Raw genomic sequence first — 53715 nt, 5'->3', positions numbered from 1 at the left:
ATCCTGAAGGCCTCAAAATATGCCACTCGAAGCTACAACAGCGAGCATCAGTAATATCCAGTATCCATATTTGCTGAACTGAACTAAGAGTTTTACTGAAATAACTACCCCGAACAACTACCCTAGGCCCAACACCCATCTCACTAGTCTGGCATTTGGTATTAATCCAGTTATACTTTCATCATAAAATTACTACAATAGGCTATATTTAACTAAAACAAAGAAATTATACTGAACTGAACTTGTCAGGAGCTTTCTCCCTCTGCCCTGTTAACAGCACTAATTGCTGCCGCTCCAGTCTGCTCAGCCACACCTGTATCCACTCCTGCCCTAATTAACCTGCCAGCTGCACTGCATTCCCTGCTCATTACCCTCTGTATATAAACCCTGGCTTTCAGTTACTCCTTGTCGGATCGTCTGCTAACCAGCACCAGTTACTCTGCCTGTTTCCTTACGCTTCTGACTCCTATCTGCAATACCGGACCTGCTCTACTCGTTCTCTGAACATGCCCATACACTCCCTTTCCCCCAATCCTTTAATAAACTGTTGAACGTGACGCTATTGTGGTCCTCGCCTTGTTTGGGTCTGACAGAACGATCCGACCAAACATGGACCCAGCGCACGTCTCACCCAGCATGGAACTCGACAACCCTGGACAAACCGCCGCCATGCAGCGCCTGGAACATACAGAGAGTAAGGTTGACCGCATGACAGATGACGTCGCCTCTCTGCTCCAGGTCAGCCAGCAGCAGCAACAACAGATTCAGCAGCAGCAACAACAACTTGCCATGGTTATCCAACTTCTCACCAACCTTACTCCTCCGTCAGCTTCAGCCAGTCTGCCCACCGGCCCAGCCCCCGTGTCCTCTGCCCCGGTCACTGCCGCCGCAGTTGTTGCATTCCCCGAACCCAAGATTGGCAATCCTGAGCGGTTCAATGGTGACCCAACTCAGGTACGAGCATTCCTGACGAGCTGCCGTGTCCAGTTTAGCCTGCAACCCCGAACCTTTGCCACTGAGGGGGCTAAAGTAGGTTATGTGATCACTCACCTGACGGGACGGGCTCGACTGTGGGGAACGGCTTAGTTCGAGCGCCAGATCCCTGCATGTGCTGCCTTCAACCTGTTCGCCGAGGAGATGCTTAAGGTCTTCGACTTGGGATCCACAGCAGCTGAGGCATCACAGACCCTGATGAGTATTCGCCAAGGCAGAAGGACCGTGGCGGATTACTCCATCGATTTTCGTACAGTGGCAAGTCGGAGCCCCTGGAACATGGAGGCGTTGGTGGTTGCGTTCCTCCACAGCCTAGCGGACTACATAAAGGATGAGTTAGTTTCCCATGATCAACCCTCCACCCTCGATGAAGCCATGGCTCTGGCTGTCCGCATCGACCGCAGGATCCAGGCCCGTCGTCGAGAGGGGGGGCGCAGCAGTCCATCCACCAGCACACGGAGCAGCTCGACCGCTCTCCCGTCTTCCCCTGCCACACCATCTTACCAGCCAGACCAGCCTGAACCGATGGAAATCGGCCGCGCCTCACTAACCCCTGCAGAGCGACAGCGACGCATCACCTCTAACCTGTGTCTGTACTGTGGCGGTGATGGGCATCGAGCCGCCACCTGTCCAGTAAAAAGCCGGAGCTCACCGGATGTAGGAGGAATCCGGCTGAGCTCATCGAACATTCGGTCCTCCACCAATAGTAAAACCCTGATCCAAGTCTGTCTTTACCTGTCTGATACAACCCACACTCTGGCAGCCCTGGTGGACTCTGGTGCAGAAGCAAACATTATGGACACAGAACTTGCTCGTCAGCTGGGCTTGGGAAGCCACCGCTTGTCCGCTCCCGTTCCAGCCCGGGCCCTGGACGGTCACATACTTGGCACAGTTACCAGCATCACAGCCCCCATCTCAATGTTGGTGTCAGGCAACCACCAAGAGACCATCCGCTTCCACCTACTCTGCTCCCCGGGCCAACCCTTAATCCTGGGTCACCCATGGCTCCGTCTCCACAATCCTCACCTCGACTGGGCCTCCGGAACTGTCAAAGAGTGGGGAGATGACTGCCACCTGACCTGTTTGCGTGCTGCCTCGCTGCCCACCAGCTCTATACCCCCCAGCACTGCACCTGACATTTCTAACCTTCCTGAATGCTACCATGGCCTCCGGCAAGTGTTCAATAAGACCAAAGCCACATCTCTGCCCCCACACCGTCCGTACGACTGCGCCATTGACCTTCTTCCTGGATCTACTCCACCTAAGGGTCACCTCTACTCACTGTCTCCTCCAGAAAGAAAGGCCATGGAGGATTACATCAGGGACTCCTTAGCAGCTGGTATCATCCGCCCGTCTTCTTCTCCTGCTGGTGCCGGGTTCTTCTTCGTGGGAAAGAAAGACGGTTCTCTTCGGCCCTGCATTGATTACCGAGGTCTGAACGACATCACTGTGAAGAACCGGTATCCTCTGCCCTTACTCACCTCTGCTTTTGAGCTGCTTCAGGAATCCACAATTTTCACCAAGCTGGACCTTCGTAATGCGTACCACCTAGTGCGCATACGAGAAGGCGACGAGTGGAAAACAGCATTCAACACCCACACCGGCCACTACGAGTATCTGGTCATGCCATTTGGCCTCACCAACGCACCAGCGGTATTCCAGGCTCTGGTGAATGATGTGTTGCGGGACATGCTGAATAAATTCGTCTTTGTGTACCTGGACGACATCTTGATTTTCTCCAGAACCCTGTCTGAACACACTCGTCATGTCCAACTGGTCCTCCGTCGTCTCCTGGAGAACTCCCTCTATGTCAAAGCTGAGAAGTGCGAGTTCCATGTTCAGTCTGTGTCATTCCTGGGATACATCGTGGCTGAGGGAAATATCCAGATGGACCCCGCAAAGGTCTCGGCAGTTTCTTCCTGGCCAGTTCCGGAGAATAGGAAGAAGTTGCAACAATTCCTTGGCTTTGCCAATTTCTACAGGAAATTCATCCGGAACTACAGCACCGTCGCCGCTCCCCTCACCACTCTGACCAGTACCAAACAACCCTTTGTCTGAACCCCAGAGGCTAACAAAACCTTCCAGACCCTCAAGGCCCGCTTCACCACGGCACCCATCCTCCTGATGCCGGATGCAGACCGACAGTTCATCGTCGAGGTGGATGCCTCGGACATGGGAGTCGGGGCCATACTTTCTCAACGGGCAGAGGAGGACAACAAAGTGCACCCCTGTGCATTCTTTTCCCGCCGGCTTTCGCCTACAGAGCGCAATTATGACATTGGAAACCGTGAGCTTTTGGCCGTCAAGCTTGCCCTGGAGGAGTGGCGTCACTGGCTGGAGGGGTCCACGGTCCCGTTCCTGGTCTGGACAGATCACAAAAACCTCGAATACATCCGCACTGCCAAGCGCGTCAACTCCAGACAATCCCGCTGGGCCTTGTTTTTCACCAGGTTCAACTTCACCCTGTCATACCGCCCAGGTTCACGTAATACCAAGCCGGATGCTCTTTCCCGCCAGTTCCAGAAGGAGGACGCCCCTTCCCAGGAACCTGCCCCCATCCTGCCTGATCCCTGTATCATAGCTGCTTTGACTTGGGATGTCGAGGAAGAGGTTCAAGAGGCAATCCGTGACCATCCCGGCCCCAGTGCATGCCCTGATGACCGTCTCTTCGTCCCTGAGAACTTAAGATCCCGGGTCATACAGTGGGGACACAACTCCCGCCTTGCCTGCCATCCGGGTTCAGCCCGCACTTGCCATCTCCTTGCCCAGCGCTTTTGGTGGCCCTCCTTGAGAAGGGACGTCAGAGAATTTGTCCGTGCTTGCCCCACCTGCAACCAGAACAAATCCTCCAATCAGCCACCCGCTGGATTACTCCAGCCTCTGCCGGTGCCCTCACGACCCTGGTCCCACGTCTCCCTGGACTTTGTAACAGGCCTGCCCCCATCGGATGGTATGACTGTCATTCTCACTGTGGTTGACCGGTTCAGCAAGATGGCGCACTTCATTCCCCTCCCGAAACTGCCATCTGCTAGAGAGACAGCCCAGAGTGTTGTAGATCATGTCTTCCGTCTACACGGGCTGCCCAAGGACGTGGTCTCAGACCGAGGCCCACAATTCACCTCTACATTCTGGAAGGAGTTCTGCCATCTTCTAGGGGCCACAGTAAGTCTCACATCTGGGTTTCATCCCCAGTCCAATGGTCAGTCAGAGCGGGCGAACCAGGAACTGGAGAAGGCGCTCCGTTGCATGGCTTCCCGTAAGCCCCAGACTTGGGCGCAACAATTGACATGGGTAGAGTACGCCCACAACTCCCTCACCTGTTCTGCCACCGGTATGTCTCCATTCCAGTGTGTATATGGCTACCAGCCCCCTCTGTTCCCCAGCCAGGAAGGAAAGGTTTCCTGCCCGTCTGCCCTCGCCCATGCTCGCCGGTGCCGCCGCACCTGGTCACAAGCCCGTGCCACACTACTCAAGTCAGTAACCAGCTATGCCACTGGGGCTAACCGTCGGAGGACACCAGCACCCACTTACTGTGTTGGCCAGAAGGTGTGGCTGTCAGCCAAGGACCTGCCGCTGAGGGTGGAATCACGTAAGCTAGCACCTCGGTTCCTCGGCCCATTCCCTATCCAGAGGATCATCAGTCCAACCGCAGTCCGGCTCCAGTTGCCAGCTTCCATGAAGGTGCACCCCACTTTCCATGTTTCAAAAGTCAAACCAGTGCATGTAAGCCCACTGGTCCCAGCCGCACCTCCTCCTCCTCGCCTCATTGACGGTGGGCTGGTGTACACCGTTCAACGCCTGCTTCAGTCCAGACGGAGGGGTAGGGGCCTCCAGTATCTCGTCGACTGGGAGGGCTATGGGCCTGAAGAGAGAATCTGGGTGCCGTCCAGTCGAATTGTGGACCGGACTCTTATCGCCGACTTCCACCGTCTGCACCCGGACCAGCCTGCCATCCGTCGGGGTCGTCCTAAGGGGTCCCGTCGCTCCTCCTGCCCAGTTCCTGACCCTGCTCTGGCCCCTGATGGCACCTCTCAGGCCCCCTCGGAGGATGAGGCCAGGGAATCTGACCGCTCAGAGGAGTTCTGACCCTCCGCCCGCCCTGTTTGACGTTTTTTGGGGACTTCTGGGGCCGTCCCTTAGGGGGGGGGTTCTGTCAGGAGCTTTCTCCCTCTGCCCTGTTAACAGCACTAATTGCTGCCGCTCCAGTCTGCTCAGCCACACCTGTATCCACTCCTGCCCTAATTAACCTGTCAGCTGCACTGCATTCCCTGCTCATTACCCTCTGTATATAAACCCTGGCTTTCAGTTACTCCTTGTCGGATCGTCTGCTAACCAGCACCAGTTACTCTGCCTGTTTCCTTACGCTTCTGACTCCTATCTGCAATACCGGACCTGCTCTACTCGTTCTCTGAACATGCCCATACACTCCCTTTCCCCCAATCCTTTAATAAACTGTTGAACGTGACGCTATTGTGGTCCTCGCCTTGTTTGGGTCTGACAAACTTGTGTTAAAAACCATTATTATGCTTTAAATTAATAAATAAACACACAATAAAATTTCGCTCGCGCGCTTCGCGCGCTCGCATGGGAAATCCGCTTCTGTCTCACTCTAAACAATTTCCAAAAGTTGAGAACCCTGGATAGTAGTGCATGACAGTGGGCTAGACCTAGGTTGCGTTCCGAATCGCATACTTTCTACTATATAGTATGTAGAAAAAAGATTTAGGATGTCCCGATTCTTATGGCCGGATTTAGGAAGGTTAGAAGTACCCGGATGTCCTACTTCATGCGGCCAAGATTGTTAGTGTTGAAAAGTGCATCCTATTCCTATATGGTCTAGATGCAGCCGCTGCCGCCTACCAGTGCAGCTCGGCCAAACATGCCAAAAACGCCCATATCTGCCAAACACGCCCATATCGGCCAAAAACGCCTACAGCTTGTTGCTATGGTTGCTCTGCACTAAACTGTGTGACGTTCTTCCTGTTCCGTTCTGTTGGTTAATATCGCGCTAGCCAGCTAGCTGCTCTTGCTGCCGTCAATGTTGAGACCATTTCACCAGCAAAATGTTTAAAACAGGACATTACAGCACAGTTAAAAACAAGAGAATCAGCATCCGCTACATTAAACATGAATACTAAGTGCTCATAGTACAGGAGTTACGTCTCCAGCGAGAGTATGGATTACAACAGTCAGCTGGGACTGAAACAGACACCCCCCTGCTCTTCTATATCAGGTAAGTCAATACAAATGTTTTATTCGCCTACTTCGTTACCTAATGTTATGTTTGTGTTATTCAAAGGATTTTGTTGGTTAGAAAATAGCTTAACGTTACAGACCAAATAGCTTCTTTATAAGTCTTATCTGAATGATAATTAGTATATGATAAAAATGATTAACATGTGTTTGTTTGTATATTAAATTAGACTGGCATCTGGTCAGCATATGAGGTAACAGGTTAGGTGTTACTGTTAACATTATTTTGGTGGCAATGTATAATTTATTTGACTATGTTAATTAATGACTAACATGATTTTTATGTGATGTGTCTTTTGTGAATAGATTTGCAAGCTACGGACACCTGACATTTTGGAGCTTTGCATCAACAAAATGGTCTGGGTCTCCATAGCCAAATCATTTAAGTTGTTAATTAAGTTGTCACACCTGCACGTCCTTCAATGGTGCTTTGTTGGTAGTTACATACTTTATAATACATAAACAAGATGTCATTGTATTTGTGTAGACTTAAAGGCTAAACTAGCGACTCAGTCCCCTCAAATACATCAGTGTAATTAAGTGTTTCTCTATTTTTAGGTGCACATGAACTTTGTACAACATTTTGTCAAAATCAATGAATAGGTGCACATGAACTTTGTACAACATTTTGTCAAAATCAATGAATATCTCCTCACAATATGCTACCTGTCCGTACTGTCTGAGCGCTGAACAAAAATCTGATGTTGATACACAGCCTACATGCTGTGTTTTCGCACATCATTCTTTTTAGTTTTAGTTTTATGTTTCTGTGTACCTTGTGTTAATGTGTATGCTTTACTGCACTGCTGTGTGTCGGCCATGACCCTCTTGAAAAATACCTTTCAGTCAGAAGAAATGGATTAAGGGCAGTTATATTTGTTTGATTGCAATGAGCCTCATGAGAGACTCTGCTTCTGTTCCACATAGCGAGTCTCAGAGCTATACATCTGAACATATTTAGTGGGCTTTTTCAAAAAGCTCCAGCTCTTCCATACGTGCAGTAATCACAATTAAACAGTACTTGCTGGGTTGCCAAGGTGGTTGTCCGCAGGTTTGGGGGCTGCCTTTATTTAATATATTGTGTATTTTCTGATAACGAAGGTTTTTTTTGTCCCAGAGAGCCTGCAATTCATATCAAATCAAAGATGTCACTGACCAATGGGTCTGCCATATTCAGTGTCAAAAACTTCTTGTCTGTTTTTGCTACACTTTGCCTGCTGTGGAAATGGACCAATTAAAAGAAGCTTTAGTGTCAAAAAGGTTAATTTAGTCTAACTTGGTAAATTAACTTGTATGTTCATGTAAACAGACTAGTATTAATTTGTTTGTTCCTTGACATGTTTCGACTACTTCCTGCTGTCTTCTTCAGAAGCGTCAGCTGTTGCTGTGACGCTCGTTGTGTCAGCTGATGTTAAAGACTGCAGGAAGTAGTCGAAACATGTCAAGGTACAAACAAATTAATACTAGTCTGTTTACATGAACATACAAGTTAAGCTTCAGTGTCAATTAACCGTAAACCTTTGGGGTGGAAAAAGAGCGGAAGTGTGAGCCTTAACTTGGTCAGTGACATCTTTGATTTGATAGGATTCTCAGGCTCTCTGGGACAGAAAAAAACGTGTTATTTTAAACTAAGAAATATTAAATAAAAGGCAGCCCCCTGAACATACGGCCAACAACCTTGGCCACCCAAAAAGATGATTGCATGTAGGGAAGAGCTGGAGCTCTTTGAAAATGTCCACTCAAGATTTTCAGATGAATGACTGAACGCAAACAGATACTCTGATGAGGACATATTGCCATGTGCATTTGATGATTTCCCACAAAGTGCAATGTTTCAACATATTTTTAAAACAAAACTCATTTTCATATCATTGTTGAGAAAATATATTCATAATTGTTTTGGCTGTAAATAAACTATTTGAATATTTTTGTCATTGAAGTCCATCATTTAAGAACCTGGGAAAGTGTCTGACTACACAACAACAAAAGCAGAACAGTTCATCAAAATAATATTTTTTTTTAAGATACTTAGACACTTTACAAAAAAATTGCATTATGCACATACAATCAGTATGGAAAAGCATGTGAGATGTAATATTAATAATACTTATATAAATATATAGCCTATATATATAACATTATTATAATTTAATAATACTTCAGTCTCTTATAATATTATTAGCGACTGAAGGCTATTTACTTTTTATACAGTCACATAACAATGTTAAATCTAAACTTTCACGAAGCATCTCAGTCCTGGGTAAAGCAAAGCATATATTGGATCACAAATCATTGCATATTCTTTACTGCCCAATGATCTTACCTTATTTAAATTACTGTGTGGAGGTCTGGGGGACCACTTACAAAAGCTCACTGCAACCACTAGTCACACTTCAAAAACGAGCCATAAGAATAATCAATAAAGCTGGATATTATGATCACACCAACCTCCTCTTTTTACATTCCCGCATCATAAAGTTCAAGGACCTGGTTGAATATCAAGTTACACAAATCATGTTCAAAGCTAGAAACAAACTGCTACCAGGTAACATTCAAAAACTTTTTTTTGACAGAGAGGGGGGTTACAATTTGAGGGAACAGTTAAACTTTAAGACACTGGCTGCACGCATGACTTTAAAATGTCATTGCATCTCAATTGGTGGTGTGAAACTGTGGAATGGTATGAGCACGGAGCTAAAGCAATGTCCAAACATGATTCAGTTCAAAAAAAAATTCAAAGCAATGATTTTTAACAGGGATAAGGGAGAGATTTAAGACGGAAAGTATGTATGTGTGGATATGGATATGTGAGTTGTACAAATATGGAGATATGGACGTATGAATTGTGTTGATGCATATGGTGGATGGATGTATTTTTGTATGGATGTATAGTGGATATTTCATTTCATTTTTCGTTTGATTTTTGTTTATCCTCAGGAGACCAATTGAGGGGTGGCCCTCATTTGCAATGGTGTCGAGTATATATGGATATATGGATTGTATAAATATAAAAATAATAATAATAATGTAAAAAATTATTATAAAGTTATTGAGCTGTGGAAAAGGGGTTGGATCAAATAAGTTTATACTTCTTCCTACTCCTTTTCAGGCATATCAATTCAATATGTTATTTGTTTATTTTTTGTTTTTTTTTGTTTATTTTTATTTGTGAAATCATTTGAACATATTTTTTATTGTATTTTCATGCTTTTAATTTGTCTTTTTTTGATATGTCTGAAATAAAATTGAATCAAACAATTGCATAGAAAACCGACGTGATAATGTTAAGTCTAGCAGTAATCATACATGCTCACAGTTTCAATAAGCACTACTCATAGACTTTAAAAGAGGGGTACTACAACTGCTAATAGGGATGCTAAAGGAACACTAGAGCAGAGAGGTGTGTATCTCCTGCTCTGTCCGCAGCTGCGAGGGACTGCTGCGCGAGGACTCTGCCGCCTGTCAGTGCTCTAGGAAGGAGGAGAGGCAGGGGAGGCACCCGCTGATCGTTGATTAGAGTAAAGAGCGATACTTGAGCGAAAAAGTCACCAATAACACCAGAAAAAGTAGCTAGATTTGTCTCTGGTCGCTTTTTTGAAGAAAACGTCGCCAGAGGTGTCTGAAAAGTCGGTAAGTATAGCGACAACATCGCTAAGTAAGCAACAATGGGACTGAGCTGCGGCCTTGAATTAGTTCTGTAGCGTTACGCATGCGCACGAGCTGTAGGCGTTTTTGGCCGATATGGGCGTTTTTGGCAGATATGGGCGTGTTTGGCATGTTTGGCCGAGCTGCACTGGTAGGCGGAAGCAGCTGCATCTAGACCAGGCCCCCAGGATGCTGCCTTCTCCGAGCAGCCAGCATGGACATGTGGCCAACCCATTGGTATTGCATGATAAGGGGTGGAGCTTATTTTCATGCGGCCCGTAGGCAGATGTCCCTGTCCACACAGTACAAGCAGCGAACAAGATTGTGTCTCTGCAAATTTTTTCTGGATATCAATCATAGGCTCATACTTATCTTTAGACCATATACTATTAAAATGTAAGTTTTCTCATTTCAAAACGCCACCTCAAGCGTTTTATTAGCCCAACGGCTTTTAACGGCTTTCAGTTTGTTTTCGCCAGGCTAGATGCTACAGAACGAGACACCCGCCTCCAGTCCGCTACGCTTGCCGCCCTCTTTCTTGATAGGTCCATAATGCCGCTACGTCCATGCTACGTAATGCTTTGGGCCGCATGGAATTTCCGGATTATACTTCCTTGTTGCTTCTCTGCGCCTATGAGCAGCTTTCATAGGAATGAATGGGCGCCATGTTTCAATACGTGTCCATTTCTTTATATGTCCATGATCTAGACCCTTCTCTCCTATTTGGGCGATTCTGACCCACAATCCAGTGCGCACGTGAAGTGACGTAACATCGACGAAGCCTCCATATGAAAACAAACGGGGATGCGACGGATATAAAAGCAAGAGGCAAGATCAAGGCGCAATGTTATGATGAAATAAGAGAGTAAAGTATGTCCCAATAGTATGCCTACTGCATCCTAACTAGATTCTTTTTATCGTTGGATGTAGTATGTAGAATAGAAAAAAGAAAGAGTATGCGATTCGGAACGCAACCCTAGTTGAGGTAGCCTGCACAATGGAAGAGAAACCTAGACAGAAGTTACCACTGCCACCGTTACTTGCACCTGCTCACCATTTACAAAAGGCAAAGAAAAGAAAGAAAGACATCAAGAAAAGAGCAGTTACATACAGCTCGAGGTGGACAAACGGGAGTCAACATTGGAATCACTGTTCAGTGATGGCGACAGCTGAGGATGCTGAATGGCTTGGAAAGTGACGCAATGGTTGCCGTCTTTCTCTTGTTGGACAGGTAAGCCTTTGTTTTGTTTCCTGTAAAATGTGTGTTATGGCGAAGTCTAGCCAAGGAAGCTATTTTTGTTGCGTTAGCCATATTAGCCTGATGCTAACGTTAGCTCCCCAGTCGTTCTAGGCTAGTAGGCACATTACAAGCTGCATTAGCTAAACACAGATCAATGAGACCACCTCCTCCTCCACCTTTGTCAAGTATTTATCCAGAGTCTCTCGGTGAGTAAAGCTTGATATAGAAGTGAATATGTGTGCTATGCTACAATACTGTTCTCTATGATGGGCAATACATAGGCCTAGACAATGCGTTAAATGATATAGGTATCAAATATATGCGCAGACAGTGGGTATAGACAATGTCAGTTAGTGTATACTCTGTGTATATGGGGGGAAAGAGAAACAAACATGCCAACATGAATTTTGAACCATCTTTGGGTATCCTGCCTCGAATTGTCCTCCTGTAAAAGCTCCCCTATATAATGTATACACAGTCAAAACCGAAATTATTCATAACCCTGGCAAATCGTTTTATTATAAGTAATTCCCATGCATTTTGGTCAATGAACTTCCAAGTCAAGGCAAAATAATGCTGTAACAAACATGTGAACCTACATATATATATACTTTTTTTTAAATGTATAAAAATAACATAATACAGGGTACAGCTGTAAGATAACCCTTTTATGTGGAAATTCAAAATACTATACAATGTCAGGTAAAATGAATGCATCACTAAACTTACAATACTTATTCTTATGCCAGGTATGGAAAAGTGTACAATAAAAAGTCCAGGAAGTGGAGCCTGTACACAATGAAGGAAGAGAAGGACTACCGCTACATCATAGACCTCCAAGGTGAAATTCTCCAGGAGAATTTGTCTGGGTTTGGGGGCTTCTGTTGGGTGTCCCTGCACCAACCAACCAGGAGCTGTTGCAGACTCAACTAAGCAAAGGACTAGGTTAGTATGCTTACATTATTGTATGAGCATACATGTTTTACTTTGCTATGTAACACAGCATATGAAAATCCATTTAGCTCTGGTCTAAGGAATGCCAAAGTGTAAAGATTTGTGTCCGGGTTCCACCAACCATCATGAGGTATAATATTACAGATCCAGAAGTGCTGGTCAACCTATTATCTGAAGAACAACAATAATAATAATAATAATAATAATGGATTGGATTTTTTATATCAAAGTGCTAGGATAAACCACGTGTCATGAAGGCTTTTCTCTGCAGCTCTTTGTAAAACCCCTAATACCGTTATTCATTGTGTGTGTCTTCTGATATTCTCTCCTAAGGACAGTCACTGCCACAGCTGATGCAGCCGTGTGCAGAACCAGACCAGACCTGTCTGCGAAAACTGGACCCCTGGACAAAGTTTATGACCATGTTTTATATTGAATAAAAAAAAATTGTCACACAACATTGGTTGTAATTATTTTGTGCAACATTTACAGAGATGATAAATGTTATGTCTTGATATCCGTAATAATAACAAAAATTCAAAGTAATTTTAAATTTTTTATTCAAACATAATATCAAAACAAAAGGACTAAGTATCTTCAGGTCCTCCTGGGAATAAATAGAAATATAAAACTATGTACATTGAAATAAATAACTAATAAGTACAGATACAATTAAACTATGTGTTTATTGCAACCTGTTGGGTATAAATCCTTTGAATTGTCCATGTGGATCTGGGAAGCGGCCTCTTATTTTCTACACTCAGCAACTAGGTATGACCACAGCACTTGTGCTCCACATCTGTTGGCACTTCTCTGCAGCTGTGGCAGACGCACCAGGTGGGTTTATCTGTCTTTTGAGGGCCCGATGGAGGAGGATCTGCTGATGCCAATGTTAGCTGGTCCAACATGAGGCTGGGGTCGCATGTCAAGCAGAGCTGGAGCAGATGATGCAACATTTGTAGATGTAGTCTTTGAATTCTTGCCTGTAAAGTAATACATGATTATTAGTTGTATTTATTGAATACAGTGTTGTATTGTCCTCTAATAGGTAGGCTATTGTGTGTTCATGGTACATGGCATCTCAGTATACAAAGTTGCTGGTAAGGTTTATGTCTCAGATACAGTCAGCTCATACGCAATCCTTAGAGTTTTGCAAAAAACTCACCTTGTGAGCTCTGACAAGCCAAACAATGAATGATAAATAAAGTGTCACGTAGCCTACTACACAAAACATGTGGGTAAACTGTGATAGAAATAACATGTATTGCTGATTTTTTTAAAATTTGTATTACATTTCTGATACCAGTCCATCTATGCATATGTGCTAGCTTGACTGCTGTGAGTACTACTACTAACAGTAGGCCTTATCATGTTTGTTTTAAACATTTAGCATTGCAATATTAGGTGTGTTCTTACCGGTGAAGGAAACATTGTAGTTCGTCGAGAAATGTAGCCTCCAGTTAGCTAGCCGCTCTCTGCTCAGTGAGGCGGTGTTGCACCGAAAGCTGTGACCTGTCAGAATGTGTGACCCTAGAGGGCGCTGTTCTTATTTCTTAACTGATTTCAATAGACTGTAGACATATAACAACCCAGTCTCACAGTGAAATGTTTTAATAATTATGTTGGTCCACAGTTGAAAACAGTTTCATAAAAACAGCCATGCAATTGAGATTATTAAGTTATTTGCTTCCAATTTAAAATTATTGCGCAGTGGAAAAAGTATAGCCTACACATTTCACTGTGATGGGTGGGTTATTCACCTAAAGAAAAAAACAATCTGACCATTTCAGTGCCAATTTTGAGAAACTTCTACGATTTGCGCAATGGACCAACGTTTTCACATATCTTATATTTCACTATGAGACCTTGTTAATCAATAAGAACAGCGCCCTCTAGGGTCACACATTCTGACAGGTCACAGCTTTCGGTGCAACACCGGCGCAGCGGCCAGGTTGCTAAGCAGCAGAGCTGCGCTCGTGCACGGCTGTGTACAGAGGGTTGGGGGAAGGAAGTCCTGGGGGGTGGGGGAGTGGTTAAACGGAACTCCGAGGAGAAGCTAATTTCAAATCATGTTAGCTCTCTCACATTGTATAGCTTTAATTGCGTTAAAAAAGCGTTAATTTTGACAACCCTAATATTTTTGTAATTTTTATTGTAACATCAACCTGCCTAATGGACTACAGATGAAAATTAGCCCCCGGGCTACAATCTGACATTTTTACGTGTACTGCCGTACATGCTCATTAATGTGCATTGTCCTGAAGTCAAGTCAAGTCAAGTCAAGTTTATTTATATAGCACAATTCAGACACAAGGCCACTCAAAGTGCTTTACAGGGGCAAGATTAAAATACACAATACACATTATAAAACTCGATTTAAAAACATTTAAAAGCAAATAAAATGAAAATTGTAGGTTAAAATGGAAACAAAAGTCTTCAGACTCGATTTAAAAGAACTGGGAGTTGCAGCAGACCTCAAGTTCTCTGGGAGTTTGTTCCATATTTTTGGTGCATAATAACTAAAAGCTGCTTCTCCTTGTTTAGTCCTAACTCTAGGGACTGTAAGTAGACCTGTCCCAGACGACCTAAGGGCTCTGGACGGTTCATAACGTATCAGCATATCAGTAATGTATTTTGGCCCTGAAACAAATTTATAAATAAATAAATACATTTATTTTTGTCAAAAGTCTTATTTTAGATTACAACACCAAATCCGAAAAAGTTGGGACGCTATGTAAACCAATTTCCCATTCTTGCTTTAAATACAATTTCAGATGCTCAATTGAGAGTCTTCAGAGTCTCCACTGAGATATTTGGTGCTACTCATAGGACCACAGCAGTGGCGTGCACAGGTAGACCTGAAGTGGTGCTGAAGCACCTGCCCTTTTCCCCTGGCCCAACCCTTTTGAAAAAGAAATAAAAAATGTGAAGGTCCGTTTTTTTTTTTTTTTACAGTGTATGTGGCCCATGCCGACATTATCATCTATAAATGCTCAACGATTAAAAACGTTTGACAATAATGCCCCAATAAATATGCCCCCCCCCCTCTCCTCCTCCGCACACACTTCCTTTGTCAATGTGAACGTGCAGAGTGGACACAAACGGAGGCGCATTGCCGCTGCTGCACACACACACCTACTCCCCGGCCTGCCCTGCTCCACCAGCGAGGTAACACATACAGCATGGAGTCAAGAGTGTATTGTTTGCCCCCTAAGCCTCAGTTGCCAAGCTATAACTTGCATTTATTTGTCTCTGTTATAAAGTACCCTCTATCATGCAGCGCCACACAGCTGGGCATAAATTAGCCGACTGTCCTGCTTAACAAGCTAGCCCAAAAAAAAAAATAGATATGACGTGATGAACACAACTAATGTCGGCGGAGTTTGTCATTGGTGCAGCATGTGAATCTATCAGTATGCTGAATATTTAGTGTTGTTTAGGTTTACTTTAGGCTACATAATTAAGACATGCAGTAATTTATTTGCTAAATCAATGACAAACAGGCAATTCCCAATTGCCTGCAGAAAAAGTAGCCTTGTGCCTGGTTGTAATGTAACCAAGCAGTCTTATTTTATATGGTTGGTCTCTTTTTATTTACAAAGTGCAGTATAATGCCTAGAAAGGAGAGGTTAAAAAGGAAAAAGAAAGGGAGCAAGCATCCACCAGCAGCAAGGAGGAAGATGAAGATGAAAGGTCAGTCAAGACCAGTCATGTTAGCTGTTCAGTGCTTTTTAAAGCTCAGATTTTAATGTTGAACTGTTCCTCAAATGTTATTGAAATATCTTAAAAGCTGTCCACACATTTTATTTTAACTATGCAAAGTGGGTTGGTGGTACTAAATCAATCATGAAGGTATATAAGCTAATTATATTATTTTGTCCCAACCATAAATTATTTCTATGTTACAAGACTTGCAGTAATCTTGTATTTACCTTAAAGCTACTACGAGTAAGTCGGCACGTTGGCGACACCTTTGAACAAAAGCGGTAGTATTATTACGACGCCAGCTGTCGTGAAGCTGTTTTGTAGCTCGTGCAGGGAGTGCAAGATTCAAATAATCAGGAAGCAATATGGTGCGTGTCCGTGTGTTGAAAGTGTGAGGGCACCGGACTCTTTTCGGCTTCGTGAGTCTATGGGTGACACAGCATCAACTAATGCCAGTAAGTGCTAAACACACCTGATTGCAATGAGTTGATGCATTGTCACCTCTCACGGAGCTGAACGAGCCCCGTGTCCTCACACAAAGCGAATGAACGAGAGATGGCAGTTAGTTAGTATGGATCACGATGAGGTAATGTGTTTATGTTGTAAATAATGACTATTTCAGATGAATAATGGTCATCTGATGATGCTGGTGAGGCAAAGTAAACTTTGATTTAGTAGGCTACCGCTCATTCATTTAGGAGTAGCCTAAACACTGCAGTCTAGTTTCGCCGCGTGAAATTGTGTATACGTTGCTGGGCAACGCCCTCCCGCCCGACTATCACTCTCCCTTTTAGCTTTTCTTCATTGCATTTTCTTTTCTTTCTTTGATGGTTCAGCCCCTCAAATCCCTCACCTGGAGGGATAGGCTTCTCAATTCACGTTCCTGCGCCACACTGAAATCTGCGACCAATACGGATATGTGACCATAGAGCATGCACGCGTGAACCGAAAATCGGACTGGGTGTGCGACCAGATCAAATGCAGTAATAAAAACTATATAAAAACGTCTTTCTTTGCACTGATGGTCTCGTTTGCTGTTAAAGGTAATTTATGATTATGAGAGGAAACATGAGGCTGTTTAAAAGATATTTAAATGTTACTCGTAGCCGCTTTAATAGGATATTATTAGCACGGAGATCAGGGGCCTAACGAAGGCTTCAAAGAGAGAATTTGGGATAAGGGATTATTTAAAAAAATGTTTTTTATTTTAAAAAATGTTTTTTTTTCTTTCAAACATGTACATTTTTTCTTTCTGCTTTTTGGTAATTCTGTGTCTCCAAATTATTCCAGAAAATAGTACTAAATAGCCCACATTGACACAGGTGATTTAGCCTTAGCTTTCTTCTCAAAGTGCACCAGATTCATACCCGTCGCTATGGGCGGGCCATAGGGGGCCGGGCCCGCCCCCAGAAATGCTTGTGCCCCCCCCACTTGGGGCACAGATCTCTCTCAAAAAATTACTTTAATTTTTATTTTATACTATCATAGTAGCTAATTTTGTGTTGATAAATACTAATGTTGCATTCTTTATCATCAAAACATTTAAAATATAAATAAACAATGGTGTGATTTTGTTTGACTGATGGGAGTCTATCTACACTGCAACAGCCTATCACGGCCTTACTGAAAAGAAAGTAAGGCTACGTAGGCCTACGTAGTACGTCAATGCAGCCGCTCAACAGTTAACGCGCATTTTGAAAGTGAAGCTGGATGAGTTTTCGCCGGCTTACTATTTCATTTCTAGTTCATCATAATCGATATTCGGTAACGGTTGAAAAGCCCACCAACAGTCTCCTCTGCCAAATCGGATCGTCAAACTGTTGTCACTTTTCGAGCCGCATGACAGACTACAATCCGAAATTATGGACTTGTTCAGTGCGGTGACACTTCTGATTGCGTAAAGCCACAGTTTTGCACTGTGGGAACTCTGCGCTCCTCCAGCCACGGCCATCGAGGCTGTGCCGGAGACCGACCCCGGTCCAAGCAAGAGAAGTCGCACAATTTACAAGAACCTACGCGGATTTGCAGTTGAGGAAACAGTTGGTCCGTCAGAAAGTGACATAGACGAAAAAACTGAGTTCAAGAGTATTTTACAGTGTTATTGATGCTGTGCAAGGAGAGATGGATGCGCGTTTTGGAGAGCGCAGTAGCGAGCTCATTGGCGCACTGGCTGCTTTGAACCCGGAGGCCGAAATATATGTTGATGAGGAGGTTGAGCTCGGAGAAACGCCGCCTCCCGCTGTACTGATAGAAGGGACTGGAGAGAGCACAGCCCTGCCTCCACTCAAAGTAGGCTACCGTGTGTGTGTGTGTGTGTGTGTGTGTGTAATGGCAATGCATATCCCTCTGTTGACTGCTTTAAAATACGCAAGATATGCGTCTGGTGTTAGGCTACATCTAATATGTTGAATAGTCAAGTGTTTTATGGATATTCATAACATTGCTTCTATGTAATGTAGGCCTATTGCTTTAAATTATGAGGACTGATGTTATAGGCTATACTACCGCTGTTGGTTAGTTTAACGTGATGATTACGTGCTGCGCGAATAGAGTATAGGACTATTAAAAATATACGTACTGTAGGCTAATAATAATTGTGCCCCCCTATGCATTTCATATGCCCCCCTTAAGACTGAGGTCTGGCGACGGGTCTGACCAGATTGATGAATTTTACTTTAAAAGGTTCAAATTTTTCTTCCGGGGGACCCCTCTAGAAGGTCCAGGATCCCAAACACAGTCTCCCAAATTCCTTTGAGAAACACTCTATGTGTGGCCGGGTATTAAAAGTCATTCGGCCAGGGGGGATTTTGTACAAGTACCCTTAAAATAATTTGGTCATTCATCGATAGAATATATTGTGCCCTTTTTTTTGCACTGAGCACCTGCCCCCAAAAATGTCTGTGCACGCCACTGGACCACAGCACACTGTTCCACTTTGAGTCAGTCCATCTCAGATGAGCCCAGACCCAGAGAAGTCTGCAGCCTTTGTGGATGTTGTTGATATATGGCTTTCACTTTGCATGGTAGAGTCTTATCTTGCATTTGTGGATGTAGCTACAAACTGTGTTTACTGATAATGGTTTTCTGTCTGAAGTGTTCCATGGCCCATGTAGTAATATGCTTTATACAATCATGTTATTTTTTAGTGCAGTGCCACCTGAGGTCATGGGCATTACATTTTAATTTTGGACCTTGCCCCTCACGTGCAGAGATTTCTCCGGTTTCTCTAAATATCTTAATTATAATATGGATCGTAGATGTTGAAATCCTCAAATTCTTTGCAGGAATGTTGTTTTTAAACTGTTGGTCTGTTTTCCTCTGCAGCTCTACCCAAAGTGGTGAGGCTCTGCCTATTATTGCTTGCTTGTGCCCCTTTATATCCAGCCCGGTCAACTCAGAGTGGACTTGAGGCATGAACTCAGAGTTTGTTAACCCCTTCTTCCTGAAAAAGGCCTCTGGACTAAGAGAATAGATTGTCTTTTTCTTAATGGTATGCTTAAGGGGCACTTTATCATGTCCAAGTATTGTCTAAACTGGTTCCAACAGATTTGTCAGATAAAACTTTGTTTGACCTGACCTGTGTTTGTTTATCTTAAAATGATTGGGTTTCATCACTCTGCCAAGCTCAACAACGAAACAAAAAAATATCAAGATTGTTCTTAAAGCCAAACACACAATTAGATTAAAATCCTTACATCCTTTAATCAATATAGTGCAACATTGTTACTTACTTTGCAGCCTTTATATCTTGTAGCAGGGAATGTTTACAAAAAAAGAATAATGAAAAATACAATACAAAACAATTTGGAAAGGACATTTTATTTTGTCAAGTTTCATTATTGGTCACATCCGAACAATTGATACTGCGTGACCAACTCCTCCAGGCCCAAGCAGGTGGGTCTGTGTTCCGCATTTTGACACTCAGCTTCTGTGGGCCAGTACTCAATCCAAGTTCTCTCACCGAGTTCATACTGATACCTGGGGACAGCAAAGTGAAGTCTTTAGAGTGGCCAGCTATCAGTGACATAAATAAGGAAAACCCACAAAAACTGTACGTCGAATTACTATTATTAGTAGCAACAGTAGATTAACTATAGTACAATATAAGCAAACCAAAGCAGTAAAACAATTTAACTGTTTACATGGACACAATGTTATGTCAGGTGCACACACAACACACACATACACAGTCACTCAAAGAACAAACTTACAATTGATTTTTGTCATCTCTGCGAATATCTTTGGATGTGCCCATGACAAGGTAGGTTTTGCCTACTTCCAACCCTAAAGACTCTCTGCAGTGTTGATAGCTGAGGAACGTACGCAGTTTACCCTCAGGGCCGACATCATAACTCCCTGTAATTAAAATATAGGAAAAGTGAATGCCAGTACTTTAGGATTAAATGCATACCTTAATGTGCACTGCAAAACAGTATGGTTGTTTTTTCACATGATCAAAGTTGAATCATGCTTAAAGAAACAGTTTAGTAAATGTGCCTAAATACTTTCTTGCCGAGAGTTAGAGGAGAAGATTGATAATGTGACGGATCATTTCAGAAAGAGGAAAACAATGGTTAAGTCTCCTTTAAGGAATCTTAGAAACTCTTTAGGGGATATCATCATAGGTTATTGATGGCAGTTCAAAGATAAATACCCACCTTCTTTGATGCTTTGAAGTACTCGCATATGGTACATGTCAGTGAACCCACTATCTTCAAACTCTTCCAAACTCAATTTGTAAACTAAGGACAGAAAAATAGAAGATTGTTAGCTCTCACAATACTTTATCTTTTATAAAAGTGCTATTTAAATGCAGTCCTTTTACACTAACTCTTACCAAAATCTATTTTGCTGGTCTCTGTAGTCTCACAGGCCTTGGCTGTGCGCTGATCATTGCTGATTTTGCCCTTCTTCTGCATGCTGCAGTTCTCTGGAAAAACACATTAAGCAGAAAGTAAATAAAAAAATTATGACCCGATTAAATAAGCAAATATTTGGAATATTTGTGTGTGCAAGAGTTGATGGATTAGTGTAACTGTATGTGTGTTATTGAGTTATTCTGTAGCTCTGAAGGATGCAGTTATCCTAGACTTCAGTATCCTGCAGGTGCTTGGAGTCTGTGACAAAAATCTCAGATGGGCACTCAACTGGTAGTATACCCTACAAGATAATGACTTTACCACTAGGAATACTACTAGAAAATACCATATTCTTAAAGGTGAAGTAAGCGATTTAATAATGTTAATATAAGTGTTAAATCGCTCTTTATTCATACAGTGATCACTTACATAATGTGCGCGTTTCATAAAGCCGATCTCTCAGTCAGCTGTTCTGCATGTAATCGGCAAACTTTTTGTCGTATCCCGAAATTAATATCCAATCACAAGAGAGAATGCTACAAACCGACACCCGTCTCACTCATGGTCTCACTGCCAGTGCACACCAGAGGACAGATGGGTGAATGTTTATGCGCCTACAATGGCGGAGCAGGTAAAAATCCTTTCCAATGTCTGTTTTTATCATGTTTTATCACAATTACTTATCTGAGATGGTGCTAGATAACGCGCTGTTTGAAGACCGCAGTGCATTAATGTGGTGACTTAAGGTGCGAACACACCAAACGCGTTGGGTGCGGTGGCGGCGTTGAAAAATCCTATTTTTGCATAGGGAACCATTGGTTTAGGCGCGATGATGCGTTGGCTGCGGTAAAGCGGCGCTTTGGGCGCGGTAGCCGCGTTACCAAAGCGTCACCGCACCATCGCACCACCGTGCGAGTTCAAAAAATTTAACTTTTAACGCTCCATCGCGTGACGTTTAGCCGCGTTGGCCAATCAGCGGTGAGCTTGACCCGACTTCACGGACATCGGCACGGTGGGAACATGGGTGGGAGGACAACACAGAGGCTGAGAAACACCGAGTAGGAAATGCGGCTGGCTGGTGATACGAAGCCGCTCAGGGTTGGGTTAGAAGACGTGGGGAAAGTGAGCCAGGAGAATGGGCTTCCTGGTTAATTCAGTGAATATGTGCGGCTGTGCTTCAGCCGATAAACCAAGTTAGCACCGGTCGGACAGCGTTAGTTAACTCACCCGGTTGTGTGCGGCCACCACCTCCATAATGAACCCAAACATAACGGCTAAGTCCGGGGAACTTTCACAACGAGTACAGCGAAGCACCGGTGTTATATGCCTATATCTACGCCAGCCACGGTCCCGTCACAGCCAGGTAGGGTAATGTAGGCTACTTGTCTTTATTTTCTACTGCCCTGTGCACAATGCTGCTGTAAATGTGTTTGGTATGGTGCTGCCTTGCTGTTTGTGTTAATTTCCGAGTGGCGTGAATCTGCAATGCTGTTTTAAGGCTATTTGTTCCATTCAGTTGCTGTTTATTTGTCTTTTGGCACAATTGTTGGCCGTGTTGTTGTTGTTTTTGTGTGGACATGAACGCTGTTGTGTCGGGTCGGGTCTGATCGCAGCCATGGTTGATTAGGGGAATAAATATATCGGGGGGGGGGGGAGACTAGCTGCGTAGCGTTGGGCGCGTTGAACCATTTTTTGACACAAAATGACCAAGCGCCAGATCAGGTGCGTTGGGCGCTTTGGCCACCGCACCCAACGCGTTTGGTGTGTTCGCACCTTTAGGGACGAGCGAGGGGACTGCTAACTGCAGTAACTGACAGGAAGTTAGCTAAAAGAACCATTCCGCTTACAGCACCTTTAAGTCAGAGAGAGTAATCCTGGTTATATTTATCCACTCTAGCTGACTTTTCCTGTAGCACAATCAGCAGCAATTGATATTTGATTTGGTTCAATCATTTATGTTTTCCTTAGAGTACTTAACAATAACTTTCGTGGTGACTTTAATAGTGCCATCATCTTTTAAAATCTTAATTTGTGCCATGTCATTGTTATTGAACAAATACTTTCAAACATTGCAAATTTAAATAGAATCAACGAATATTATTTTATCTGCTGAGCATTATCATGTTAGCATTGTCCTTTTGAGCATGTCATCATGCTGACAATAGCAATTCCCTCAAATTGCAGCTGTGCTTCTCAGAGCCAGTTGAATTGCTGTAGATGCTTGATATTTCACCCCAAGGTCCCCGGACTTTATTTAGATACAACAATTAACTGCTGCAGTTTATAGATAATGATACATCATAATTGAACGATTAATGGTTCACCTCAAAATTGGCTTTTATCCTTGCCATTCCCTATTTTGTGTCAACACCGTCAAACACCAAAAAACACGAATGAATTTTCCCTCAGTTTATTCTAGACCCATGAGATGTATAGTGATCACAAATATTCACCAAGACTGACAGAGGCCAAAAAAAATATTTTCTAAATGTATATGAATATACATTTTTTATATCAATTTTCTTCAGTTGAACTGTGTAATAGAATTTTTACTTTAAAATTAACAGCAATCAAGATATGTTTCAAATTTCAAAACCCATTCTCATCTTAGGTGACAGGTTGGATTTTCACATATGACCAACCATTCCCCAACAACTATGAAATATCATTATGCAATATTAGCAAATTAATATAAATCTGACCGAGTTGAAACATATCTGACAGAGTTCACAAGTATATCTGACGGATTTGACATACAGTATCTGATGGTGGTGACAAAAACCCAGATGTAGTCATTTTTAACCATCAATAATCAATAACAGTGATTTTATAACAGCTTATTATTGGTTGAGCTTTAATTCAAGATTCACATTACAGTCTTTCAATCAGACTTGCTCTAACAGACTCACACCAAATTGCCTCATTTTGTATATCATCCTGTACTTTTTTAAGAATCCTCCATGACGGGGGCGCCCTTAGCTCAGTTGGTAGGGCGTCCCCCCCATGGGCCTCGGCCAGCAGTGGACCCGGGTTCGATTCCAGCCCGCGGTCGTTCTCTGCATGTCACTCCCCTCTCTGCCCCATTTTCAACTCTGTCTCTACACTATCAATAAAGCATAAAAAATGCCCCAAAAAATATCTTAAAAAAAAAAAAGAATTTTCCATAAATACAGTATTAGAAAAACGAAATCCTATTTCTATATATAATATAATTATAATAACTTGAAAACCAACCAAATATGATGCCTTCGAATTGAATGTCAACTCAGTCATTGGCCTGTCACCACCGTCAAACAGGAAATCTGACGGAGTTGACATCTGACGGTGTTGACATATCTAACGTTTCTTAAACAAAAAAAATAGAGTTTATATAGTAGCCATTTGGTTTTTCTGTTGATGATTGGTGCTAGTATGAACTGCTTCAGGAAAATAAAATGATGGAAACATTTCAAATAACTTCTTCAGAAATTGTAAGTCGGTGTTGACATATCATGGTTGTGACGGAGGACTTGGACTCCAAGATTTGGAATGTAAAATATTTTAAAACTAAAACACTTATCAGAGCCTGTCCGACTCTAATGTACTCTGCAGGTAGAATGTGACAAGAGGTCCTTCATAGTGACAGCTGCCCCTTATTTCGCCTGATGTTATTACATTTTAATGGATTGTCTGACGGTGGTGACAAAAAGTATCCCACCACTTAGAAACCTTATAAAACATGAGTGGGTTGTAGAAAACAGTTTTTATTGATATGAGAGATTATTTAGTGTTGCTTTTGATGAAAAAAGCTCTTTTTAATCATTAAAGTACATTTTTGGTTTTATTGCATATGAATGATTGAACCCTTCTCTGTGGACACACTGTTTTGGACGTCGTGAGAAGATAATAAGTGTCATATAGTTGACATAATAATGATAAAATTAAATTTAAGGGGATAATTGTGCTCCAGATATTCTATTCTTAATCCCTAATAACATCTACAATTTTAAATATTTTTACTTTTAAACATAACAGCAGTTAATATTGGAAGACGGCCTTTTTTCCCGCTTCTCAAGAATCACTGATATACAATATTAAATGACACATCATCCTGTTTACCTTCAGCACATGTGCATTCCCCATTGGCACCACAGAGCTGCAGTAACTCCCCAGCTCTCCTCTGTGGGTGGTAGAACTTCACGCAGTGTGTTTCTGCAACAAGTAACAAAGACATTTCAAAATAATACAGATAAAGAAATAGTGCTTAATGCAACACATCAAATGGAGTAATGCCTGATTATCCACAGCGTTATATAGCAGCAAAGAAACACAGGTTGAAGCAGAACGAGGCAGCATATGTTTTAGTATTTCTTACGAGACTTACGGTCATAATATTCATAGACGGACACAGCAGCTGGTTGTAAGACGCCCACTTTCAGCTTCTGATGGATCCTGAAATTGATCTCCTCTGGTCGAGTGTGAGAAACCTTTGGAGAATGATATCAAATGTGAGACAGAGATACATGAATACAGAACAAGGCAGAGAGAAAAGGGGATGTTGGGAAGAAAGTTTTACTTTTTCCAGGTAGATGATGAGAGAGCCTCTTTCTGATAGGGCTGTGTTCATTTCATATCTTGAGATGGTGCGTGCACGTCCTGTGGACAACTACACACACGCACACACCCACAAACACACACACACACACAGACGTGCAGGGTTTTGTACATCATTAGACAATTTGAACATAAAACTGATCTGCTTTCACCTAACTGACGTGTGGACTTCATGGGAATGTGTGCATCTGTCAAATCTAATGTTAAAAACTTAAAGGAAGATCTTACTGCGTTCAGGTCGTCCGTATTAATTTCATATCCAGTTAGCAAGCCAATATCCAAGATTGACATGGTAGCATCATGCTCTTTGTCCTTGTACCTGGATAGAGAATGGACAGTATAAATAACAGCATTAATTAGAAAGAGAGAAAAACAAAGAAAAAACTTCATTTCAGATTTCAAATATGGTTTAAACTTGGGGAATGGGCAGCTCAAGTTAGCTTTTTCAAAGGAATGTTCAGAGAAAAGCCATTATATTTGTATTTATCAGGAGCACAGAGAGCATGACCATTAAATATTTTGAGCAGAACCTAAACAGAAAAGTGAAGAAGAGAACTAATTTAGGGGCCATGACTGGCTAGAAAATGCTGTGTATAAAGCCATATTACTGCAATACTGATCGGTATGACTTTTTGATTTTACTTACAAAACCTCTATTTTCAGCTTGTATATCTTCTCATTTTCATCCATTTTCTCTGCAGGAGCAAAACATTTAATGAGCATTTTGAATATTTGTGTTTCTTGCAAAAGGAAGGTGGATAGACAGCAGGAACCACGGAGAAAAGATAAGTCAAACAGCACAAACAGATAAAATGACAAATACATTTACAAATTACCTGGGAGGAGCTGCACTGACAGGTTAAACCTTGAACAGTCACTCTCTTTTTTAGTAGGCAGAGCGTAATACAGCGACACCATCTGTCACATAGTCAAAAGTGTTTCTTAATATGTGATGTGAATCAAACAGGCATCCGTCTCAAGAATATTGTGCACACACGGTATAAATAAATGTCTTCTGTAATTCTAAACGGACACAACAAAAAACATATTATGAATGTCAAAACAGAAAAAATAATGACTTACCTTCACCGTTGCTTCTCCTGTGCCCTTTGCCGTCACTGTCACATCCTGGTTGATATCATTAATCTGTAGAAAAAACAAAACAAACATAAATAAATAAAAAACAGGGGAATAACTAACCACTGTGTGTCTGTTAGTGTGTGTGTGTGAGTGTGTGTGTGTGTGTGTGTGTGTGTGTGTGTGTGTGTGTGTGTGTGTGTGTGTGTGTGTGTGTGTGTGTGTGTGTGTGTGTGTGTGTTCTCACTTTCGATGTCCTTGTGGCGAACTGATTTGCTCTGTTAAAGTTGAACTTATCAGGCTTGGACCTGCCTGGCAACAAGATGTCCACATTCAGATCATACTCTGGTTCTTTAGCACTGGCCCAGTACTCTGCTACAGCCTGGTACACCATTATAGTAGCCTGGAGAGGGAAAGAGAAGGGGGGGGGGGGGCAAAAAAGTTGGAAGATGAAAGATGAAGAGAAAGCTTAAAGAGGACCTATTATACTACTTTTCTGGTCTTAATTTCTTGTTTTACACTGCTATAGAGCAACCTGACACGAATCACATCACAAAAAACTATGTAGATTTTCGGGAAGCTCTTTCTCTTATTTTGGCGATCCAGCACATCCTGTCAACACTTGAGTGTGTGTGCTTCGGCAATCTCCGCTCCCTCCGCCTGTGCATCGGCCATCTCCGCTACCCTCCCCCCCCCTCCTGCAAACCCCACTCCGTTGTGATTGGTTACCTTCCTTCCGGAACACTTTCAGTGGCGGGAAGCGCGAGCATGGACCTATAAGGGCGCGAGGCAGACGCGAACAGGGAAGTGACAGCATTACCATACATGGAAACATCCGCGTGGTCACATCACCAATTTTTATGCGACGTCACGAATTATGAAAGGGTAGACCGCTTTGAAGACGTGACTTCTCGACTGGCTAGAATAGTGTTTAGTGCTCTGCACAGACACCCCAGACGGTCAGCAGGGAATACGTCGAAATGCATGTAAGTCATTATTTGATAATTTAGTATGGTTAAGCATGACTATGAATCATCATAACAACGTTTATAGGTCATAAAAGTCAAAAAGCATCATAGGTCCTCTTTAATTGCAATACAAAGAGAACTAGAGGTTCATTACTGTATTTAGATGGAAAGAGGGGTCTGTGTTACCTGAGTAGATCCATAGCCTCCGCCCACCTTCTGCTGTTTGTTGAACCATCTGACCACACCTCTAGCTTCATCAAAGGCCTTTAATAGAGGACGACAAGTAGATGTTTAAACAATTTCTGTGGTTGACTTTGCAAATACTGATTATTTTACAGTCTGGCAGTTTCCCAAACCTGCCATAGAGCTAGATCAGTTATTATTATGTCACAATGTCATACATTTCAGACTTGCCTGATCAAAGCAATGAATCACAAATATCCCCGTGTTTTCTTTTCCAAACTGGCGGTTTTTGCAATTCTTGTAACCAAATACCTTTCAATTATCTATGTATAATCACAAAGTGCTGAGGAAAGTAGTAGGAAAATATGGCTTTTTGTAAAAAAGTTAAATCTTTTCTGACATTACTGAGGGAAACATGTCACTGAGTACTGTCTCCTAGCCCTCTGCCCTAATAGTGAGGTAGCATGGAAGAGGACTCCATTGTATGCTTTACGTAGCATGACATACAGTTAAAACACACACACAAGTAGTGTGAGGGAATTTAAGGTCTTTAGTTGTAAAAGTAATGGTAAAGATAAATAGTGCATTTATGCCTTTCTTGTGTGTCTGTCTCTCACACACTTAGGTCAGCTGTATAGATAAAGTCTCATCTCCTTTAACTCCAGAATGTTATGGTTCACTGTGTTCAGCTCTGAACCAAAACATTGGTACCCTTGGTGCCCGAGATAGCACGAGGTTAATACACAGCTCTCAGGATGTGTCTGTCAGAATTGAAGTGCAAGTCACCCGAGTTGCAGTCTGCTTCTCCTAGGCTAAGCCTGGAATAAATATCGCTTCATAGTTCATCCAAGTCTCGTGAAATATTCTTCCACCTGAGTTGACCTCCAACCTTGAAATAACTTCCATCACTGTTCCATCCTGTTTGTGACGCCACAATTGGTGTCACAAACAGGATCTCAAGATAACATCGACCTGGTAAGTGCACTAAATTTGATTTATGCCTTACCATGTCTTTGTTTCACGAGATCAGAAAAAAATATATGTCAAATAGAGTAAAAGCCGTGTTTGGTTTAGGTAAAAGTCCTCTTTACAACAAAATAGGCTAAAGCCCTGTTGACAAATAGGTTAAAGTGAAAGTCCTCTATACTATGAAATAGGTTAAAGTCCTATTGAGACAATGGAGATCTTGGATGTGGTTGTAATATTTTGCAGTGTATATTTTTTGTATAAGTGAAATACATATATATTATGTGTTAAATTTGTGTTTGTATGAAACATCCTATCTTTGGGTCACAACATGGGTATATGATGTGATTTGTTAAAATGCCTAACAAACTTTTATTTGCAGGTGTCTCAAGTGAGGTTCTGTATAATGAATAATAATCTCTGGTGGAGGTTTCTTTGTCTTTATGGTTTTTCCTTATTCAAGCTGAAGTGGAGGTGCAAAACATCTGAGAGGATGAAACTGGCAAGCACAGTCATGCTTAGCATCGGTGTAAGATCAACAAGCTCGCACATACAGTTTGAAGGCCCCCCTAAACTGTTCTTAAAGATCTCCAATTAAACTACTTTTCTGGTCTTAATTTTTCAGTTATGACTCCTATGGAGCAACCTGACACGAATCACAGCATAAAAAACCATGTAGATTTTCAGGAAACTCTTCCTCTCATCTGTGCACGCACAGTCTCTGTCCACACTCGGCTTTGTGCTTCTCCGCACCCCCCTCCTGCCAACCCCACTCCGTTGTGATTGGTTTCCTTCCTTCCGGAACACTTTCAGCAGCACGCGGTAAAGCGATCTCGACTTCCAAAGTCTGATCTATAATGAAAAGCTAGTATCTAAGTTTATTAGTTATGTCCTATCAAACCCATATTAACCAATTTGTAACACAATGCTTTATTTGTTTATTATTTCTTCATAAAAGAGGTCTCTCCTCTCACCACAGTTCCTGCAAGAGATGCGAACCCCGGCCTCTGCGGTTAAAAGCACAGGATTTTACCCTCTGGACTACCTGAGTTTACTTCTAAATAAAGTACAATATTAAATACATACCACCGTGTTTAGCGTTTTACTTCATCAGAACCCCCTCATTCTTAATGATGATGCCGATCTCCGTGTAGTATAAACCCTTTTAAATATTGCTTCAGAAAATCCTCCTCCTTTTTCACGGAAGATATCATTCACAAGTTATTGCTTATAAGTTGTACGCAACTTAGTTTTGTAAACCACCCTTCTAGTAAAATAGAACAGATATACTATTTTCAGAATTTAAACATCCTCGTTTAAACCTGGGAAGGTATTATAACCTATTCTTTTATTTTTAAAGATTAGGTGTATGAGATTGTGTGTGTTTTAAATCAGTAATGTGCCGTTGTGTGGAATCGAATTGTACTTACCTCCCCGAGGACGGAACCATCTCTTTGAAGAACAAACTTATACCTAAAGTCCTTCTGTTCCAGTTATAAACTAATTCACAACTGAGGCTTTACAACATTTAAGGGATTTTATTTACAAAATACAAGAGAGTATAGGTATAATACATAAAATGGACAAGAAAGGAAAAGAAAAGAGGTTGTATGCCTATAACTCATTCAATAGAGTTCTTTTTCCCCTAATATCTGTTGACTTGATCTCTTTTCCGAATTTTTGTAAATCTTGAAACGATACAAAGACATATGCATGCATGCCAAATAAGTATCGTCTAAAGCTTTACTCCGAAATCTTCAAAAATGATAAGGACTTAAACAGGTATTGCCCAACTAAAGGAGCCTTGTTAGACCACCAATATCCTGCTACTTCCTATTCATTCTATCCGATTTCCTATTCTATCATTTTCCCCTTTTTTCGTTTACCATTTGACCAAGTTACCTGTGTCAAGAGTTTCAAAGAAGTGTTTTAAAAGACTTTGCCTCTAAGTACTTCGAAGTCCAAAATCTTTCAGAGTATTTTGGACTCACAAAGTTTTTCTAAGTTTTTCTTCTGCCTCCATGGTTGAAGGGACACATAGAGTCTGCTGGAACAGAGTGTGACAAACTATATGCGTATATAGTAATGCCTAAAAAAGCCCTGTCCTGCTCCAAACGAGCTGTTATATAGTGAACTGAGGACCAATGAGACTTGAGAGAGGGAGGAGTGAAAAAGGAACAGCTGCACGGGGGACCCCGATAGCCACCTCCCTCTACTCCTTCCTACTGTATGGCCATATAAGGTCCTTCCCCCTACTCCTTCCTATGACCCTATGGTCTTCCCCCTTCCTCTGGTCAACTTTAACCTGATGAGCCTTCACATTCTATTCTGTTTCATTAAACATTTCCTACTTTTACTTATGACAAAAAGAAATACAAATGTCACAATATATGCACAAGTAAAAAGTTACATCATGTTCAATTATCACATCAGCGGGCAGATTTGAGCAGGAAGGTGGGGGCATGTTGCAGCATTACCATACATGGAAAAATCCAGGAACGTGACGACACGATGGCAGGACATTTGAACCGATTTGAACAAGTGATTTCTCGACCGGCTGCCCTAGTGTTTAGCACTCTGCACAGCCACCCCAGACGGTCAGCAGGGAATACGTCTAAATGCATGTACGTAATTATTTGATACGCTAGTATGGTTAAAGATGACTATAAATCATTATAACAATGTTTATAGGTCATAAAAGTCGAAAAAGTACAATAGGCACTCTTTAAAGGAGGCTTAATAAGGTGATATGCATTCTCCACCACATGAGAGTCTGCAAAGGTTACTTTTCCTACATACGTTTGTTAACCCTCCTATTGTACTGGGACATTTCTTTTTGCGTGAAAATATGTTTTTGGATGGATTTTTCTTTTTGTGTGTCTTTAAATGTTACGTGTGTGTGTGTGTGTGTGTGTGTGTGTGTGTGTGTGTGTGTGTGTGAGATCATGCAATAATGAACAACATACACATTTGCCCTTTTTCTTATTTTAATTTTTTTTTCTCTTTTCTTAGTTTGTATGTATTGTCTGGTGTTGTTTGTTTGTTTGTTTGATTATTGTTACAAAAAAACAAAATAAAAATAATTATACAAAAAAAAGAAAATATGTTTTTCATTCACCAAATGGTCTGAAAATTATAGGGGTTGTTCAATACTATGCTTTTGATGATTCATATAAATTTGAAGTGTTTTGATCAAATTATGGGTGTTTTATTTAATTTAATTTAATAACACCTGTTGTCCTCTGGGGTCAAAATGACCCCACAGCACACAATGGAGCAATGGGGCAAAATGTCACACTAAACTGCTTCTAACAGATGATATACCCGCCCCCCTTCTTCTAACGGTATCCACACACACACACACACGAGCACACACGCACGCACATATACACACACACACACCTACACACATAGACCCCCCCACACACACAAACACGCACCCACACACACACAAACACCCACCCACACATGCACATACCTGTACATGAGCACACACCCACGAGCGCACACACACACATGAGCATGAGCACACACACACACGCACACATGAGCACACACAGTCACAGACAGACAGACCCAACACCTTTGATGTGTGGGGTCAAGCAATGGTTAGGAAAACAAAACACATAAACAGATCGTTTCTCGCAGACTCTGCACCATTTCAAACCTTAGTCTGAGACAGGCAGCATGATCAGTAGGCAGCAGGCTTTACCTTAGAGGCTTGTGAACCAAGTTCAACAAAATGCAATGAAGTGAATCACAAGTAGGACGTGCTCACCTTAACCTTGACCAGAGCCAGAAGAGCGTAAGCTGTGGCCTCCATTGTGTAAACATGTCCACCAGGTACTGGCCAGTGGGACAACTCTGATTGAGACACACACAAATAATGTTTGATTATAATGGTGAACACACTTAATTCACTATTAATACCTTAATATTTTGAAAAAAATAGATTTCCCTTAAACCTGGTCATTCAAATATTAGACAGACATACCTCTAACATGTCTTTTTCATTTTTCACTGAGAAAAAATCCTATTATATTATTGATCACGTGTCAGTCAAGCTCTAATAAACGTATTATAGTATTCATCGTTGAATGTGTCATACTTTTTAAATGACACAGTATAAACCTGTAGTCTCTGTACCTGAATATCAGTTTAAGAACAATGCTGTGTTATGGTAGCCTGGTCCTACCAGACCATCGTACTTCATTTCATTTGTACAAAAGGTCTGGAACTGCTCAATTGACAAACGTTCACTCACTTGGAGGCGGGTGTAAAATAAAGTTTAAAATGATTGGATCTGCCCAGTGCCACTCTGGATCTGCCAACCAATCGCATAGCGTTTGGTCCCCGGCCGGGAACCAACAAAACTCAGCAAAGCTTGTTCTTGCTCCGGCTTTAATTTATCGATATTCGGCAGCGTTGCCACAACAGACTAAATAGCTTCTCTCGTATCCTTATCCATTGTCTTACTGTGACTACAACTGAAACTTGCGCACAACCTCGACGTCATCGTTCTCAGCTACTCCCTCTGTTCGCTGATTGGACCGCCAAAAATCTGTTTTAGCAGGAACGCATGAATACACCGCAGCCCCAGACTGACTATTGAAGTGAAATGAAAATTGAGCGGAAGTAGGTAGGTTGGCGGTGCCAGGCTAGTGTTATAGTACCTGGTGAAGCAAAATTGAAGAGTAACTCCTTGTTCAGTTTGTTTTCATTGGCCAGGGCGTATGATGTCATGGCAACAGCATATGGGTTGGTGAGGCTGGGCAGACGCTTCTCCAGGTAGTCAACTGCTTTGTCTACACTACTTGGCAGACTCTGGATGGAAGGAAGAGAAAGGAAGGAGAATGAGGGAGAATCAGATACAGTACATAGCAAGTATTTCAGGATCAACAAAAAAGGAGGCAAGTTGGTCCGATAATTGTAATGACTGTATTTGGAATATCTGTTCCTTCTCAGGAATGTCTTGGCATTTCAATCCTGGGACGCATCCGAAGACCAGTTTGTATTGCAGCAAGATGTTTTGGAGCCTTGCTTCAACACACCAACAATGACGAGAAAACCACAAACAAGGCCTCAGTACTGTATATCACACTGGTGTCAGAGAAGTGTGAATAGGATGCCTTTCCATCTGGTTCATCTATCTATCTATCTATAAAGCAAGAAACGTCTGTCTGTGTGTGTGTGTGTGTGTGTCTGTGTGTGTGTCTGTGTGTCTATCTGTGGCTCGCATATCTCTCTGAGTTTTAGTCAGATCGGCATGAGCTTCCGGATATTGCTTGCGCACTGCACGAAGGTGTGCATCCTTCATTGTGAAGTTTTTAGAAGTACGAAGGTGTGCATCTTTCATCCTTCATTGTGAAGTGTTTAGAAGTACGTGCGCACACTGAAGGCCACAGTGAGCACAGTGAGAACGGAGCATGAAGTAATCTCTGAATAAACGCGCCTCCCTCTGACGAGCGGGACACACACAGCAGACAGACACAGCCTATTGTTACTTCCTGCGTGTATGAGTCTCAATATCTGACCATATTAGCAACTCGCTGCTTCTAATAGATTTCTCAGTTATTAATACGTAACTGGTGTCTGCTTGCTGCTCTGTTTGCAACACCTGCTGTTGTTGCAACCTGTAAGGTCATTATGACCTGTGACTTTCTGCTTGACTCAAGAGTTCTGTAACTTCTTTCAAATGTGGCATAATATGTTGGAAATTCCTACACTTGCTTCAACACACCAACAATGACGTAACCACAAACAAGGCCTCAGAATATCACACTGGTGTCAGAGAAGTGTGAATAAAGGTGTGAACACACTACACGCGTACAGACGCGTATAAAATCGTCAAATTTTCCATAGGGAACCATTAGTTTGCGCGCGTACATGGCGCGTAGATACGTTACTCGCGCTAAAGCAACACTTTAGCCGCGTATGAGCCGCGTCTATACGCACCTAATACGCCTACGCAGCTACGCGCGGAGTTCAAAAAATTAAACTTTTTACGCTCCTATGCGTGACGATTAGCTGTGTTGGCCAATCATCGTTGGGCTTGACCCGACGTCACATACATTGGCACGGTCGGAGAGCAGTGTACACAGAGGCTGAGAAACACCGAGGAGGAAAATGTATTGCAGGCGGCCCGGTGCTGTATGACAGCAGCTCGGGAATAGAAGACGTGGGCAAAGTAAACCAGGAGAATGGACTTCCTGGTTAATTCAGTGAATATGTGCGGCTGTGCTTTAGCCGATAAACCAAGTTAGCGCCGTATAGCATTAGTTAACTCACCCGGTTGTGTGCGGGCGGCTAGCGCCTCATATTATGAACCCAAACATGACGGCTATGTCCGGGGGACTTTCACAACAAGTACAGCGAAGCACCGGTGTTGATCTACGCCAGCCACGGTCCCCTGTCACAGCCAGGTAGGGTAATGTTGACTACTTGCCTTTATGTTGTGCCGCCGTGCACCGATGCTGCTGTAACTGTATTTGTTATGTAGCTGCCGTGAATATGCAATGCTGTTTTAATGCTAGGCTATTTGTGCTGTTCAGTTTGTCTTTTGGCACAGTTGTTGGCCGTGTTGTTGTTGTTTTTGTGCGGACATGCACGCTGTTGTGTCGGGTCTGATCGCAGCCATGGTTGATTAGGGAAATACAATATCGGGGGGGGAGACTAGGCACGTTACGCGCGTAGAACCATTTTTGACACAAAATGATCAAGCAACATTTTAGCTGCGTTACGCACGTAAAGCTTACGCGGGTAACGCGTGTAGTGTGTTCGCACCTTAAAGATCGGGAGATAGGATGCCTTTCCATCTGGTTCATTATATGAATGCAGAGATGCAGACTGTAGCTAAGTGGTTGATTTTTTAACACAACCGTCATTTAGCAAAATACTAATAAATGTCAGCAATGAGACCACTTAAATTCTGACTCACTGTCATCTAAGTACGGATTCATATCAATGCTTAAACACAAATGCAACATCGTATTTGTTTATGCTTTAAAACTATAATTTCAGCACAGCTAATTATTAGCTAAACCCCTCTGCTGAACAATGTATTTTAACAGTGAGTTGATCTGCTCTAACATAAAGTATGATTGCATAACTTACTACCTGCTGTTGTATCAAGTATTACCTTCAAGACCAAAGAGCACACTATCACCTAACAATATTAATTGTGAGGGGCTACAGGTTATGTTCAAACAGGTTATGTTCCCCTCTTGACGAGCACATTTATTGTCTAGTATGTATTACATTTTGATCTTGTCTATTTTCTGTTGATCAGTCAGTAATCATGCCAGGAGACTACAGTCCGATACAGGCACTGAGTAAGTGCATTGAACAAATCAATGATTGGATGTGCCAAAATTTCCTTCAATTAAACAACGACAAAACTGAAGTAATTGTCTTTGGTGCCAAAGATGAACAATTAAAAGTCAGCGCACAGCTTACATCCGTTATGTTAGAAACCACACCCCAAGCCAGAAATCTTGGTGTTGTCGTAGACTCCGACTTGAATTTCAAGAAACACATTAAATCAATTAATAAATCAGCCTACTACCACCTAAAAAACATATCAAGAATTAAAGGGATTATGTCTCAGCAAGATTTAGAAAAACTTATCCATGCATTTATCTTTAGTAGACTTGACTACTGTAACAGTGTCCTTGCTGGCCTTACAAAAAAATATATCAGACAGCTTCAGCTAATTCAGAACGCTGCTGCTCGAGTCCTCACTAGGACCAAAAAAGTGGATCACATTACCCCAGTTCTGAGGTCTTTACACTGGCTTCCTGTCACTCAAAGAATTGATTTCAAAATACTGATGTTGGTTTATAAAGCACTAAATGGTTTAGGGCCAAAATACATTACTGATCTGCTGATACGTTATGAACCGTCCAGAGCCCTTAGGTCGTCTGGGATAGATCTACTTACAGTCCCTAGAGTTAGGACTAAACGAGGAGAAGCAGTTTTTAGTTATTATGCACAAAAATCTGGAACAAACTCCCAGAAAACTTGAGGTCTGCTGCAACTCTCAGTTCTTTTAAATCGAGTCTGAAGACTTTTTTGTTTCCATTTTAACCTGCAATTTTTATTTTATTTGCTTCTTTTATTCGCTTTTAAATGTTTTATAATGTGTTTTATGTATTCTAATCTTGCCCCTGTAAAGCACTTTGAGTGGCCTTGTGTCTGAATTGTGCTATATAAATAAACTTGCCTTGCCTTGCCTTGGTGTAAACTGCATTATGTGCCATGTCAGTAGCTTCATAGTTTTTTTCAGTGATTCAGAAAGCTTTGTTTCACCCATCACTTCTTTGGAGTAGTTACATGAAGAAACCAACCGTGAGAAGGAAAAAGAGAAAGTGTATGGAGGTAAGGTACTTACAGGTACAATGGCATTACATATTGTGCGTGACTCCTGCATAGCAATGAGGCTGAAGGCTGTCATGGAGGCATCTGAATCTTTGCCCCGTACATCACCCTACACACACACACACACACACACACACACACACACACACACACACACACAAGTACATTTTATTCAAAAAAATAGTCAATGACATGTAATTATTTTCATCTCAATCCACTTTTTTTTCAGCATTAAGATGAAGAACTGATGTTGATAAAAATCAGTGCACCCACCATCATCTCCCCGTGGATATACTTTCCAACTTCTTTAAACAAGCCATCAGGCTGCTGTGTTTTGAGGATCAGAAACTTGATGGCGCCACAGATGACGTCGCTTTCCACCGCCACCAGATTGTTGGCCATGGAAAACACCTTGGCAACATAGGCTGTCAGCCTTAGAGAGGACAGAAGAGGGCGTAATAGTGAAGTTTAATTTCTTTTCACATGATATACAACCATCCTCTCACAGTCAGAATCTAAATTTTATTTATTTATTATTCTTTCGGACAATTCCACACAATACACAATTTTCTCTTGCAAATATTCATACATCATACTTTGTGTTGTCCGAAGGGAGACGGAAGAAGCCAAAGGCTTATCAGGTCCCGCCCCCATAAATTAAAGGAGGATGTGCAAAAAAATATGTTTCAGTTCATGAATGTTTGGATGCCTCACCAGGTGGTGCTGGGGTAATGAGTAAACACAGCAAAACCCCCATCACTTTTACGGTAGACAAGCTCGTTTCGGTAGCCTGGGTACAAACAAAACAACCAACCTTTTAACTGACTGCCTTTATTCTCAATGTTAAAAGCTTGAATTTGTAGGGCAGGTGTGTTTTTTTAAACACATTTCTACCTATCAGAAACATTAAATTCCTTCACAAAGGGTTATCAGTGTTTAGTACTTGTGCTAATAAATACTTATGTGTTTGCCTACCGGTCTTGATGTGTTGTATTGCTTCATTACGTTTCTGAAAGCCCACAGTTTCCCACTGATTGGTTTTGTCCAAGTATGTTGTTGCAATGACAGGCAGGGTCGTGTGGATCATGTTCTGCTCTCCACAGCCTGAGGGCTGGTAAATGAGGGTACCCATTGAGTTCCCACTAATGGCGTTCTCTACAAGTACAGACACTTGTTCTCTGCCTGTATACACACACATACATGCACACACGCACGCACGCACACACACACACACACACACACACACACACACACACACACACACACACACACAAAGGCAAAATATTTGAATTATGAATCAATAATAACAAATAACCAGTGACGTGGTAATATCCCATTACAAAGAACATCAACTATATTCCACAACAGTTCCAAAAATAACATATCTCACCTGTCACAGAGATCTGTGTGCTGGTAGGTGTATTTGGAGCCAAATCCTTCTTAGGAATTTGACTGTTCATAATTTCATGTTGTGTACCATCTAAAGAGAGAAGAAGTGGAGAAGTTGGGGGATCAGTAAGCAAATAATAAGAAATATTGTATTACTTAATTACAATATAATGTAATCTAAAGGGTAAACTCACCTACACCTTTAGTAGTGGGGTCCAGAATTATGATCTGAGGAGATTTTACTAGTACTCCTCGAGGCTAGAAAAACAATAGTTAACAAAGAAATAGTTAACATTAGAAATCACAGTAAATTTTAAGTAAACTCATGTGCTCTTTTGGTAACAAATACAACATGGCTTGCCTGTTATTTAACATGTTCCTTTTTTTCTTTGTTATTTAAAGTTTATTTTTAAAGGGATTTTGTGTCAAAGTTAGGACCCTCAAGCAGGCCCGCCTCAACCTGCCATAAGGCGCTGGGGCTGAGAGGTTTTGTAGGCCCCCTGAGAGGTGGTCTTACAATACAAATGTGTAATATTTATTTTGATTAATAACCTAATCATTTTAGGGTGATACAGTGTTTGTTACAGGAATTTGGAAGATTGCGGTGGGGACTAAGGACCTTCTAGGGCAGGGGTGGCCAACCCGCGGCTCGCGAGCCGCATGCGGCTCTTTGCCCAGCTTCGTGCGGCTCTTCAGTTCATATCAAATTATGTGATTATAATTTTATTTTATTTATTTTTTTTATACTTTTTTTTTTGTGTGGGCCTATGTGTATGCATGTTCGCAAACGTTTCATGCGGCTCTACGTTCGTTTTACATGTTGTCTATTATTTCATTTCTTATTTTATTAATGTGTAGGCCCTATGTGTATGCCTGTTCGCAAATGTTTAATTGAGGACGCAACATAACGTTCGCAAACGTTTGGTGCGGACGCAACATAAAACTGCCCGCTCAGCTTGGAGGGAGGTTTTCCGTGAGTAAACTATTTGTGTCAAGTTCGCTCCGAAACAGAGTGGGAGAGTTCATATTTTTTGTTGAACGTTATGCCAAGCCATTCTGCCTTATATGCCAGGTGTCATTTGCGCATTTCAAGGCTTCAAATCTTCCGCGCCACTTCAGCTCTCTCCATGCTAAAAGTAAGTCCCACAAAGCAACATGCATAGTAAGAGAAAAACGCTATTTTAAATTGTTATATTTTTGTTTGTGGACTTGGTTGAACTGAGAGTTTGTGTGTGAGTGCACACAATGTTCATTGTTGAAAATGACTGCCCTGTCGTCTTTAGTCCAGTCCTGTCATTATCACAGGGGCGGCCTTAACGATCTGGGGGCCCGTTTCAAGTCCTAGTGTGGGGCCCCCTGTTTTTTTTTTTTTTTTTTTTTTAAATAAATAATGATTGTGCATGCATGTGCAAGCTCCCCGCGAAAATAAAAACGCCCCCCCCCCCCTGAAATTTTACTGGCCACCCCAGTGCCCCCCCCCCCCCCCCAGTTCAAATGTTATTTTTTATTTTAATTTTATTTTTTTAATTACATTTTTTTCCTGATATGTATCCTAGTTCAGAGATGATATGTATTTTTTTTCTTTCTTAACTTTTTTTGATAGGTAGTTGCCAAGTTCATCACACAAACACTCCAATCCACTGATATGAGATCAGTTTTCAATTTTCAATTACTAAATTAATGGTAGGACTGTGGCCACTAGAACTGGTCTCTGGTCAGCAAAGGTCTTGAAAACAGCATAAGTGTGCTTGTGACATGCGTGCCACCCATGCATGTGTATAGGCACGTGTCCCAGCAGATTTTTGAAATCTGAATAAAAAAATTAAAGTTTGTAGTTATCGAGTGTAACATGTTCTTAGCAAGGGCAGACTTTCATAAATAAAGGTTTATTTTTTTAGCAAGATATTTGGTCAAAAGCTAGTGGTCATCCGTCCCTCTGTCCAGTTGTTAGGCATCTGGCTGCTAGCAAGTTATGTTGTCTTGCTAATTTTACTATTCATCTGAGCTGAAATAAATATTGACTTTTTCCTTTATTATCTTCGCCAGAATGCACCAGAATGCTTAGATTACATGTTAAAAACACAAAAAAATCTTCTGGGGGGGGATGCCCCCAGACCCCCTTCAGGGGTTTAGTTTTCTGACAAACATTACAATGGATACTAACATGATTTGGGCATTTGGGATTATAAATCATCTTTGAATTGGTTGTACAGCATATCACATGCTATTCATTCAGGGGTGCGATGGCCACCCCACTCTAACTCTGTGGCCCACCTTGGCCACCCCCAGTCAAAATTTCCTGGAATCGCCACTGTGTGTACCCGTGTGTACGATGTGGCTCTTTGCAGTAACACAGTAAAAAATGTGGCTCTTTGTCTCTGACTGGTTGGCCACCCCTGTTCTAGGGGGTCCAGGGGCATGCTCCCCTGGAAGGAAAATGTTAACCTTTTAAAGGAAAATGCATCAATCTGGTGCATTTTGAGAAGGAAACTAAGGCTAAATCAGCTGCGTCCTATGTGAGCTATTTAGAACTATTTTCTGGAATCATTTGGAGACACAGAATTACCAAAAAGCAGAAAGTGATGATCACAATCCTACTCTTAACTTAACCATATGATTATTACTGTAACCACCTCCCAGAACTTTAAGTACTTATATTTACCCAGAGAATAATTATTTACTCTAAACCTAATTCAGTCACATTTGTACTTAACATTTACCTTAAACTTTACAACAGCATTGTCACATCATAGACACTTACACACACATACATTCCCAACATAGCCTTGAAGGCCTAAGATCAAAAGTATAGGTTCAACCAACCTTCTTCAATGCAGCTTCAACATTTTACAGCAAACAGTTCTGATATACAAGAGCTCTTAAACATGGAATGTGATTCACTCACCACCACCCGCAGCGTCTTCCGTACTCCATCATGGAGATAAGACTCTTTAACAGCAGCTTTGACCTCAATGTTGTATTCCCCATCCTTCATGGGAATAATAATAAAGGGTACAGATCGCGTAGTCTGGGCCCCAACATGGACTTCCTGTCGATACTTTCCATGTTTAGAAGCTGCACTGCACACATTCTCCTCCTCAATCAGTTCTACGCGCACCTTAAAAAACAGACAAGAAAAGACAGAGAACCATACTAAGGTATGTGTGGTTGATTAAGATCCAGATAAAGACCCCCATGCAGTGCATAACAAAACCTTTAGTTGTATTTGAGTTAAGCTAACAATTATTTAATTTGAAGAAAATTAAAGCTTTACATTGTTTCCTACAGAATTTATTTTATCTTGAGAATGAAAAGGCATATTGTGAGGTTGTCCTAGTTCTGAGGCTGACCAAATCCACTTCTATTACACTGATCTAAGACTTGAGAAATGATCTAATTAAAACCTAGGCCTTTTGAATACAAACTCTTATACAAAAAATATCTTGGTACAATTGTCATTCTGGCCTGAAACAACAGACTTACAGTGGCTGGATCATCGTTGTAGTTGTGGAGGACCGCTTTAACTTCTATCTGCTCTCCACGGACAGCAGAGTAGGGCAGCCTGAGATCAATGAAGAATGGCTTCTGGACAATTACCTCTAATGGTTTGCCGACACAGATTCCTTAAAGTTGAGAGGGATGATTAGGTACCAGGGATGAAACAAACAAAGAACAAAGGTGTAATGAATGGAAGATGTTTAAGTGTAGTCACTGAATCCTCACCGTGAGTTCTTGACAGACTGATGCCTGTGAACTGCCAGGTCGTGATTGAATCTTGCAAGGGAACATTTTTCACAAATGATGTGGTGTCACTGGAATGAAGAAAAGTGTGTAAAAAAGTACAGGGAAAATCTTAGTAATGTCATTAATGAAGGCATCAATTATTAGCCCTTATAGTTTGTGTAGACTCACCAGTTAGGGCTCTGTTTAGAGCAAGGAGGGAGTGTGATATCTGTCCACAGCCAGCTTTCAGGGAACTGGGTGCGAGATGTAATGTCATTGCTGTCCATGTAACTGTCATCCTCCTCACCTAAAGTGTGATTAAAAAGGTTTACAATTTTTCATAAGGAGTATGACCATTGATAACCATGCAGTCCACCCCGCTCCCAAAATGTGTCCATGTCTCTTACTGCGAGCCAGTTGAAGGCTTTCCTCCTTCCTGTCAGCTCGCATCTTTTTCATCTCGTTGCAGCAGTAGTTGAAGGCTTCAACACAGGTTGGACCATCCACGATGTACTCACTGCGCATCTCACAGGTGTATGAAACAGGGATCTCCTTCATGCCATCTGAACAACAGTCACGTTGCAGTTTGTCTTCATATTTACTCACTGGAAAGAAATACAGTTATGGAGGAAAGACAGAGGTGAGATGGTATGGAGAACAACTAATAGAGCATTTTTAATATAGCAAATAAGAAATAAACAAAAGTTGTTCTGGTTAAGTCAAGTCTGTTTTACTTACATGGCTTTTATCGTTAAACCCTTGATTTGAATGAGGAAAGTCTCAACAACAAGAAAATACGGCAAAAGATGGCTGATTATGGGGTTATTTTGTATTTGGGAGCTGTGGTTCTTACATAAGCTGGTGGTGACATCCATTATGTTACCGGCTGCTCGTTTCCTCCTGCTTGGGGCCGGACATTTCAATTCTGGGAATGAAACACAGACAAGATCTTTAATAGAAGTCAAAAAGGTTAGATTTGGACCACAACGTTTGAATGGTATAATTGATGTGATCATCCTAAAATCAGAGTGAGGTCATATGAAGTTTGGGCAAATGGAGAGGGCACACCCCTATTGTTGTTGTTATTTGGTTGACTGTTGCTTAAATAGAAAACATTTTAAAACCTTTGACCAAACAATGGAGACCATGATCAGCTCATAGCGATCACCTTGGCTGATCGTTGAAGCCAACGTGTAAGTGCCTCGAAGGGTCGCTTAAATCAAAAAAATATTATGTACCTCCTTTATCTGACAGTGTGAGTTTAAGATGTGTTGAGACTATGTCCCCAACAACAAAAATGGTCCAGTGAACCATAATAACTAAAAACTAGAAAATCCCGCCGAGATTTTGAAAGTACGGGCTGCCCTGCGCAGGCCGCCAGCCCCGCTTCGGCGGCGCCCCGCCCGTCGGCCGGGCTCGAACGCTTGTACTGACCGCCGCCCCTGATGCTGTGTACACAATTTGGTGATGATAGGTTGGAAATCCACTAAGTAGATGTCACTTGACTGTATTTCAGGTCATGTAAATTAGGGAAGAAAAGAAATCATGGCTGACCCCTATGGTCCAAGAGGCTTTATTGTAGAGCACCATGGGCTGTACATGTGTATACAATTTCAAGTCAATCAGAGTGAGTGGTAAAGGGTGAGTGGTAAAGGGGCGTGGCCTGTCAAACATTGCATTTTTGAATGATGTTTTTCGCATTTGCGGCGCCCCCTATGGGTTAATCTTGACAAGCTTAGAGGGCCATGCTACCACATGTCTTTTGCACATATCCTGCAAGTTTGGTGATGATAGGACCTATGGTCAATGAGTTATGGCCAATTTGTTATTAAGCCCCGCCCCTGCGTAAACGTTTTGGTCAATGGCGGCCATATTTTTCATGCTTTCTTACTAATCTTTTACGGGCATGTGTGTCATAGTCCTCCGAAGCTTCGTGAGAAATTTGGTGTTGATAAAGTAAAATTTGAGAAAGTTGTGGTTCAAACCCTGTTTTTCAGTTTATGCTAATTAGCAAAAAATATTCCCAGGCGGATTTATATGGTCCCAGAGGCTTTTTTTGTAGAGCACCCTAACATACACCTGTGTGAGAAATTTCAAGTCAATCGGATTTACGGATTTAGGGGCGTGGCCTCTCAAAGTTTCTTCAGTCGGGGCTTAATAACAGTGCCCCCTAGCGGAAATTCAAAAAACTGTATAATAGCACACCATGCGGGTAGGGACGGACGTTCTGTGAAATTTTTGCGTTTCTAAGTGAAACGGTGTGGGAGGAGTAGGAGCTCGAAAATGAGGCGGAAGAAATATGAAGAAGAAGAAGTAAGAATAAGTATGGTGGAGAGTAATAATTACGGGCCCTCAATACATTGAGGGCCCGTACTTAATGACGGTAACACAATAATGCTGTTCTTCTGCGGTCCATTACATTACACCTAAAATGACGGTGAAAAATAGGAAAAAACCCAAACATCGACAGCTAATGTCCTAATTTGACCTTTAATCAGACGTGTTGCCCAATTTTGTATCTTGGCCTCTGCCAGGGCTGCATATTGTTACCAATACTGTTTGTTCATGGACAGGATATTGAGATTGGTGTCATGGACAGGAGGTGTTGCAGTCCATTGGATTGCATTGCTGCTTTGTGGTCCTGAAGGAATCATTGGCTCTGACCTTCAGCACTCAATGGAACAGTGTGCAACCAAGTTTAGCAATCTGAGGCCATGGCAAAAACTTGATGAATTAGCTATACTGTGGGTAGGGTATGAGTCCTTACCCCAAGTGAAGGAGTTCAAGTACCACAGGGTTTTGTTCCAGCGAAGAGACAATGGAGCATGAGATTTGCTGGAGAAATGGCATAGATGGATAGATTTTAACTCGCTCGAAGGCAAAGCTCTCGATCTACCAGTCAGTCTTTTTTCCTACTTTCCTCTATGGTCATGAAGGTTGACTCATGACCGAAATAACTAGAACCCCTACTAAAGCGATTGCCCTCAGGACCCAACCCCGGATAAGCGGTTGACGGTGGATCGATCCAAACCATTGGATATTTGGGAGGACTTAGTAAGATTATTAGGAGGATGGAAAAGAATGAGCCAGGTGATTGAAGTAGTCTCACCTTGTCTGTAGGGAGTCCCAGAAGCCGTGTTTGACTCAAACAACAGCCCAGCATCGTAGAACACACCCATACCATCCTTCCCTCCACCTGGAGTGCAGCCTGTGTCGAGTTTTTCTACAATGTCCCAAACCTGAGCAGGGTGGAAGTCATTCATTAACAGAAAAACAAACAGGCAAGACTCACATGACAGCTCTGACGCATTTTGCAAACATTTACTCACACGTGCTCTGTTGTGTTCCAATACACATATTTTTTTCTGTTTTACTTAACAAAATACTGCAGCTTTAACTTAACCCGCTTGCCTTTTTATCCATCACATCGCTGCTTGTTCTAGTGTTGGCTCAGTTGATTTGACATAGTTTATTTTGCACAGTAGAACATTTGGACACATTGCTACGATTTGAGCCTATCTTCATTTGCTCCCTGTCAGATCAGACTTTCAGGTGCTGCTTCTGGCCTATAAGGCAGTCAATGGGCTCGCACCGTTATACCTGTCTATTCTGATTGCTCTTTATGCCCCATCCCGAGCACTACGGTCTATGAATGCAGTGCTCCATGCCGTTCCCCAGAGTTTAAAGCCTGCTGGCAGCAGGGCCTTCTCCAACCAAGCTCCTTGCTTCTGGAACAATCTCCCGGCAGACATTGGACAATCTGAGTCTGTCGACATATTAAAGTCTTAACTTAAGACTCAACTTTAATCAATAAATTCAAATTAAATAAATAAATTGCCTTCTTCTGTGTGAGGCGGTGCTTGTTGTTTAATACGTAGACGCCTTTGTCAACTGCCACCAGTCCCACTATGGCCTCTGGGTCTCCAGTTACCCTCAGACCGAACATCTTGCGCGGCTCATAGGATGGAGCTGTCCTGGTGGATTCCAACTTCAACTTAAATAGGAAGGAAGAGCAATGAATGAGAGATGCACATTGGAATTTGTTGACACTGTTATATGGATTTAAAAAGTGTGTCTTACAAATATACAATTAAATCTATCAGTTTCAATATGGGTGTGTAGTTTGCCTAATTAAAGTGTTGTGTGTCTCACCGAGCCCATGCAAGAGTCCTCTACATCCACCCAAACAGAGTCTGACACAACTTCATTGGCATTTGTATGGTAGTAGGCTATGATGCGGAATGATGGCAGCATGTCTTTTTTAATTGGAATGGACAGGGAAATCAGTACTTGACCACTTTTCTTGAAACGGCCTTTATCCACCAGCTGACCTCTACTCATGATCTGCAGACAGAGATACACACATCAGTACTTAAATGACATTACTGCACAGGACGTGGGACACATCGAAAACGGTTTAGGTATGGGCACACACAGTGGCGCAAAAAGTGGGTATGCACTATATGCGCCACATAGGGGCGCCGCACTAGAGGGGCGCCAAAGCGATCGGGGGAAAATGATTTGGAGTCAGCATTTTTCTGTATTCAACAGCGTTTGTGTAAATTATATGATCAATAACAGAGGTAAGTCACTGAATAGGCGCCCCCCCGCTCCTTCGCCTCCTCCTCCCCACACTATAGCGCTCCAGTGCGCGCCCCCTCGAGCGGGCGCTGGGGCGCGAGAGCTTTCATTTGAATCGTGTTGACATCTGATGACAGGGACCTACAGATGGATAGGCAGTAAAGAAAGGTCTCGCGGGGCATAAAAAATAAAACGGGATGATTGAGAAGGAGAAAGATTGCATGGATGAAAAAAGCTTTTCAAAGTGGTTGAATGAATAAATACACCGTACGCATATGGCCGATTGTATTGATTAATACGCGCCTGCTAAGTGTCTGCATACCCCCCAGAAAGTGGGTAGTTGCGCCCCTGGGCACACATGCACAGGAGTTAAATATTTCTCACCAGGTACGTGATGTCACTTTCTTCAGCCCCCGGCCCATGTATGTTGAGGTTTATTTTAAGGTTGTCTCCTATCTCCAGCTGAGCTGTATCCACACCTGCAAAGATGAAATGCTACAATGAGTGCTAGACACTGTTGTATCTATTGAATGGCAGGCACATACTTTCCATCACCACCAACATCACCACCTTTTTCACCACCTGAAGCTATTTCAGGATGCTCACCTATATGGATGTAGTTGTGGCTCCTGGTGACATATGGCTTAGCTTCCATGGTTGCTGATGCCTGTCTTTCACTTAAAATACGATGATCATTGGTCTTTGCCTACAGTTAAAGACACACAGTTAAATATTAATATATATATTCAAGTCTAACCTATCCTATCGTGGCCTTGTCTGGAACCACTAAGCCTATCTAGCAATATAACATTGCTCAATGAAATAAAATAAAGACATAACACTGACGAGAATTAACAAAGGTTTACTATAAATATCTTGACAGAGTATGACAAAAAAAAAACAAGTAGCAAGTTGGTAACATATTCACCATTCACTTATTACCAACCCAAAAAGAGTAAGGTGATAGTTCTGCTTGATTCTACCACTTCAAGTGAATGGTAAAAAATCCGGGTTAATGTATAAAGTGTTAGGGACTTACTTCGACAGTCAGACTGTTGGCCCCTCTGGCTGTATTAATAGTCAGCCTGGCCATGCCATTGTCCGCAGTGAAGCCCTGCACCTGGCCTGGACTGACCACCACTGCAACACCTTGTGCAGGAGTGTCATCAGGATTCAAAACCTCAACCTGGCATCAGAGACAAAACAGCTGAACAACTAATGCGCTATCCTCTTAGTTGCATGACCTACTGTAGATAGTACATCATATAGTGAGCAAAATTATTGGGTCACTCTTGGTCTGTGGTAGCTCCTCTGTTTGTGAAAATCTGTCTCTGCATCATAATAATAATTCGAGACATTACACTGTTCAAATTAGTTAAAGAAGAGGCATTTAAGCATGAGACTTTTATATCATTGAGGATGTTGTGTCATCAGTAGGGGTGGGAAAAATAATCGATTATTCGATGCATCGCGATTCTCTCAGTTAAAACCATAACTTTAATTTTTTTTGCTGCACCCCTACTAGTACTTCTTGAACCACTGCGCATGTGCAATGAAACATGTGCAAGTTGTTTAGTTGTTTGACAAAATGAATGAGAGCAGCAAACCCATACGACCTGCACATATGGCAGCATTTTGGTTTCTATGAGGTCGATGGGAAGATGGACAAGACCTACACCGTGTGTACGGTGTGTCATTTTAGGTGTGTTGAAATGCAAGCTGCATTTATAATTGCATTGTTCATAGAAAGTCACATTTGTGACAAGAAAAGCTTTTTCTTCTAATAAAATATTAGAGAAGGTAATTCATCTGTTGATTGTCTTTAATGATCATCACAAAAGTAAGTGTAAAGTGAGATGCAAAGAGATTCCCACCCCTAGTCATCAGATTTTCTTTCAGATTGACTGTATTTTGGTAGTGAAATGTTATAGATATTTTATTAAAGCAGATATATAGCTATACTTCTGCTGTCAATTTATGTAAATGTGAATGAGTACTTTACCACAACGTCATAGGACATTCCCGGTTTGTAATATTTGGGCGTTTTCTTGAAGTGGATGGTGTAAGGTGACGTGACAACCTGGATACCTTTCAACTTTGCCTCCACCATTTCACTACCTGTGAGTTGATGTAGAAACACAAACACATTCACACACAACCCTGACACAAAAAACATTTTCTTTTTCCACTAATAAATCTCTTCACTGTCTTCTTTATTGATTGATATAGAAAATGTGTCATGTTATATGGGGCCATTATTGTAGCTGAACCCATATTAACAAATATGATTGGAGAGTTGTGTAACTGTAAATAATTTAGATTTGTCAATGTGTAGGAAAGTCTTCAAATATGTATTCAGATTTGCAAATGTGGCAATATTTGAGTGGCCTGGGCCGAGCCTTTCCCCGAAAACGTCGATTTTCGAGTCAAAATCTCATTACCCACACACGGATATGGATTGACTGCAGCTACACAACTCTCAACTCACATTTCCATTTTTTTGTAATTCGTAGGTACAGTTGTGGCACCATACTAATATCTTTTGGAGATTTTTTTCCTCTTGTACTTGTTGGGAGTAATTTTGGACCCTAATCAAGCTAAGAGTTATTTTACCCCTTTTAGCAGCTATCAATCACATATAATCAACACAGCCTTTCTTTCTTACCGCTCTCCGTCAGCACACTGACAGCTGCGTATATGGAACTCCCCACCAGGTCAATGATGTTTGGGAAGGTCTGTGTGATGTGCTCTCTTCTCAGTGTGACCACGCCATTACCTTTCTCAATCTAATGTGGCATGAAAGGAAAATTCATCTTGAAATACAGTAGACTAATATAGTACAGATATACAGTCAGAGAACAGCTGGAGGTTCATAAAAATGGGTAAATTCTTGCATCCGTCCTGCTTGGTTCTGAACACCGTTCACAAATAATAATATTTACAGATTGGAAATTCAACAATTTACCAAAAATGACTGCTGCCATCTGAGTAAAAGGTAATCACTGAAATATTTGAGTTTTTAGAGTCTTACAGCACTGGTATAGGGCAAGCCCTAAAATGTATAATGTATGAGATAGAATAACCAATCAACTAGAAAACTGTTCGACAGACTGAGATGTATCAAAAGTATTAATATGTGCTTACATCAACCCTCTGACGCGAACTTGGAAAGCTCCTCTTTTGACCCTCTTGCATGACCCCAAACACCACATACGCAACCCCATCCACTTCCTTACCAAACAGATACCTAAGAGCACAAGAGAAAGACATGTTGAAGCCCACAATGAAGTTAGAACAATTGAATAAAACAGCAAGAGCACCAACACAACCTCTACATTTTCTCCCGTTATTTTCTCCTACTGTCGATCTACCAGGACTCTAATGCCACACAACAAAAACCTTCACATGTTCACATACGTGGCTTTGATGTTGATGGTGAGCTCTTCACTGTCGACGTAGAAGAAGGGGCTCTCAGACGTCAGCTTCACCTCAAAACTCGGCAGCACTGAAACATTTGATGGTATTGTTTCAGTTATCGTCTTTTTAGGTTTTGAATAAGAGTAGACCAACAGCTAATGAGGTACTTACCATATTCTTTGACCTCAAAATCTGCCGAAAAGCTCTGCTGTGGGTTGCTCTGGAACTTTGCTACCACCGTCCACAGTCCTGGACTAAACACACACACAACACAAACACAGAGAGAGAGAGAGAGAGAGAGAGAGAGAGAGAGACATACAAACAAACATTTTAATAATCAAACTTAAAATCTAAATATGCATAACATTCAAGGACTGACGGTGACACAGGGATCAGACTTCAGACATGAAGCAGATGAATGTTATATTTTAGCTCCTGCGTGTACAATTGTTTTGTAATGTCTGTCTGTCTATTTAAAATGAATATTTAGATCAAAAAATATATAAGATATTACCATACTGGACTATTTCTTTGCTGGTATATTGGTTGTCTGGCAACATCCTGATTGTTATCTTTGGACAGAGCCCTGCTAGCTGTTTCTCCCTGTTTCCGGTGATTATGCTACGCAAAGCTAACCCTCTCTTGGCTAATGGATACAGTGTCGACAAAATTCTCATCCAACCAGAAATTTAAATTTTTAAATCATATATGACAAGTACTGCTGGGGGGGAGTTCACGAGTGTCCCCACTTAGCTAACTAGAATACTGTAGTCTATGCCTCTGCAGTTAGTGCAACTGAGGGGTAATAGAATCCAAGAATCACTATACCAACCAAGTGGAAGATATTTTTAGTTGTCCAAATACTCAATTAGCAACATGGAAATGTGTTGAATAAAACATAAATGAATGCGTTAAGATAAATACACTTTGCATAATCTTAAATGATTTAAGGTGTACATATATTGGTATAATTTACCCATCATCCACCATTTCATGCAAATTAATTGCTTATAAACAATTTATGGAAATAGGCTATAATGTTACGTGTAAAGTTAATTTCAAGTAAAATAAAATATTCACCTAATGATTTCCCCGAGTTGGAAACCTCCAGAGTGGATGCCTGCATTCAGGGAAACTGGATCCAGTGGTAAAATGATGCCATCGGGGGTCTTAAAACAAACAGTATTGAACAACCATTAAAAGTGAGTTGAACAAGATTAATTAATCATTATGTAAATGCATGCAATATTGATGCTTTTTTCAGCTATTCCATATACTCATTGTATGTCTTCCCCTGAAGGGAGAAGCTGCTAAAATGTCTAACTTAATCACTAGAAAGGGTTATGCTTTTTTTATTTTTAGGACAGGTGTTACTAAAGAAAGACATGAAACTTAACAAAGACAAAAGCTTCAGTGGATGTGTTATTTTAATAATTTGTCGAGAAAGTGTTTAGTGTTTAGCTTCTGTGATATCACCTCATCAAGAAGTGTCATCCTCACGGTTACAGCAGATTACATAATAATGCAATAAATTCTGTCATTATTAAAGAATAAAAACCATACCACAATCTCGATGGCAATAGAAGCCTCAGTTTTGGTTGCCTCATCCCTCACTACGGGCTCCATACGGGGCGTCAGAGCAAACATCCTAAAATGAACTGACAGAGAGAAAAGGGTTAATTTCACTGCTCAATGTTGAAGGGATGTACAGTATGTCTAATATGAGTCGTGTGATTCAAAAGGAGAGTTTATTTGACTGAATTGTACTATACAGTTATGCAATTTGAAAACTGAAAAAATGTCTGCACAAACAGATTGTAATAAATAGATTATATATTTTCTATGATAATATGTAGCATACTCACAGAGGTAGGTGTGTTTTTCAGCACTGAGGTAGAATTTAACTCACCTCTGCTGTTGGGGGTGTAGATGGTTTTGTCAGTCTGGATGAAGATGTACCCAGACTGGAAGGACACTAAGACCACTTTCTCCAGAACTGCATCAGGAAACTTAGCTTGCAGGTACACAAACTGTTTTACGCTGGGATCCTTACTGAATTCTCCGGGGGGGATCTGAACCAGTATAAAGGAAGAAGAGCAATGCATGAGGAACTGGACAGGGTATGTTTTGTGGATTTCAAGATTATGGATCTCTTGTTTGTGGTCAGAAGTCGTCAGAGAAAATTAAGCCAAGTAACAGTAACATAAAGTAATTTTATTTAATTTACCGTTATTTGTCCGAGTTCCTGGAAGTTGTTTGCCTCAGTGAGGGTCACATATGTGGGAGCATTAAGTAGCTTTCTGGCTTTAGTTGGATGGTTCATCACATTGATTTCAACACGAATGTTTCCTACTGTGCAGTCTTGACACTCCACAAAGATGTTTTCTGCTGTTCCTACACGCAACAAGTTGGGGGCAGACATCACCTTCCTGCACAGCAGTGGAGAAAGAGAGAGAAAGGGAATATTCTGTAGTCACAGTGCAGAAAGGACTACATGAGGAGCAAAATGCACTTAAAAACCTTATTATTTTATTATATATAATATAAAGCACAAATATTAAAGTGGGGGCTTGTCACTGTTTTTAGAGATGACATACTGATGTGTGTTTTGCCTTTTCGTATTAAGGATTTATGAGTTGGTCTTTTGGAGAAGTGGTTCCCAAACTTTTTTGCATGTGACCCCTTAAAATCAAAAGGAATGTGCTCGTAACCGAATGTCAAAGGTATTGGGCTCAACCCTTCAGCTCTTTCCACTAAATCTTGATCATTTGAATGATAGGCAGTAGAAGGGAAAATGTCATGTATTTCACATGAAAAAAAGCAAAAACAATAGAAAATCCTGAATATTTTTGGAAACAGGCCCCCCCCCTTTAATTATCCCTTTAATCTCTTGGTTAAGAACCACTACCTACGTTCTCAGATAAAGATCATAAGCTCAAGCATGGACTTTGCATTCAATGAGTGATCCATTGATTATCTTGATTGAGATCCAGCAATGGATCAATACAACATTTTAGCTTGATGCTAGATTGCTTGGCGTGTACGGCGTAATGCATCACTGTGCCATCTCAGAACCAAATGTAAGTTAATTAACTGGCATAATTTGAAGGACCACAGTACCTTGACTTTTGAGACACAAACTGTTACTGGACTACAGCTTCCCATTATGTAAGACAAGCTCCCATTACAGTTTAGCCCAAAACATTTGAATGTCAAGAGTTGACAGACTGTAGTAGTAGTTTACATGTGTTTCCTTAAATTAATTTCAGCTCAGTGGAATCAATTGTAAAAGTAAGGCTGGTCTACTTACAGTGGACTTCCATTAGCCAGAGAAATCAGGGAGGCAGTGGCCAGAGAGGCCAACAGCCACAGCACAGTCCTACGCATTCTCCCTCCTGATCCTGCTCCACAGTTATTGTGGGCTCTTGCTCTGCAGTGTGCTCCTTTTATGCACTGTCCTCCATCCCCCTGCTGCTCCTATTCACTTCAGTGCATCTATCTGCTCCCATCCCCACCCCCAATGTGTCAATATACTTATGTACACAACACACAGACACATCTTCATCATTTCCCAGCAGTGGTTGAGAAACTGTTTAATTCTGATGAACTTTATCCCTGACCTGAGAAAAAAGGCAAACAGTAGAAAATCAATGAGGTTTTTTACTGCTGATTTGATTTTTGATTTGATTTAGTTTATTTCAGACATCCACATACAAAACAAAATGAAAAGCATGGAAATACAATAAATATGCCTGAAAAGGAGCAGGAAGAAGTATACACTTATTTAATCCTA

General features: G+C 41.8%; 1 protein-coding gene across 1 annotated transcript; it reads right to left on the bottom strand.

The window, feature by feature from the left end:
• Positions 1 to 19626: 19626 nt before the first annotated feature.
• Positions 19627 to 53309, bottom strand: LOC307251538 (complement C3-like; the record flags this gene model as incomplete). The annotated part of the gene is made up of 43 exons (XM_080028906.1): positions 19627 to 19768; positions 20002 to 20146; positions 20449 to 20532; positions 20628 to 20720; positions 24748 to 24840; positions 25013 to 25115; positions 25205 to 25294; positions 25471 to 25561; positions 25889 to 25937; positions 26079 to 26160; positions 26326 to 26388; positions 26567 to 26722; positions 27474 to 27551; positions 32215 to 32300; positions 33110 to 33260; positions 36826 to 36921; positions 37086 to 37245; positions 37527 to 37602; positions 37788 to 37994; positions 38203 to 38292; positions 38396 to 38459; positions 41107 to 41319; positions 41685 to 41824; positions 41925 to 42013; positions 42114 to 42231; positions 42332 to 42529; positions 42778 to 42849; positions 45034 to 45163; positions 45763 to 45918; positions 46077 to 46268; positions 46890 to 46984; positions 47112 to 47211; positions 47545 to 47691; positions 48508 to 48623; positions 49171 to 49291; positions 49650 to 49752; positions 49923 to 50010; positions 50094 to 50176; positions 51003 to 51091; positions 51486 to 51580; positions 51832 to 51994; positions 52150 to 52351; positions 53233 to 53309. 43 exons carry the CDS (start codon positions 53307 to 53309, stop codon positions 19627 to 19629), a joined length of 4986 nt encoding a protein of 1661 aa, XP_079885032.1.
• Between the last annotated feature and the right edge of the window lie 406 nt (positions 53310 to 53715).

The sequence above is a fragment of the Ammodytes marinus genome (assembly GCF_949987685.1).
Source record: "Ammodytes marinus genome assembly, chromosome: 6".
NCBI lineage: Eukaryota > Metazoa > Chordata > Actinopteri > Uranoscopiformes > Ammodytidae > Ammodytes > Ammodytes marinus.
Note: the sequence above shows the minus strand (reverse complement) of the source record. Positions and strands in the feature narration are given on the sequence as shown.